General features: G+C 35.1%; 1 long non-coding RNA gene across 1 annotated transcript; it reads left to right on the top strand.

Annotated features, from left to right (window-relative positions):
- The first annotated feature begins 24918 nt into the window (after window positions 1–24918).
- LOC140600669 (uncharacterized) lies at window positions 24919–44991 on the top strand. The gene is made up of 3 exons (XR_012003842.1): window positions 24919–25201; window positions 36357–36439; window positions 44875–44991. It is a non-coding gene; the product is annotated as an uncharacterized lncRNA (long non-coding RNA).
- The last annotated feature ends 27098 nt before the right edge of the window (window positions 44992–72089 follow it).

Raw genomic sequence — 72089 nt, forward strand, 5'->3', positions numbered from 1 at the left:
TTGTTAGATCGTTGAGATTATTTACTGGTGTCAGTATCACCATAATTGTACCTCTCTCTGATTTACCAGAAACTATTACAGCATGGATAAGAAATAAGTCAATCACTTTGAGCCATAAAACATACTTACATGTTTTAACTGCAAAGTTATTTATTTCAGACTTTTGTCTATATCAGTGAAATGTAATAGAGGGACCACTATTAAAAATTGCATATTGTGTAGATAATTGTGTATTGTGTAAAACTAGGAACTTTCCTCTCCATAGAAATAGAGTAGATATTTTTGTTTGTTTGGTTTTGGGGTGTGTGTTTGTGTTGAATCATTCTTGATAAATGTTTATTCTTTCTTTTGCACTTCATAGACCATCAAAATAGGAAAGATATAGTTCAGAATATCCAGAAGTTTCAAGTATTTTACATTTCCTCTGCAGTGGCTATAGTCCTTCTTCAGTAGCTTCTGGGTGATAAAAGTCAGTAATTCTATTCCAAAACTCATTCAGTTGGAAATCTCTGAAAATATAAAATTTTAGTATCAATCCAGGCTTACAAATGCACAATTTTAAATTATTGACTTCTACATACATAGACACATTACCAAAAGATGTTTGAAAGAAGTATATGACATAAACATATATTGTTGGGTATATTTGCTATTCATGATTGCGCTTTGTAAGCCAAATATGTGGGAAGCAGGAGTCATTATCACAAACTATGTGTGCTTTTATGTTCTTGTAGTCAGTAGGAGATGATAAATAATATATTTCTTCAAGTCATCTACTTTTTCTCAAGAGGTGATTCAGCCTCTATTCAGCATTCCCTGTTGTGATTTTATTCTACTATTAGTTACTTATTTTCTTTTACCCCCATGTACAACAGACAGAAATAAGGATTTCTACACAAAGACATTAAATTTCTTTCAAATCTGAATTTTAGTTTTAGTAGCAGTGCTTACTTTTAAGCACTATATAAATAACCCTATATAAATAACCTACAAAATAAATGTCTGCATAAGTATAGTTCTAGACACAGTGAAGTATTTACAGTAGATTGTACAATCTCTCTGATAACAAAAATTAAAACTACAGAACCATATATTTACCTTGACATCTAGGATTCCATTCCAAGTCTAATCTGGGTTTGAAGCAGAAGCTTACATAAAGGACTTGTAGATGGTTATTGCAATGAATTTTTAAAAGGAGATATTCACATGTGTATTTAATAAATGAATGAGATAATTATTTAAAACTGTCACAATAGATTCATAAAATCATTTAACTGACTGAAAAGATGGATTGATTGGTATTTTCAGTTTATGTTAGGGAGATTTTATGAAGATTGAACTGAATTCTTGATGTCTCTGTTTTCCCTCTTCCTATGGGTAATAGAGCATTTGCATACTAAGTCTTCTTTATTCTTCAATTAGATGTTCCCAAGGCACCTAATCATCTGCTGATCTCATAAATGCAGTGGCCTCTCTTCATTTGAAGATATGATAATCACATCAACTTACTCCTAATCATTCATTGTAGGGAGGTTGCTTGGACAAAGCCAGAGAAAAGTGAATGACCCATTTAATGCTATCAAAACTCTAGTAATCCAATTTCAATGGTGTATACAACTTGCCTCCTTCTTCAGATACCAAGATACTCCCAGTTTTAAGAGTTTTGCACATAATTGTTTATTTAATCCTCACATGCACCTATGATCTAGGTACCACTGTCATCACACATTACAGACAAAAAAGCCAAGGCATAGAAAGGTAATTTCCAAAGGTTATTGAGCTGATAACTAGACATAACGGCAGTAGAGTTTGTAGTTTTAAGCACTGTACTATGCTATCTCTCTAAAGTTTCTAATTTTAAGAGAATTTATCACTTTAGAAGTAATTTCTGTTCTTTTGGTATTCAGCGCTCAATTTTTACAGTAACGATATATTATTTCTTAGAAATCGAATGTGTTTAGTACTTATAATACCCCACCCACAATATGATGAAATTGCTTCAACTCCTGGATAAGCATTCTTTCCTCTCTCCTATTGTTATCAAGACCATGTTGTCCAATACAATGTCCTACAATGATGGAAATAATCAGTATCTTCATTCTGATTGATACAGTCAACACTGACTGACTTCATGTAGCTACTGAGCACTTGAAATATGTGACTGAGGCAATGAATTTTAATTTAATTTTATTTTGTTATAATTAAATTGAAATAGTTACCTCTATCTAGCATCTCTCATATTAAACACTACTGGCCTTGAAATTTAGTTTACCTTCTTTGGAGGAAAAAATAAAACCATAAATGAAAATATAAATTTATTTTACAGTCAATAGTTAGGTAAATTCCCTAGTATATTTTATATATTTTCCTACTTTCTAGTACTTCCTTATAGCTTGTGCACCCTCTGGTTCAATTTCTTCTTGCTGTTAGAGAGAAAATGAGAAACAAATAAGAAAACTTTAATTAAAAAGAAATGCTTCATATATTATAAAGTTGTTAAGCTAAAGAGAAAAGAAAACAGGATGAGAAATAGGTAATATTAGGTTGTAAACCTATATGTGGCTACCTCGCTAAGCCACTTTATGTTGCAAATGACCCCAAAATCTCAGTGCCACAATAATACAGTATTTATTTCCCACTCAAACCACAAGTTGAACAGCAATTGGCCCTCTAGCTCTGTTCATTTTAATCCATCAAGGATTCAGCCTAGTAGCATTTCCTCTTGACTTGTACTTCTATAATTACCATGGCAGTAGACAGAGAGAGAAAGTAAATAGAAGGGTGAGAGTGAGACACATAGCACATCAACTTTTAAAACATTTGCATGGAGTAATGCATAGTACATCTGCATCTATCTATCTATCTATCTATCTATCTACAGATATCTATCTACATATATTGATAGATTGATAGTATAATTGACACACAATGTTACATTAGTTTCAGATGTACAGCATAGTGATTCAGTAATTCTACATGTTATGCTGTGCTCACCATAAGTGTAGCTACCATCTGTCATCATGCAGTGTTATTATAATACTGTTGTCTATGTTCCCTATGCTGTACCTTTTATTCCCATGAATAAATTCCATAACTGGAAGCTTGTATCTCCCACTCCCCTTTTACAAATTTTGCCCATCTGCCTATCTCTCTCCCCTCTGGCAACCATCAGTTCTCTTTATTTCTAGTCTGATTCTGTTTTTATTTTTTTAGATTCTATATAAGTGAAATCATATTCTGACTTACTTCATTTAGCATAATACCCTCTAGGTCCATTCATATTGTCACAAATGGCAAGATCTTATCCTTTTTGATGGCTAATATTCCATTGCATATATATACACCACATCTTCTTTATCCCTTCATCTGCCAGTGGACACTTGAGCAACATTGTATCTTTATTATTGTAAATAATCCTGCTCTAAACATAGAAGTGAATTTGTCTTTTAGAATTAATGTTCTTGTCTTCTTTGGATAAGTACATTTTTTCTAGATATGTATCCTAAGGCAAGGGGGGGAAAGCAAAAATAAACTCTTGGGACTTATATCAAGATTAAAAACCTTTGCACAGGGGCAGCCTGGGTGGCTCAGTGGTTAAGCACTGCCTTCAGCCCAAGGTGTGATCCTGGAGACCCGGGATCGAGTCCCATGTCAGGCTCCCTTCATGAAGTCTGCTTCTTCCTCTGCCTGTGTCTGTGCCTCTCTCTGTGTGTGTGTGTCTCTTGTGAATAAATAAATAAAATCTTTAAAAAAAAAACCTTTGCACAGCGAAAGAAACCATCAATAAAACAAAAAAGCCAGCCTACTCAATTGGTAAAAGTATTTGTAAATGATATATATCTGATAGCAAGTTAATATCCAAAATATGTAAAGAGCTTATACAACTCAACACCAAAAACCCCAAAATAATTCAATTAAAGAATGGTTAGTGGATCGGAATAGATATTTTTCCAAGGAAGACATAGACATAGCCAACAGATGCATGAAAAGGTACTTAACATTACTAATCATCAGGGAAATGCAAATCCAAACCACAATGATACATTACTTTACACCTGTCAGAATGTCTGGAATGAAAAGACAAGAAATAACAAGTGTTGGCTTGGATGTGGAGAAAAAAGAAAGAAGTGATGCCTTAAATGATAAGCAAGAAAATTACACACACACACACACACACACACACACACAAACATGCACACACAAGATTGGAAACTGGTTATATTCATAGGAAAGTATTATGAAGGCAATAATTGATGATAGTGTTTTATCAAGAAACAAATATAAAGAAATGGAGAAGGGATCTTTTATTAATATTGGTAGAATGTGTGGTTTATTTATAAATGTAGGAAACTGAGTTAAGGAGTCAGGAGAAATATACAAAAACAGGAAGAGCATTATTTTTTTCTTTCAGAAATTACATTATAGTGAGTGGGCTCTTGAATTAATGGAGTACAACTCTTATCTCATAGACCAGTTGGTAAATCAGGCACTGCCAGTGACTTGATAGGAAGTCTTATTTCATCTGTGAAGTATTTTGAAAACCTTAGTCCCTTCCATGGGATTTAATATCCATTTAAAGTAATCTTTTCTGCTGCAATGAATAATTCATTGACCACACAGAGGGTCATTGAGTTACATACCTCCACAGTTGTCCATTTAACAGCCATGTGTTCTCTCAGATAAATGAGACAGAATACCTTATGTTGAACCCCTGGTGATTTTAACAGAAAGCATATTAATTGAATGACTAACATATTATGTGACTTCATTAAATGGTAACAGTAATTATATGGCTTTTAATTTAAAGGACAGGCATTAGTGACTAATCTAATGAGGTACAAATGACCACACACTAATTCTGCATTTGTTTTATAACTAGGAATAGGAGCTGTGCTGTCAAGTGTAGAATTCATTTGAATAAAAGAGTTACTACATTATTATAAAAAAGAGAAACAACTAAACACTTTGAACATTTTTCTTATACTTTGAACTGATAAGGTTGATGATACTAGTTCAATTTTTGTCTTTTTTTTTTTAATACCCAAATGTGTGCTTAAAAAAAGAAACAGAATCCATTAGAGAAAATATAATCTCTATTCTTTCTTCTTTCTCAGTCTTGGTTTTTCTGAAATAACCAGTGAAATTACCATGTAAACTTTTGTCTCCCTAATTTCACTGTTTTATTTATCACTTAGCAATGCTTGGTGCCTCATACCCATAATTACGTATAGGAGTCCTTGTGTTTACTTCTCTTCCCTATATCCTATCTCAGAAAATCTATAATGGTAATTTCCAATTAATGTACAATTAAGTCAATGCACTTCCTCTTTCCAATCTGAACTCTTATACCATCCTTGAAGGATAGTTTTGTGACTTACGTAGCTTATTCATTCACTCTGATCAGGAACTTAAAAGGACTCAGGAAAAGTAGAAGAAGCTTTCTGAAGCTCCTAAGCATATTCCATACAATAAAACTGTATAATCATTTGTATCAGGCCTTTCTAAATTGCAATAATATCACTGTTGAAAGAATAAAGACTCAGGGAATATTCCACTTTAAATATAGGTTATCATATATACCAAGATTACTATCAACATAATTTTCATACTTTAGAAATGAGATTATCACCTTCGGGAGGAGAAACAACACAATAGGTTGCTTTCCTATGATATGTAAACATTTTTCAAATATATTGGATATCAGGAAAAGGGAGCATTTTGCCCAAAGAAGAAAGTGATTAGGGAATGCTTTACAAATAAGGGGACATTTGAGGTAATTCTTCAGTGATGAAATTTAAGACTGATAAGGAGAGGGTAGAAGAGAGTGATGTACCACAGGGCTTACATATGTAATGTCAAAAAAGTGAAAATCAAGTGTATACATTTTGATACATTCATTATAGCAGAACAGTATTGTGATGCACAACAGTGGGGCGTAACACTGAAGTAGTCAGTACATATTAAAAGGAAATGTCATAAATAATGTATCAATATCATAGCAAGATACTTGATATTAACCTCTGTAGCACAGACCAGAGGTTAACAAAACATTCCACAAAAAAAATTCCACAATAAAAAACTCATGTCTACATAAACTTGGGCAGCAACGTTGAAGACAGAGTTGAGTAATAAAGCAGAGATATACAATAGTTCGGTCAAGAAATGACAGAACTGTATACTTAGCACTATGTATTCAATGAGAAGGAAATTATTCATCTTAACTTTTTAAAGAAGGGTAAAGAATACTTTATAGTGGCTGGAAAAAAAAAGATCAAGAGGCCAAAAGAATTTGATATTACTAATTAAAATTTCAAAATATAAAGCTTGAAATTCTAAACTCTTCCATAGTTAATATAATCTTTATCCCTTACAATATCTTAATGATCCAAATCTATTAAGATTTCTAAGAATTCTAATAAAGATAAAATTAAGCCTAAAGCAGGTGGTGAACAGAAATAATAAACTTATAGAAGAAATCAATAAAATTGAAAATAGGAAACAATAGAGATATATAAAGACACCAAAACATATTCTGTTGAAAAAATAAATAAAATCGATCAACCTCTAGGCAGGTTAACCAAGAAAAAAAAGAGTAAAATAAAAATGAGTCCATTACTGTTCAACAAACGGATGTTATAAGGATAATGAAGGAGTATTATGAACAACTACAATCAAAATTTGATATCCTATGTGAAATAGAACAATTCCTTTTTTTTTTAATAGAACAATTCCTTTGAAGAAAACTACCAAACTCAGATGAAAAGAAATAGATAACTTCAGTATGCTGTATCTATTTAAGAATTGAAAAAAAAAAAAAGAAATGAATCACTAATTAATACCTTTCTTTCATAAAACAAACAAGCCCAGGTAATTTCACTTATAAATTCTACCAAACATTTATAGAAAATAATGTATGAATTTTCTACAGAAAAATCCCACTCTATTCCAGAAAATTCCAATTCTACAATCTGTTCCAGAAAATAGAGGAAATAGTTCCTAAACCAAAACCTGATAAAGAATTCCAAGAAAACTATAGTCCAGTATTCCTCATGAACATATATGCAAAATCTCAAAAAAATAGTAAACAGAATCAACAATATAGAAGAATTATACACCCCAAGTGGGATAAGCAAAGCTGGTTCAACATTAATGTAATCCACCATATCTAAAGAAGAAAAATCATACCATCATACCAGTTGATGCAGACAAAAAAAAAGTGACAAAATGCAGCACATATTTATGATAAAATTATACACAGACTAGAAATAGATGAGAACTTTCTCAACTTCATAAAGAATATCTGCAAAATCACCTACATTTAGCATTATTCTTGGTAAAAGACTAGGCATTTCCCATCTAAGACAGGGAAAAAGGCACAGAGATCTTTCAGTACTCTTACTCAATGTTGTACTGAGCATTCTAACTGGCATGATAAAACAAGGAAAACAAAAGGTAAACAGATTGGAAAAAAGAAAGAAAATTGTCTTTATTAATTGATGACATTATTGTCTATGTAGACAATTTCAGCGATTGTACAGTAAAACTCCTGGAAACAATGACTTATCAAGGTCACAGGATAGAAGATCAATATACAAATACCAGTCACTTTACTTTTTACCAGCAATAAGCAAGTTGGCTTTGAAATTAAAAGGCTATGTATCATTTACAATAGCAGCACAAACTGACCTATTTAGCTATAAATCTAACAAAATATGTGCAAGATCTGTATGCAGAAAAAAGACAATATGTACAGGATACATATGCAGATAAAAGACAAATGAAATAAATCAAATGAGATATAAATGTGATATGTTCTATGTTCATATATTACAAGTATTATCAAGGCATTAATTTTCCCAAATCAATCAATGGGATCAGTGCTGTTCCAGTCAAAATCACAGCCACTTAATATATATCAACAGCTTATTCTAAAAAAAGACCTACATGTGGAAAGTAGAACAGCGATTAACAGAAGAAAGCTGGAAGAGTCACACACAAAAAAATTGAAGTCTAACTATGAAACTGTTGTAATGAGGATACCATTTTAGTGGTGAAAGAATACATGCATGTATGGAACAAAATAGAGAACCCTGGAATAGATTCACACATACATAGTGAACTGATTTTTGACAAAGGCACACAGATGATGCAATGGATACAGGCTTGTCTTTCCAACAACAGTGATAGAACAATTGAAAATAATATATTAAAAAAGGCCTAGAAACAGAGTTTATGCTTTTCACAAAAATGAATTCAAAACAGATCCTAGATCTAAATATAAAATGAAAAAATATATAATTTCCATAAAAAACTATGAGAAAATCTGTATGACCTGAGGTTCGGTAATGAATTTTAAAATATGTCATTAAAACACAATGCCTAAAAATTAATAAATTGGACTTCATTAAAATTAAAAACTTCTCTATGAAAGATAAGAGAATGAAGAGATAAGCCACAGACTAGGAGAAAGTATTTGCAAAACATTTATCTGTTAAAGGACCTATGTAAACTATTCTTAAAACTGTACAGTAAGGGACTCTTGGGTGGCTCAGTGGTTGAGCACTGCCTTCAGCTGAGGGCATGATCGGAGGGTCCTGAGATCAAGTCCCTCTTCAGGCTTCCCATAGAGAGCCTGCCTCGTCCACTGCCTGTATCTCTGCCTCTGTCTCTGTATCTCTCGTGAATAAATAAATGAAATCTTTAAAACTGAGCAATAAGAAAATAAAAAACTCGATTAAAAGTGGGCAAATATCTGAACATAGGCTTCACCAAAGGAGATGGAAAAATAGGAATAAGAAAAAATTCTCAGCATCATTCACAATTAGGGAGATGCAAATTAAAATGAGATACCACCACCTAACTATTAGAATGGCTAAAATCCTAAAAACTGTAATATCGGTTGCCAAGTAGATGACACAATAGTGGCAGCCCTGATTCATTTTTGGTAGAGATGTAAAATCATACATCATTTTAGGAGAGACTTTGGCAATTTCTTACAAAGCCTCATACTCTTACCATGTGATCCAGTAGTCAAGCTCCGAAACATTCTAGGTATTCACACTCTTATCAATATTTGTCCTTTCTCTTGGGTTGCTTGGGTGGCTCAGTTGGTTGAATGTCTGGTTCTTGATCTTGCTCAGGTCCTGATATCATAGTTGTGAGTTTGAACCCTGCTCTGGGCTCCATGCCTACTTAAAAAAAAAAAAAAATCTTTCTTTCTCATTCTTCTTAAACTAATTCCTGTTCTTCCTGCACTCAACAGTTGTGGGATAAATATTACACAAGTTTCATTCTTCCTTCATTTCGTTCCGTGGAAACTAAATGTAAACTTGCTTCTAGGAGTACCATCAGATTGAAACATTCTACAGAATACCAGTAGCTCAAAATGAAGGTTTGGGAATGATCACAAATTGAAATGTAGGGAAACTGTGTGTGTGATGTGTGAATATATTTTCTTTATATAGAATAAACCCCATTGCGTATGACTTCCATCGCTTACAGTGGCAAAGCTAGAGGTTTGATTTTAAAAGTTTGCCTAGTTTAAATTTTTGCATTGAAAATATAATTACATTTAAAGACTTAGCCTCATTTGTCTCCCATGAATTTCTTATAGCATAATGAAAATACTCTATGGCAATACATATAGTTAACCTCTGTCTATTCAGACAACCAACACATACTTATTTATAGCATATTATGTGGGATGTATAAATCTGGGGGTAAAGAGTGCTAAAAACAAATCAGAAGGCCTGCTTTTTATTTTTTTAACAATTTTATTTATTTGTTCATTAGAGACACAGAGAGGAAGAGAGAGAGGCAGAGACACAGGCAGAGGGAGAAGCAGGCTCCATGCAGGGAGCCTGATGTAGGTTGATCCCGGGACTCCAGGATCAGGCCCTGGGTGGAAGGCAGACACTTAACCACTGAACCACCCAGTGATCCCCAAGGCCTGCTTTTATCAAACTTAAAATGACTTATGAATCATATAACTATTGTGATAGCTAATTTTATGTGTCAGCTTGGCTAGCCTGTGTTACCTATTTTTTTTGGTCCAACACTAGTCTCAATGTCTCTGTAAAAGTATTTTTTTAGATGTGATTAACACATAAATAAGTAGACGTTGAATAAATTAGATTAATCTCCATAACATGGGTAGGTCTCATCCAGTCAGTTGAAGGCTTTAACAGAAAAGACTGAGGGACCCCCAAAAAAGGAAGGAATTTAACTTCCAGACTGCCTTGGACTCAAGACTGCAGTACTTACTGCTGGCAGAATTTTGGCCTGTATACCAAACTTCAGACTTGCCCGTCCCAAATCATGTGATCCAACCCCTTAAAATAAATATATCCCTCCTATTGGTTCTTTTTCCCTTGAGGACTCTGACTAATACAGACTGTAACCGCATATTAAGCAATATACGGACAAAAAGGGAAAATTCTGCAGCTTGTTTCCAGAGATGTAACCACTTGGTCACATGTAGATAATAGGTATAACTTATATTAGAAAGCCCATTTACTTTGATGTCAAATAAAGAGGACAGGGCTCTTTTGTAAGCATAATGTCAAATATTCTAAACATTTTAGTTTGGATATTAAGGATGTATGATTAAATAATGGAGTAAAAGAGGAATTTCTGCAATGAATTTTATTTCATCATTTCTCTAGTATTGTTTTATCATACATATCTTGTTAACTCACTTCTTTGAGTATTTATTTCACACAGGACACATTTTTTTTGCCATCTGGGAAATTCACTTCTGTTGATTTCATACTTGAAAGAGAACATTACTAGATGAAAACTTACTGGCATACAATCTTTCTCCATGAATCTGTTGGAGATGCTTTCCTACTTCCCAAAATGGAGTGATAATCAGAAGTCTGATGCCAGCTGACTTTATTAATTTTCTTTGTAGGACATTTGATTTTCTTTGTTTAATGTCTAGATATCTAAAGGCATTTGTCTTTGTAATCATGGCTTTTAAAAACATTGAAATATGACAAGATATAGTTATTTTATTATTTTTCTTTGGATGTGAGCAACCCTTTTAGTTGATATAATCAGGAATTTTAGGAAGTTTTTTTTGTAATATTACAATGATGATTATTATTTTAATTTAGTTCATTTCTTTTTACCATATCGAGCATACTCTGATCATTTTCTGGAGAAAATCTTCAAAAAATGAGACTTTCTTTACGTCAAGATTCCATTACTAAGTGATAGCTACAAGTTAACTCTTGATTTGTGTTGAGACTTTTATATTTTGTTTTTGGTGTTTGTAATTTCTTGCCATTCTTATCTTTTAATTTCACCTAATTGACTTTTTCTCTTGTTTCCAACTTGTGATTTTCTACAAAGATGATGCCTTTACATGTCTTTTGTTTGTTTGTTTTTTTGTAGTGAATTATTTTAGTTATCTGCTTCTGCTTAGTATATGATGACATGCTTTTTTTCCTCAATCTGTATTGATTTTTAATAAGTCTTATACTGTTAGGTTATTTTGCATTTCTTCATATTCAGTAAGACTAACCCTCTGCATCAATTTTGCTTATAAATAGGGTTTGATTATTGCCCTTGGCGTAACTCTGATTAGTAAGTACTGATCAGATCTCTATTAGATCTAGAGAGATGACAGGCAGATATTTAATGACTTTATGCCAGTTCCAAGTTCCTGTAGCTGTCTTTGATCTAATGTAATTTCGTTGGTTTGAAATATAGACTTCTACTGCTTAACTCTGAACACATAAATAAATCAATAATTAATGTCACTAATTCTTTGCCAAAATTCTCATTATGCTTCCTTTCTGGCTTGTGGCAATTGTAAAAATTATACTACACAGATTGTGATACATCTGCAGTCCTAAATGGACCCATACACACCCTTTCCTACAGCTTTCCAGATACAGATCTGTCTCACTGAGCTATATATATGAGGAGATAAAGGAGATGGTTTTTTGGTGGCCAAAGGCCAGTTGGTCCAGAAATCAATTTCAGGTCCATGGGCCTAAGTTAAGACTGTGTTTTCTTTTTTTTTTTTCTTTAAGATTTTATTTATTTATTCTAGAGACAGAAACATAGGCAGAGGGAGATTCAGGCTCTCTGCAAGGAGCATGATGTGGGACTCGATCCTAGATCTTGGGATCATGACCTGAGCCAAAGACAGGCGTCCCATGAACAAACTACTTAACTGAATTAATTAAAAGGGTGGTATTATTAAGAGCTTAGCTCTATGCAGTTAGCAATTTACTCTGCATATAGGAAACCAGAAAATCAATAGCAATACATTTCTATACATGTAGGTATTATATATATTTTACATATATATATATATAACTTTACCAAATATATATGCATAAACATATATAAATTTACCAGTTGCCTTGCCTTTATGTTGCAGAATATAATTATAAAAGAATACTTAAACTTGGTAAGTCAAGTGTCTTAGGGATAACAAAATTTTTGATACATAAACAGATTATATATCATATGCAGTGGTTTTAATCCATTTATTTCTTAATAATATTTATTTCTGAAATAAAATTTAAATAAAAATAAATATTTACTTCTAAGAAATTGCAAAGGAATCTATATCTGCCACCTTTAAGAATTTTGGATGACATTCATCTGACAGTTAATGGTAAAGGCCAGTATATATTCATTATCTTTAGACACATTTGCCATCACCTTGACATTGTATATGTAATTTGGGAACATTCTAGTATATGATATTTTAGATCTTCTTATATCTCCTTACTCATACCCCACAACAACAGTAGCTATCATATTGATCTGCACTTACACGGTTTTCAGTAAATAACTATTGATTAATTGTATATATATATATATATATATACTAAAATTTGTTTTTGTATGTCTTTAAATATAAAAGAATAAACTATGGGATAAAATACTCTCATTTATACCCAGCCTTCATCATCAACTTTTTATTGTATAAATCTTTGTCCATAGAGTCTTCATCTTACAACAGAATGGAGACCTTCAGGTATTTGGCAAGATGCATTGCCAAGTTTTAATAAAATTCTGCTGACGATAGACTTTAGAGTTACTACTCTTCTGACTTTCTTAACTATAAATCCTTCAGATTTGGCCATCTTTCAAGCCAAAGCTGCTCAAATTATTCATGCTTGTGATGTTGCTTTAAAATTGAATCTTTCCTACAAATGCCTTGCAGAGAAATAAGAAAATGGTTGGAAAATCCTTACAAAATTAAAGCAATATTATTGTTTGTTTCACTTGTCTGTTTAAAGAATAATGCAATGTTGTAAGATTTTCACTTAAGCTGTACTCCGTAACTCAAAATATAACAATATTCATAACTGAATTACTATACATTACATTGTGAGCTAGATTGGCCTAATAGGACAAATTTTCAAACTCTAATCTTCTCTTTTTATTTAGAATAAGCAGTATGACTTCGCTAAGGAAAAATTCTGTTCCCCAGGGGATGTTTTGCAATGTTGGGGGACATTTTAGTTTGCAACAATTTTGTAGGGACAGCCATTGTTATCTAGAAGGTAAAGGCCAGGGCTGCTGTTAAATATTTTATAATACACAGGACTTCCATCAGATGAAGAATTATGCTATTAAAATGTCTGTAGTGGCAGCCCGGTTGGCTCAGCAGTTTAGTGCGGTCTTCCCCAGGGCATGATCCTGGAGACCCGGGATCAAGTCCTACATCGGGCTCCCTGCATGGAGCCTGCTTCTCCCTCTGCCTGTGTCTCTGCTTGTGTCTCTGCCTTTCTCTGTGTTTGTCTCTCATGAATAAATAAATAAATAAATAAATAAATAAATAATCTTTAAAAAAATTTATAAAAATAAAATGTAGTGCTGGGATAGGGTCAGCTAATTAAACTAAATTTTGCTATTTTTATTAGCACAACTGTCTCAGTGGCTGGCTTCAGCTTTTACTAAACTTCAAGATCATGCCATACTCAGGATTTGAATATCCTCATTTCCTTCAAATCTTTTTAAGCTGCTTAGTTCAAAAGTCAAAGTCTGACATTCCACTAGGGAAAGCAGTATCCTTTGGACTGAGGTGTTTAGGTATAGGTACATAGCGTTTCGAATTCTAGGAAATTTGAAATTTCTAAACTAATTATGCCTGGCTAGACATCTTATTGGTGAACTTAAATTAGCTTCCTATCTGTTACATCATTTATTATATATTATAGGTGTTGATGAGATTCAATGCCTGCTATAAAATAAGAAAGCTGAGATAGAAAAATGCTTCCTGTCCCCATTCTACAAGCACAGAGGAGTCAGGTGCCTGATACAGTCAAGACACCGACTCTGGAACTCTAGGTGATAAGAAACAAAAAGAAAGTGTTTACTTTAATCAGGGAGATTCTGGTGCTCAAGGGGCAAGGGGGGGGGGGAATTGAGTAAAGTGTATGTTTATATTTTTGTAAATTAATGGTAGGCATATAAAGTGTTAACAAGTTTCAGAAACTAACATAGTGAATATTTAAAACTTAAAATATATAATATTAATTCTAATGATTCTGTTATTGGGGATCTATTTTATAGAAATAAAAGAGCCAATTCATAAAAACATGAGCAAAGATATTTATTACATCAATTTAGGACAGTTGAAAAATATGAATACCCATAAAGGAAATAAATAGATTATGATACATGGAATATTATGTAGCCATTGGAAAAAGAAAGCATTAATCAGACTGGGCAGGAAGGAATTATAATAAGGCAGCATGAGAGAGAAAACTATAATAAAGGTTATATAGTATTCCTTTACATAGAATAATCAGTAAAAAATAAGCTCAGGTGTACGTCCATATGCACATACACAAGTGTCCATGTGTCTGTTTAGGTCCATGTGTCTGTTTATGTCTGTGTCTGTAGGATTGCATAAATGTTTTATTTCACATGTGAGATAGTTATAGAGTTTTCTGTTTCATGATCTTCCAGAGTTACCTTTCTTCCCACCTATTTCCCAACTCTGGTTCTCGAGGCAACTACCCATTCTGGGAGAACCTGATAGGCTGTGTACATCTGTTTTTTTTTTGTTGTTGTTGTTGCTGTTTGTTTGTTTGTTTGTTTTAAGTTTAAGATAACCAGAATAGTTTTTAATGCTTACAACCAATAACTATGACAAACACAGGCACATTTTTGTTTCCTAAGTCCTCAGCCCTGGATTTTCACTCCCTGTCATTCTCCATTTTGTGATATTTTTTCTCCCCCCTGCATGACTTGTGTCGCTCATTAGTAGTCTGTTATATTAGCCACAGAAGAGCTATCTCTTCTTTTTGGAAGATAGAAAAAAATTGCAGTGCTGGGGAAAAATAGGTGCATAAGCTGATTTCAGAATTGGAATATATCTTAGCCTAATTATTACTTCATATGTTGTGATGCTCTACAGCCACAGTGAGAAAAAGCTGGAGGGAAAAATTTTTTTGTTTGTTTCAACTGTGTTTCATCTTTACAATCTGAACACACTGAAGAATTGTTCAAAGTTTAGGAGCACATCATTTAAAGAATGCAATTCTTCAAAGTACTCTTATTTTGGTTTAGTAGAGGAAATACTTAAAAATGTTTGGGTTTCTTCAAAGTAACTTTTTACCTTACTGGCTACTGTCACTAAATACATCTTTTTCTGACTTGTAATTTATCTTCAGTTTCTTTCATTGCCCTACTAATTAATCTAATAAGTATTATAATTTCTTTAGAACCTCATTCAATAATACAAATAATTTTAATTAACTCAGCCTTGATAGTCCACGCATTTGCCAGAGATATCTTGAGTTGAATAATTTTCTAGCCTGAGTAGCTGCATTTTAAGCTGTCATCAAGCCTCAGCGCCTTTGTAACCACACATTTAAGAAATTCAAATACAAGCAGGAATGTTCTTTTTTTTAAGATTTTATTTATTTATTCTTGAGAGACAGAGAGAGAGAGAGAGAAAAGAGAGAGAGAGAGAGAGAGAAAGAGAGGCAGAGACACAGGCAGAGGGAGAAGCAGGCTCCATGCAGGGAGCCTGATGTGGGACTCGATCCGGGATTTCCAGGATGACGTACTGGGCCTAAGGCAGGCGCTCAACCACTGAGCCAACTGGGTTGCCCAAGCAGGAATGTTCTTGACACAAATAATATAAAGAAAAAATTTAATATTGAAGTACCCATTTTTAATTCTTCCTCTTCTCTAATTGGTTCACCTGTATGCCCAATTCATTATTCCATCTTGCCTTGTCAAGATTAATCATTATCTTATTGGTTTTAATAATTCAAAAAGTAGATTTAGTATTATAAAGAGCTACAACCAGATTTATTCACCCTTCATTTAACAATTACCAAAAATTAACTGCTGTAAGTTTTCATGACATGTGCCAGGCACACTGCTATAATTCATAATTTAAGATAAAGTTTTTTTTGCTTTTTTCTAACAAGATAGTTGGTAGGGCTTTTTTTCTTAACCAAAAATTATGATTTCCTAAAAAAATAATTTTAGCAAATATTAAACAGCATGACCTGTTATGCATAAATGATACAGTCAAGCTTGACTGAGCTTAACATTACTTTGCAATGTGTTTTCAATTAAGAGGAATCCAGCAACAAATAACAGAATTTCCTCAAACAGGAAATTAAATCAATAAAGCACATGGTTTTACTACTCTTATTTTTAAATATGTAATGGAGAGGTGAAGTCAGTTGAGGAAGTTTCAAATCCTGAAGTGATACAGTGCCCTTGGATCAGATGTTTTCATCTAAAAATGAGGATTCTTAAATTTATATGTGTAACACATGAGTCTATCTTTTTGATGATTAAATGTTTTAAATGGACAAAAGTAATTTCATGGGTGACTAATTCTACAGATGGAAATAATGTCTACCACCTGTTCAAGATAGACTACAACTGATACAGTTGTCCAAACACCTGGGTTTAAGTCCTTGTTTTTGATTTGCTTGATTTGTAACCTTGGGAAAAAAAATATCTATTGCCTAGGATCAGCCTTCTTCATTACAATATGAAGATAATGTGACAATAAAATATTCTTTAACTATTATGATTTTCCTGATTTGGTGTTTAACATAGAAGTCAAACTATTATACAGAAAATAAATAATAATTCATAGACATTGTTTGTAGACATCAGTCTTGGGAGAAGCATCACACTGAAATCCTGTTAATAGATTCTCTTTCAACATTATTCGAAATAAATTTTTTGTTTACTTTCAAAATACATGTTATACATATAGTAAGAGAAATTACAAGAAAGCAATCTTTTGTCAAATGTCACTTCTCAGAAATACCACCAAGGCAACATGTGGACAAGTCAAAGCTGGGTTCATGGAATGCTGCAGTAAGGGAGACTTGTACCTTGACAGAGTTTCAGTATCACCGGGGAGATATTTATAAGGTTTGGGAGTCTAGCTCAAAGTAGCTGTTTCGATGAAGGAGTTAGATTAAGATTGAATAAGGAACATGATACTATATTTTAGATTTGATAGCTACAATAGCAAGACATTCATTTCAGAAACTTTCTAGAGAGTAAACAGTTGTTTCATGTTATCTACTGAAAAGGTGAACAATCTTATATATTTTCAAGTGGATTATTCAGAAAGTCTCTGAGACAAACAGGAATGTTATTTATGACCTTTATCTTGCTAGACAGGAATGCCCTGGAATAGTAAAGTTGTATTGGTGAAGACTGTAGAATCCTATTAGTGAAGAAGGCTGAAGAATAAAATGCTGTTGATGTAGATAGTAAACAGAGTATAGAAGGTTACAGGTCTCACTATATAATCAAAATGTTCAAATTAAAAAATGTTTATTATATACACAATTTATATCTTACTAATAAAAAATTCATATACATATCCAGATCTTCCCTAAAGCCAATATAAATTTTCTATATTTACCCCTGAAAATTATTCAAGGTCAACCCAATATATAAAATAATCCACTGGGAAAATGCTAGATTAGTAGAAAGAGAAGTTTTGTAACTTTGGCATTGAATTTGCATTATGTAGAGCTAAACAGAAATGCTATGTTTCTCTCCCTCCCACATCATCTGAATCTTGCAGGATGATGGGAACAAGTTTCAGGGAAATGGCTTTTTATTTATTTTTGTTTTTATTATTTTGTACATATATTACCTTTTCTTAGGAAGAGATTATATTTCTTTTAAATTGTTCAGATATGAGTGTTATGATATTTCTCTGTTGATAATACTAATAGTAAAAAGAAGAACATAGACAAAGAGCTCCAGTAGACTAGAGTTAAGCTGTGATATCTTTTAAAAAGAATAATATTTGTGTTTCACAAATATAAATATCATAACATGAAGATACAACCCACATACGACAAATTAATGTCATTATTATATGCAAATAATCTAATAGGAATTTTAATTAAGTTTCTGAATTAATCTAATAAATTACATCTGAAAGATTAAGTCTAATATTTATGGTTCAGGGAAGGGCAGAGAGGAGGCTTTAAGGACTCAATGATTTTTCTTTTTACTGGTAAGCATTGGTGAGTCTTGTTATTACTATAGCCTCCCTTCCTGGAATCATGCTAAGAAGCTGAAGTTATAATTTAGTGTTTTTTAAAAGATTTTATTTATTTATTCATGAGAGACAGAGAGAGGGCAGAGACACAGGCAAAGGGAGAAGCAGGCTTCATGCAGGGAGCCCAATGTGGGACTTGATCCTGGATCCTGGGATCATGCCCTGAGCCAAAGGCAGACCCTCAACCGCTGAGCTCAGGCATCCCAAGAAGCTGAAGTTATACTTTTGAAACTATAAAATATTTTCAAGGAAAAGACAATATGTGTAAATACTTCACTCTTTATTATTACTAGTTTAATTATGTTTATTGCATGACTTGCATAATATTTATATCAAGTCTATAAATTCTGATTAATAGCTATTTAGGTAGAAAGTATATCTTCTACCAAATGAAATGAGCTCTAATTAATTTAGGTGAACTATGGCTGAAAAGAACTTGTCTTATATTCAAAATAATAACAATGATGATAATAATGACAATGCATACCTTATATATGCAGAATAATTTCAACCCAAATTTCTCATCTCCAGCAGTTCCATTTTGCAGGTATGTATTTAATTTTCAAATGATGACATATTGGTTTGCCAGGTTTAAATCATCCAAAGTAAAGCTTTATATGCCCCAATGATTATTTCAGTTTTTCATACTGCATAACTGGACAATTTTTTAAAAACTAAGTTTTTAAAGAGAAAATATTTTAGCCCCAAAATCATAATTTCCTTCTGATGAATGCATAGAAATAGTTAAAATTAAATACACACACGTGATAAATTTTGGCCCAAGTGTAACACTGCCCTGTAGTTAAAATATAGAATACATATGGTGATAAATATAATGTGACCCTTTTTTAAAAATTGAAATATAGTTGACACACAGTAAATACTACATTAGTTTCAGGTGTACAACATAGTGATTCAACAACTCTATATGTTGTGCTATGCTCACAAGTGTAGCTAACATCTGTCACCAAACAACACTATTATAATATTGTTGACTATATTACCTATGCTGTACCTTTTATTATCCATTCCATAGCTGAAAGCCTGTAACTCTACTCCCCTTTACCCATTTTGTCATCCCCTTTTAATTATTGTTTTAAAATTGTAAATATGAGCCACAGCCATGCCTAGGAATCTGAGCAGTGACTTAGATTTTAGGGAGAAGAAGAACGGCTCCCAATGAAACCCAGGGCTCATGCCATTTAATAATCACAGTGAAGTCAACTGAAGCTCCTATCATTCCCAACAATATAGTCTGTCAAAAGTACTGGTTTTGTTTCTAGGCATAGCAGTTTTACTTTGAGTCCATCACCTGTGATTTGTTATGCATTTCAGCAAGTAAGTATCTTTCACTAGTATCAGTGTTCTTTGCACACTTATTTGAGGATAACAGTTTTGCAGTCTAAGAGTTGTTATAAAGAAAAAAAGTACAAAGTCCATAGTGATGTATAAAAAGTAATTGATATTAAATTATTAACTCCTTAACCTGCTTTTTAAACAGATTTTTTTTTCTTAAAACTACCATTTCATGTTTACTTAATGTGGAATATGATTTACCTGGACTCCATGCCTCCTTAAAAGCCCCTTTTTTTTTAATTTTTTAGATTTTTTTAAATTTTTATTTATTTATGATAGTCACACACAGAGAGAGAGAGAGAGGCAGAGACATAGGCAGAGGGAGAAGCAGGCTCCATGCACCGGGAGCCTGACGTGGGATTCGATCCCGGGTCTCCAGGATCACGCCCTGGGCCAGAGGCAGGCGCTAAATCGCTGCACCACCCAGGGATCCCTTAAAAGCCCATTTTATGTAAAACCCTTTGGATTTAATATATTTGCATCAGACAGAGTAAGTCAGTTGTAGAATCTTATTGTCTTACCACATATCACTGATATGATAATAATAATGATGATAGCAACAACAATAATAGCAAATAATAGCAGTGGATGACATTTATTGTTCTAGGTTATTAAACACATGGTATTTTTTAGTCTTCATCAAAAGATTAGCATTTGTCCATATTTGATAAATGAGGGAACCAAAACTTAAAGACATTTGAAAAATATATCCCAGGCCACACAGCTGGTAGATGGCTAAGCTAATATTTGGGCCAAACTTATTTCACTCCACAACTCATGATACTGATGATTATCATTCGAAGAGATCAGTACTGCTAAACTAAGTTAAATAACTCAATCCATGCCTGTCCCACTTGCCTTCATTTCTGAGCATGTACTAGGTTGCCAACTTACTCTGAGGCCTGGAAGATCAGATTAGTTTTAACTATTTAGCTTTTCCTAAGTAGCTTCAAATGTTATACTTATTAACTTCCAAGAAATTCTTAAAATTGTGTCCTCAGAATTCAATCCTAAAATTCACTCAACTAGGGCAAGGAAGAGGTAAAGGAGATAAGGATCCCAAGTAAATAAGAAAAATACATGTTTTGTTTTATTTATTTATTTATTTTTTTCCCTTTTTCAAGCCAGTACCAATAAGGGTACTTCTGGGAAATGAGTCCCAATGAATGCGATAAAGTAATTGTTTTTGCAGCAGCGATATCACTGAAACAATATTGGATATGTTATACATGTACTGTCAAAAGATCATTTTTTCTTCTTCTTTTGTAATTGTTGGTATCTGTTCTCTCTTGGTTTACTACTCAGCATTCTGATCACTGCAAAGCTCTCAAAGGCTATGACTGACAGTTCTGGCTGTAGCATACAAGATTGCCATTATTGATGGGGTCAAGTTTCTAATTTCAACAATTATGATCTTTTCCAGCCAATCTCACCTAAATAACAAGTACCTTCCCCCAGTTTAAGGCTATTATTTCCAGGGTCTGATTTTAGGTTGGGCACTGGCTGTATAAATCAGCACTGGCAGGGCCAAGCACAGTGCCCATCACAGGTTTGGGGAGAAAGAGAGGGAGAGAGAGAATAGCCATTTATTCTGAGTCACATGTTAGACTTCTAGAGGCATTTCCTCTGTAGTAGAAGGAGAAGCAGGCTCCCTGCAGGGAGCCCAACGTGGAACTGGATCCCAGGACCCTGGGATCATGGCCTGAGCCAAAGGCAGACACTCAACCACTGAACCATCCAGGGGTCCCCAGAAAGTATAGAATTTAAATAACATTAGCAATTTTAATTAATGGAAAAGATATACAGTGTTTAGTAATGAAAAGTCAGATTTATAAAGTGGTAATTTAATGTCAAATTGATAAAGAGATTCAATATAGGGACGCCTGGGTGGTTTAGTGGTTGAGTGTCTGCCTCCAGCTCAGGGCGTGATCCCAGGGTCTGAGGATCAAGTCCCCACATCTGGCTCCCTGCAGGGAGTCTGCTTCTCCCTCTGCCTGTCTGCCTCTCTCTCTTTGTGTCTCTCAGGAACAAATAAATAAAATCTTTTCTTTTTAAAGAGATTCAAAATAATTTCAGTAATATCCCCAGTAGATTTTTTATGGAACTTGATTAATTAATTCTATATATTTTTTAAAAGCTCAACTTATTGTCAAAAATCTGAAGAAGAAAAGTAAGACTTTATCTACCAGATATATCAAAAAGTTGTGTTTATTAAGACATATTAAGTGTGATGTTAGTATATCAACCACCAAATTGGTAAGTGGATTAGAATAAGTGCCTCAAAACAGGGCTGTACAGGGGATCCCTGGGTGGTGCAGAGGTTTGGCGCCTGCCTTTGGCCCAGGGCGCGATCCTGGAGACCCGGGATCGAATCCCACGTCGGGCTCCCAGTGCATGGAGCCTGTTTCTCTCTCTGCCTGTGTCTCTGCCTCTCTCTCTCTCTCTGTGTGTGACTATCATAAATAAATAAAAATTAAAAAAAACAAAAAAAACAAAAAAACAAAACAAAAAAAAAAACAGGGCTGTACAGGATTTGAATTTTGGTAAATGGACAAAGGGTTATGTAAAAGTAGTGAGGGGAAAGGCTTTTTTTCAATAAAATAGTTATAAATATTATTTATATTGAAATAATATGACAATATCTTCCTCAGAAAAATTAAGGAATTCATTGTTAAAATTAAACTTGAATACTCTCATTAGAGAATGTAGGTTAATATATTTTACAATCTGGAGTATGCAATGATTTCTTAAATATGACCCAAAAGTACTGAATATTTTTAAAGAAAACAACAGAAGTTCACCATTCTTGTTCACCTAAGGGCCCCTTCAAAGAAAGTAGAACTATAACAAGAATCAGAAAATATGGTTTTGATACCCATAATTAGCAAAGGATTGGCTACCAAGAAATTATTCACAAGTCCTATATTAATGAGAAAAACTCATGTAACTAATAGAAAAATGGGTAAGAAACATAAATAAACATTTAACAGAAGAGGAAGCAAATACACTTATAAATATAAGGCCAGATATTAAATATTATCCATAGCCAAGAAATACAAATCAAGACAATAAAGAGATATAATTTGACATACATGGCATGGGAAAATATGTTATCCATATTGTGTTTTACATTTTAGGAAGTGTATAAATTTGTGTATTTCTTTAGAAATTATGTGGTATTTTTTCTATGATTGAGTCAGAATGCTTGTGCTCAGGGTCACTCAAAAGACTGAAATCAAGATGATGGTCAGAGCTACGGTCATTTAAAGGCTTAACTAAGGGACTGTTTTCAGTGTCTGTTATATGAACTTTGGCAGTTCTTAGGTCCTCAATCATTTGCTTAAAATATTAGGTTTTTACCAGGTGAATCTTTCATTGGGGTACTCCCAGTACGGTTGCCTTCTCCAGAATGAAGGCTTTGAAAAACAGGGCAAGACAAAAGTCATAATCTTTTTATAACCTACTTTTGGGGCTGACAGATGATCATTTTTGCCATATTTTATTTTATTTATTAAAAATAAGTCCATTCTCATATTTAGATACATGGTATAGGCATCATAGGGACGAACTTAAAGTCTATCACACAATTCAAATGGCTATCAAAGGGAGAATAAGTAAATTAACTGCAGTATATTCAAGCAGTCAGAATGCTTGTGCTCTCGAGCTTGAATGCTTGTGTCGAATATAATGCGAATATAATGTGACACTCAAAATGAATGAACTACAAAGACTCACATAATATTCCTAAATCTTAGCAATACAGTATTAACTGAAATAAATAAATAATAAACAAATAAATAAATTTATATATCATATATAATGATAGTTAAATATATAAATAATATAAATATATAAACATGCTTAAAATATAGTTATATATTTATATCATTTAAATTGTATTTGAAAAGAGTATAAACATACTATTTACTTATAATATATTATATAAATATATAATATATTATAAATATGTTTATATATATTATAAATATATAAAATATATATAACTTTATATATAACTTTACACCCATTTATAATATATAAATATGTATAAAGTTATATATAACTTTATATATATATATATATATATATATATATATATATATATAACTTTGTAACCATGATAGCAAAGTATTCCAGGCAATGCTTAATTTAGAACATGGGACACCAAGATGGATTAATACTGGGGACCATGTGATTAGATGTAGATTGTTATCAAGATCTCAGCTTTGTTGCTTATAGATTTGCAAATGCTAATACCTTGCAGGTGCTAATATATACCAATGAAGAGAGTGCATAATAACCTAATGATTATGTATTGAAATATTATGGTCCAGTTACACAAACCAGCAACTCTTCCCGTAAATATGAAAAGTGATGATCAGGGCAGCCCAGGAGGCTCAGTGGTTTATCGGCCCAGGGCATGATCCTGGAGACCTGGGATGGAGTCCCACATCGGGCTCCCTGCATGGAGCCTGCTTCTCTCTCTGCCTATGTCTCTACCTCTTTCTCTCTGTGTCTCTCATGAATAAATATTTTTTTTTTTAAAAAGGAGACAATTGTAAATGTTTTGTTTTTGGTTATCACCATTGAAGAAAATATAATGAGTTCCTGATTTCTCTGTAAATAAAAAGATGTCAGAGTCAACAAGACAGGTCCAATGCATAGTAGTTATTAGCAACTTCCACCTATAGAAAAGGAAAGAGTCAAAAGCAGGTGATCAAGTTGCTTTGGGGATTAATATGGCTACAGGGCTTGGGTTTTAACTCATAGGTCATGGATTTGTATTAAGCCAGCATGAAGACAAAAGCTGTATTGCTTCATGTCTCTAGCATACGAGACACAGTAACTAAAATGAATTATTTCAGTAAGCAACAAAATTAAATAGGATTATTGCCTTTCTGGGCTACTGGTCTTTTAAAGGAAGAACTGTGGCCAGAGACCAGAACAATGAGGAGAAAATTCTGTCGCTTTGGAAACAAGTTTGGCAAGACACATGCCATTTCCTCTTCAGAGCTCTTGATTCCACTATACATTGCCAAGAACTACTTTCAGCCCCCTTGACTATTGTGCATTGATGTTACCAGCCTTGGCCAAGAAAACTTCTGGAATTGAGTCTGCAGTTAGCCAACATTAGCCATTCTAGATAGGCTATCCTCATTCTTTTTTATGTGTTATTATTCAAACTCAAAAGACTGCAGATTTCTTTATGAGTTTTACATCCCCTGTAAGGTACTGTCTGTGGCCTGCAGTCAGGAAGAATGACATACAAAATGTGAAAGTCATCAGTCTATTTCCTTCTTTCAGGTACTTACTGCAAGGGGCTAGTGTTTTTGTTCTGGTGATAATGGTGGTTGTTTGATTTGACTTTCTTTCTTTTTTTTTAAAGATTTTATTTATCTATTAATGAGACACACACACACACACACACACACACAGAGAGAGAGAGAGAGAGAGAGAGAGAGAGAGAGAGAAGCAGAGGGAGAAGCAGGCTCCATGCAAGGAGCCAGATGTGGGACTTGATCCCGGGACTGCAGGATCATGCCCTGGAGCGAAGGCAGGCGCTAAACCCCTGAGCCATCGAGGGATCCCCTTGTTTTGTTTTTAATACAGGTTATTTAAACAAGATGAAAGAAAAGCAGTTCACCCATTTGTCCCCCCTGTACCCTCCCATCTCTAGTAACCATTAGTGTGTTCTCTATTCTCTCTGTCCATAAGTTTATTCTTTAAATTTTTTTTTTTTTTTGGATTCCACATATAAGAGAAATCATAAGGCATTGTCTTTCTCAGTCTGTCTTATTTCATTTGGCATATGTGCTTGAGGTCCATCCATGTCATTGCAAATGGCCAGATTTCATTATTTTTTATGACTAAATAATATTCCATTATATATGTATACCACAATTTGTTTATTCGTTCATCTATTGTTGGACACTTAGGCTGTTTCTGTATCTTGGCTATTGTAGATAATGCTGCAGTAAACATGGGGATGCATGTACCTTTCCAAGTTAGTATGTTTGTTTTGTTCAGATAAATACCTAGAAGTGAAATTGCTGGATCATATGGTAAATCTATTTTTAGCTTTTTGAGGAACCTCTATACATAAGCAGTAAACGCCTTGACATATATCTTGATGATGATTTTGTTTAATCTGACACCAAAAGCAAAGACAAACGAATAGGACTATATCAAGTTAAAAAGCTTCTGCATGGTAAAGGAAGCTATCAACAAAATGAAAAGGCAACCAACTGAATGTAGGACAGTACTTGTAAATCATGTATCAGATGAGGGGGTGATATCCAAAAGATATAAAAAACTTAACTCAGTGGAAAAAAAGAAAATGATCAGACCAAAAAATGAAATGTGAATAGACCTTTTTTCAAAACAGACATATAGGTGGCCAATAGATAAATGAAAAGATGCTTTACATTATTAATCACCAGGGAAATGCAAATCAAAACCACAATAAATATGTTAATTGTACTGGAATTTAAAAATTAATTAAAAATAAATACATAAAAATCTATTTTTAAAAAATTAAAAAAACCACGAGGGCTGTTATCATAAAGACTAGAAATAACAAGTGTTGGCAAGCATGTGGAAGAAAGGGAACCCTTATGCACTGTTGATGGGATTGTAAACTGGTGCAGCCATTATGGAAAAAACATGGAGGTTCCTCAAAAAATTAAAAATAGGACTACCATATGATCCAGCAATTGCACTTCTGCGTATTTATCCAGAAAAGACCAATTTTGATACTAGCATACAGTTGAAGAGTTTCCACTGAAATCAAGGATACATTATAATGCTTATGTTTTCTTTTAACCTAAAACCTACTTAAAAACTCAGACCTAATATACATATAAAATATAAAATACATTATCATATAGTTATATTAACATGTTAATATAATAACAATAATGCATATTTTTTATTACCATATAATATTGAGAATATATAATATATGACTATACAATATTGAATATTAATATTATATTTTATAAACATATTATCAAATATCAATTATTGACTCAACATAGGTTTATTTTTTTTCAACATAGGTTTAGATTATTTTGCTGTTTGTAAAAGTGAATTAGTAAGAACTCCTCTAATACTATCTGATACTAACCTTTAGATATTTTTAACAAAAATGCTAGTTAAAAGGGATGAAAATAAACAAGTGTAATAACTTACTCTAGGTGCTCTGATAGACGTTCAAAGTTCACAAAGGCAATGAAGACCATATGTTCAATTATATCTGGAAGGCTAGTGAAGGACATCATCGATGATACCAGTGGGTACACGCTGCATTTACCAAGAAAATTACACTTAACTGAGTCATATAACAATTAGATATATGACTTTGATTCCCATAAGTAGGAAATTTACCAACTTACCTCACTCTCCCCCAGTCAAGAGCTCTACAAGGTAGACTTGACTGTTAACTATATACTTGATCCATATAATAAACCAAACTCTAAAATATTATTAATGCTGCACATGGGATTCTATAGTAAGAGGAGGTGGGATGTCCTCTTGGAATTTTTGAACTTTAATTTTCAAGATGATTTGATATTTTGACTTTAGAGTTTACCATAAATATTTGGTAGTATTTAAGTAATCTGGACATATCTGAGAAGAAATACAGTAATATTTATAGAAAATATTCAAAGAGTTATTGGCTAAGATTCAGACACATTTTTATAAGATAAACAACAAATATTTCTTGTGCTTTAAAGGAATATGATCAAGAAATCATTATTTAAGTTAAAATGAGGTTAGATTTTAGGTCAGATCAGATTGGTGACAAGATCATATTGAAGCCAGAGCTGGTTTATCTATTAATCTGATAGGAAAAATTCCTGGGTGGTATCATCCAGCTGAAGAAGGGGAAAGTAGATGGGAGCTTTAAAAAAATCATTCTTGATTTTGGGACAGTTAGGATTTTACAATTTAATAGCTCTCATACTCTGAGACATCCTAAGACAAAGTCTAGACAAATATGTTAGAGAGCAAAATCAATATCTTATTCAGAGGGCAAAGGATAGAAAAGGAAATAATGGCTTAGTTCTAAAAAAATATTCCAAGACACAACTGTGGTAGAAGAAAATGGAACTAACTTAATAGATGTAAGTAGTAGGATATCAAGTAATTGTCTTGAAAAGAATAGTGGAACATCATAGCAAAAAACATTAGTAGAATATTGTACACACTTAGTAAAAATTTTTTAAGCTGTAGCAAAACATGCGTATTTAAGGTCAATGACACTTGATATCTCAGAAAAAGCTGTGCTTCCAAGAGAATAATGTGTCAGGTTGGGCCCTTTTGTAGATGACTAGGAACATTGTTGGCTTGCAACCACTAGTTCTTGTATAGGAAGGGCAAGGAGAGACCAAAGAAAGAGGCAGGCCATCCCAGATTGGTATGAGACAAGTTTTTTTTTTTTTTTTTTTTAATTTGTAGGGTTTTTTTGTTTTGTTTTGTTTTTTGTTTTTTTGTTTTTCCCCTTTACGATAAGTGTACTCTTTAATCCGAGACACCTCTCAGTGGTCGAGCATCTGCCTTTGGTTCAGGGCATAATCCTGGAGTCCCAGGATCAAGTCCCCCATCAGTCTTCCTGCATGGAGCCTGCTTCTCTCTCTGCCTATGTCTCTGCCTCACTCTCTCTGTGTGTGTGTCTCTCATGAATAAATGAATAAGATCTTTAAAAAAAGTGTACTCTTTAATCCTCCTCCCCTAGTTCTCCTATATGCCCCACCCCCCCCTTCCCTCTGGTAACCATCAGTTCATTCTTTGTAGTTAAGAGTCTGTTTCTTGGTTTGTCTCTCTTTGTTTTTCCTTGGCTCATTTGTTTTGTTTCTTAAATTCCACATATGAGTAAGATCATATGATATTCATCTTTGACTTATTTTGCTTATGATTATACTCTCTAGCTCTATCCATGTTGTTACAAATGGCAAGATTTCATTATTATGTATTTCATATATATATTTTTGTTTCATATATTTCAATATATTTCAAATATTTCATTATTTTTAATATATATGTATATATCACTTCTTCTTTATCCATTCATAAATAGACATTTGGGCCGCTTCCATAATTTGGTTATTGTAAGTAATGCTGCAGTAAACATGGAGTACAAGGGGGTACCTGGGTGACTCAATCTGTTGAGTGTCTGGCTCTTGATTTCGGCTCAGGTCATGATCTCAGGTTTGTGGGATCGAGCCCCATGTTGGGCTCTGCTCTCAGCATGGCGTCTGCCTGTACTCCTTCCTCTGCTTCTTCCCCCTCCCGCTATCTCTATAATTTAAAAAAATCACAAAAAATTAATATAGAAGTGCATATATCCCTTTGAATTAGTATTTTTGTATTCCTTGGGTATTCTGTATTCTTTTGGTGAGTGTGATTCTTGGATCATAGGGTAGTTCTATTTTTAATTTTTGAGGAAACTCCATGCTATTTTCCAGAGTGACTACGCCAGTTTGCATTCCATGAACAGTGCAACAGTGTTCCCCTTTTTCCACATCCTCACCAACACCTGTTGTTTCTTGTGTTTTTTATTTTAGCCATTCTGACAGGTGTGAGGTGATATTTCATTGAATTTGTGATTTGCATTTCCCTGGTGGTAAGTGATGATGAGCATCTTTTCATGCATCTGTTGGCCATCTGTATATCTTCTTTGGAGAAATGTTTGTTCATGTCTTCTATTTTTTTTATTGAATTGTTTTTTGAGTGTTGAATCATATCAGTTCTTTATACATTTGGGATCCTAACCCTTTATCAGATATATCATTAGCAAATATCTTCTCCCACTCTGTAGGTTGCCTTTCAGTTTTGTTGATTGTTTCCTTTGATGTGCAGAAGCTTTTTTATTTTGATGCACATCCAACAGTTTATTTTTGCTTTTATTTCCCTTGCCTCAGGAGACAATCTAGAAAAATGTTGTTACAGCCGATGTCAAAGAGATTACTGCCTGTGCTCTTTTCAAGGATTTTGATAGATTCCTGTCTTACATTTAGGTCTTTCATCTGTTTTGAATTTGTTTTTGTGTATGGTAAAAGAAAGTGGTCTAGTTTCATTATTTTGCATGTAGCTTTCCAGTTTTCCTAGCACATTTTGTTGAAGGGACACATTTTTCCCATTGGATATTCATTCCTCCTTTGTGGAAGATTGATTGACCATATAATTGTGGTCTTATTTCTGTGTTTTCTGTTCTATTCCATTGATCTATGCTTCTATTTTTATGCTGTCACCATACTGTTTTAATTACAAATGCTTTGTGGTTTTGTTTTGTTTTGTTTTTGTTTTTAAAGATTTTATTATTTATTCATGAGAGACACAGAGAGAGGCAAAGATATAGGCAGAGGGAGAAGCAGGCTCCCTGTGAGGAGCCTGATGTGGGACTGGATCCTAGAACCCCAGGACCACAACCTGAGCCAAAGGCAGACACTCAACCACTGAGCCACTCAGGTGCCCCTACAACTGCTTTGTAATATAACTTGAAATCTAGAATTATGATACCCTCAGGTTTTTTTTTTTTTCAAGATTGCTTTTGCTTTTTGAGGTCTTTGCAAATTTGGGTTTTTTTTGTTGTTGTTCTGGTTATGTGAAAAATGCTGTTGGTATTTTGATAGGGATTGCATTAAATCTATGGAATACTTTGAGTAGTATAGATATTTTAACACGATTCTCTCAACTCATGTACATGGAATATCTTTCCATTTCTTTATGCCGTGTTCAATTTCTGTCATCAGTGTTTTAATAGATTTTAGAGTACAGGCCTTTCACCTCTTTGGTTAAGCTTATTCCTAGGTATTTTATTGTACGTGGTGCAATTATAAATGGGATTGTTTTCTTAATTTCACTTTCTGCTGCTTCATTAATAGTTTATAGGAATGCAACTAATTTTTATACATTGTTTTTATATTCTGTCACTTTCCTGAATTTATTTATCAGTTCTAGTAGTTTTTTGGTGGAGTCTTTTGGGCTTTCTATATAGTATTATGTCATCTACATATAGTGAGAATTTTTCTTCTTTCTTACCAGTTTAGATGACTTTCATTTTTTAATGTTGTCTTATTGCTGTGGCTAAGACTCCCACTAATATGTTGAATAAAAGTGGTGAGAGTGACCCTTCTTGTTTTGTTCCTGACCTTAGCAGAAAAGTTCTCAGTTTTTCACCATTGATATGATACTGCCTATGGGTTTTTCATATAAGGCTTTCACTGTGTTGAGATGTTTCCTCTAGACTACTTTGAGAGAGTTTTTATCATGATTGGATGTTGGACTTTGTCAGATGCTTTTTCTGCATCTATTAAAATGATCAAATATAGTTGTTGTTTTTTTTTTTTTTTTTGTAAATCTATGCACTTGGCATTTTTTAAAGATTTATTCATGAGATAGAGAGAGAGAAAGAACATGAGCAAGGGGAAGGGCGGAGGGAGAGAGAAAGAGAGGATCCTCAAGCAAACTCCCTGCAGAGCACAGAGCACAGCACAGGACTTGATCCCAGGACCCTGAGATTGTTACCTGAGCTGAATTCAAGAGTCCACTGCTCAACCAACTGATCCACCCAGGTGCCCTGATCATGTTTTTCTTTTCTTTTTTTTTAATCCTTTCTCTTATTAACGTGATATATAACATTGATTATTTTGTGACTATTGAACCATTTTTGCATCTTGGAAATAAATCCCACTTGATTGTGATGTATGTTTTTTAAAAATATATTTTTGGATTCAGTTTGCTAATATTTTGTTGAGCATTTTTAAAAAAGATTTTATTCATATATTTATGAGGGGGGTACAAGTGAGCAAGAGAGGTGGGGGAGAAGCAAAGGGAGAGGGACAGCAGACTCTGCACTGAGTGGGGAGCCCAGGGCTTGACTCAGACCCATGACCCCAAGATCATCACCTGAACTGAAATCAAGAGTCAGAGGCCAAACCGACTGAGCCACCCAGGCAGCCTTGTTGAGGATTTTTTTAAAAAATATTTTATTTACTTATTTTTGAGAGAGAGAGAAGGAGAGAGAGAGCACATGTTCATCAGTAGGGGGAGGAGCAGTAGGAGAGGGACAAGCAGATTCCATGTTAAGCATGGCACATGTCCTGGGGTTCCATCCTACTATCCTGAGATCACAACCTGAGCCGAAATCAAGAGCTGGATACTTAACTTACTGAGGCCCTCCAGGCACCCCATGTTGACAATTTTTCATCTATATTCATGAGAGATACTGGCTTATAGTTCTCTTTTTTAGTGGTATCTTTATCTAGTTTTGGTATCAGGGTGATACTAGTCTCATAGAATGAATTTTGAAGTTTTTCTTCCTCTTGTATTTCTTTGGAATAGTTCAAGAAGAACTCTTCTTTAAATATTAGGTAGAATTTGCCTGTGGAGCAATCTGGTCTTAGACTCTGTTTTTTGATTATTGGTTGTTTCATTGCTGGTAACCAGTTTGTTCAAATTTTCTATTTCTTCCTGTGTTACTTTTGATTAGTTATATGTTTCTAAGAATTTATCAATGTCTTAGAAGTTGTCCAGTTTGTTAGCACATAGATTTTCATAATATTCTGTTACAATTGTTTGTATCTCTATGTTGTTGGTTTTTATTTCCCCTCTTTCATTTGAATTTTTTTATTTGAGTCATTTTTCTCTTTCTAGAGGTTAATCAATTTTGTTGATTTTTTCCAAAGAACTAGCTCCTTGCTTTCATTGATCTGTTCTACTGTTGGGGTTTTTTGTTTTTGTTTTTGTTTTTGTTTTTGTTTCCATATCATTCATTTCTGCTCTAATATTTATCATTTCCTTCCTTTTGCTGGGTTTGGTTTTGTTTGTTCTTTTTGTAGTTCCTTTAGGTATAAGGTCAGATTGTTTATATGAGATTTTTCTTGCTTCCAGAGGTAAGCCTATACTGCTATAAACTTCTCTCATAGAACCATTTTTGCTGCATCCCAAAGATTTTATACCATTAAACTTTCATTTTCATGTAATTTTTGTTTTCTTCTCTTATTTCTTGGCTAACCCATTTGCTATTTAATAGCATGTTACTTTTTGTAAGATTTTATTTATTTGAGAGAGAAAGAGAGAGAATGGGAACAGGGGGAGGAATAGAGGGAGAGGGACAAGCATACTCCACATTCAGCACAGACTCAGGGCTCCATCCCATGACCTTGGGATCATGATCTGAGCTAAAATCAACACTCAGACACCTAGCCAACTAAGCTACCCAGATGCCCGTAATAGTATGTTATTTAACCTCTATGTATTGTGCTCTTTCCAGATGTTTTGTGTGTGTGTGTGGTGATTTCCAGTTTAATAGCGTTTTGCTCAGAAAAAAATGAAGATGACTTTTCGTTTTTTTAATTTGTTGAGACTTATTGTGTGGCCTAATACATAATCTCTTCTGAAGAATGTTCTATGTGCATTCAGAAAGAATGTGTATTCTGCAGTAATATATCTGTTAAATCCATCTGGTCCGGTGTGTAACTCAAAGCTGTTTCCTTGTTGATTTTCTGTTTGGATGATCTCTTCATCAAAGTAAGTAGGGTATTAAAGTCCCCTACTATTATTGTGTATTACTATTGATTATGTTTGCTATTAGCTGTTTTATGTATTTGGGTACTTGCATGTTGGTGCATAGATATTCACAATTGTTATATCCTCTTGTTGGATTGTCCCCTTTATTATTATATAGTGTCCTTCTTAGTCTCTTATTACAATCTTTGTTTTAAAATCTATTTTGTCTGATGTAAGTATTGCTACTCTGGCTTTCTTTTGACATTCATATTTGCATAACAAATATTTCTCCATCCCTAACTTTCAGTCCACTGGTGTCTTTTGGTCTGTAGGCAAAATATAATAGGCAGCATATAATAGGTCTTGTTTTTTTAACTGCTGTCACCCTTAGTCTTTTGATTGGAACATTTAGTCCCTTTACTTTCAAAGTAATTAATAATAGATAACATTTTTATTGCCATTTTGTTACTGGTTTTGTTTTGTTTAATAAGCAAGGGACTCATGCTAGGCTTAGATGAGCAGCTGCAAATTAGTAAATCTCCACACCTGTCCACCAACACCTGAAGCATTTATATAAAGCTTTAGCCAGGTTTGGTCACATTGTCCAGATGATATCAATACCATATTACTTTCTCAAGACTGTGTCCTTGAGGCAACTTTTGGAAGGAGGGAAGGCAAGTGGGATGCACATACTAAGGATAGGGAGCAAGGGAGGAGCCACCAATTGCCTGTGTCCAGGTCATAGGTCAGGTGCTGGTTACATCTTCTTGATGACTTCCCTCCACACTCCATCCCTCCAGACTAGCTCTTAAAATCTCACATACTCCTCTTCTCCATAACATGGCCTGAGTAGTCAGAAGGGTGTTTTACTGGCATGGAGGTGGCTCTTTTGCTGCATTGGAGGTAGATGTCACAGCAACAATATAGGTTCATGCAAGAGAAAACACAGATTAAGACAATGATTTCCAAATCAATGACAGCTTTATCTAGTAACAGCCCCCCTGATTTAAACCACTGATTTCTGAAGTCCCAAATGGAGGGGGATGGATCATTCAGGTGTTCACTTCTGTTTCATGTGATTTAGTAAAAATGACCCATTAGCAGAATCATCAGGTATGAACACACAGCATTCTATTTAGCTAATGGCAAGGTGCCTTCCTGTGAGGCAGTAATAAAGTCCAGGGCCATCCTATTTTGGAAGATAGCTTTTCTTTATTAGGGGTATTTCAGTGTTCAATAAAAACACTTTGTTGGCTATCATTTAAGACTTGCTGGGTGAATTTAGCAAGGGTTTCTATGTGTGCTATAATGTCCTCCAGGCCAATGGAGGGAACAAAGACAGCAGCCAAATGATTATAGCAGTGAAAAACAGAATGCTCATCTGGTCTTGAGGAGAGAGGAAAGTTATATATAGAGAGAAACTCAGATATTAAAAAAAAAGGCAAAAACAAAAAACAACAAAGAACGTGTTGCCCATACCTTTGGTGGTTGGAGCCTCTTGCTCATTGATGTTTTATGAAAAATAATATTGGTGTTATTTCCCACACTAACTTTATGTTTTGTGGGGTTTGGACTGCAAGGGGAAGTCTTTTGAATGTACACAAGAATTCTGGCAGGAGTGTAATATCAAACTTGAAATTATCTCAGATGGCAGATAGAGGGGCAGCCTGGGTGGCTCAGCAGTTTAGCGCTGCCTTCAGCCCAGGGTATGATCCTGGAGACCCGGGATTGAGTCTCACGTCAAGCTCCCTGCATGGAGCCTGCTTCTCCCTCTACCTGTGTCTCTGTCTCTGTCTGTCTCTGTCTCTCATGAATAAATAAATAAAATCTTTAAAAAAAAAAAGACGGCAGATAGAGTATGTTATGGTATAAAGAACACAAGCCAATTTCAGATGTCCATGGACTCTGATGCTTACCAGCCATGAGACAGTGAACCTCTGAAGGTATTATTTCCTCTTCTGTAAGATTGGGAAGACCGAGATAGCGGATGAGTACATTTCTCTTAACCTCAAGTATTCTCAGATCTAACATGATACCAAGAGTTTTTTGGGGTTGTTTTTTTTTTTTTTTTTCTTTCCCAAGGTAGATGCAAGTCTCTTAAGGTTGGTCCTGTGCTTTTCTTGGTTAACCAAGTACACAGCAAGTTACTAGCCTTCACTTATTACTTACAGAATGAAAGAATAAGTGATGTTATGCAAAACTGTGCTGTCTTTATTATAATGCAAAATAGCAAATGTTTCTATTAGCAAGCAGTTTACTCACATGACATAATTGTTTCTAACTGTAGAGAACACATGGCCTGGGGATCATGAATCTTTAATGGATTTTAAGGTTTAAAGGCACTGGGATAAAAATAGACCCTGGGACTGTTGAGTAATGTTGATTATGCATTAAATTTTGCCATGCATCAGAAGGATAATATGTTTCTATGCATTCCATTTCTATTTCTCATTATCTGCATCCTACATCATTAACTTTTAATGAATCTGGGATTTTGTTTGCTGTCCTACCATTGGAAATGTTCTTTTTTTTTTTCTCCAGTGTCTAACACTTTTGAAGAGACAAAGGGTATTTTCTTTTGGTATGCAGTTCCTATTAACAGCTCGGTCTTATTCTCTTGAGTTTGTTATAACTAAAAACAGAAGAAGAGAGAGTCCTTGGCAAAAAGTCTTCAAGAATTTATCATCAAACTATCATATCCTCGCTCTAAGAGCAAGAATTTTGTTTTCTATGGAAATTAGGGAGATTATATCTTGACATAAATTTCCCGATGTCCCCAAGAAACACTAGAAGAATGCATTTCAAAATGCTGTAAGCTGAAGGAATTGTTCTCAGATATCATGTAGTCAGGTAATATGACATTCTGTAGGAGAATATATTTAATATATTTAAGACAGTGTTCTATTTCATTGATTCTTATTTTCTTTATAATTGCCATGCATGACAGTATATTTGACTTGTGGACAGTAAGCAGCCTGGTTCCAATTGAAGACCACCATGCATGGGTCCTGCCCTACTGAAATGGCAAAAGTAAGTGGAAAAGAGTAACTATCTCTTCTATTTAAGTGGAAGTTGCATGCAAAGGTAATTTCCAAGGGCTTGGGACTTGATTCCACATATGAAGAATGCAATTATGTCCATAGAGTGACCCCTTATAACTCAGACCTACATATATGGCACTGGCTTTTTATACTTTGTTGATACTTCATTGATACTGTTTTGCTGTTGAGAGCTGGGGAATCCAGAGAATTTTATTGTCTTTCTTATCTGTAGACAGAAGAGTGTTTTTCTGCCGAATGCAAGCCCTGTGATTGTTACAAATCTATTTAACTACGGTTACTTAGGGATGGACTAGAATTTTTCTCACATATCATGTAGCTACCACAAAAAGTTCTCAGTCTAACATTCAAGATTAAAGTTCTGTTTCTAGTCTGGATGTCTTAAAACTGTGGTCCACAAAGTCTGAATGGCTTTTCACAGAACTATCAGTAGATATTAAGGGAAATGAGCGACAGGGTTATGGGATTCTATTCTATTGAAGCAAAGCAGCGCTACCCTTGTTATCTGTTACATGTATTAGGATTGCCTAAGATTAAAGTTCAAGAAAGGATTAACTGCAGAACCCCGGACAATGATGGTTCTAATTTAATCTTTATCTCTGATACTATAAAAGACCTCTGCCCTGTTAAATTATATTCTCTCTTTACTCAGAATATTACTGTGCCTTGCTGAGGCTTTGCCATATTTAGTGCAAGACATTGGGCTGTGAAAGCTGTGAGGAGCAAGTTTCTGATTTGACACTCACACTCTGCCTTCTTGTCAGGCCCCTTAATCCTTCTTTAAAATCTAGTCACTCAGGGTGCCTGGGTGGTTCCGTGGGTTAATCATCTGCCTTCAGCTTACATCATGATCCCAGAGTCCTGGGATCGAGCCCTGCTTCAGGGATCCCTGCTCAGTGGGGAGTCTGCCTTTCTCTCTCCCTCTGCTCCTCTTCTGGCTCTTGCTCTCTTTCACTCTCTCTCTCTCAAGTAAATAAATAAAATCTTTAAAAAAAAGATTTTATTTATTTATTCATGAGAGACAAAGAGAGAGAGAGGCAGAGACATAGGCAGAGGGAAAAGCAGGCTCCATGCAGGGAGTCTCCTGATGTGGGACTCGATCCTGGGACTCCAGGATCACGCCCTGGGCCGAAGGCAGAGCCTCAACTGCTGAGCCACCCAGGCGTCCCAATAAATAAATTTTTTAAAAAGATAAATAAAAATAAATAAATGAAATCCAGTCACTTGCTTCTCAAACTCAGTCACATAAATATCCTATATGCAAAAGTGGGAGTGGCCTCCTCCATCCTTTACAGATAGGGATTAAAGAGATTCACCTCATGTGTTTTCTGAATTAGCTAAGGTACAAGAATTAAGGCTCGTGCATGCCCCAAGTGGAGATTAGTCGCGATTGAATCCTAGTGTTCAGGATTGCTAAAAAAAATACTTTTTTTTTTTTTAATCTCTAGGTTAAAAACAAACATAATTCTCTCAGTTTACAAACAGACCATGATATTACTGTAGTTGAGATGATTTAGATATTTGAATTTTTGATAACAGAGTAACAGCCTCAGAGGGATTATGTGGTCAGTAGTCACCTTACTGACAACTGAACATGTCCCACATTAACATGGACTTTCTCGTGAACAGTCCTCCTTTGTTTTCTAGTGTACTGACCCATCTCCCTGTGAATTGCACTTCTTCCTTTCAGAGAAGTATTTAGATACATAATATATAGGTCAGAGTGTCAGGACAGTGCTTCAAACTCCATAAGAAGTGAGAGGGATTTCTGATTAATGTCATGACCAAGTGGAATCCTCTCATCTCTTCTTAAACTGTAGCACATCAGTGTATTAAGTTAAGACTTATCTTTGTAGAATATGTGGTAGTGGTTTATTGAATATGGTCTAATAGTGAGGGATTGAATCCATGATCAATTAATTAGCAACTAGATCACTGTGGACATGATCTACTGTTTCTTAGCCTAAAAAGGAAATAATCATAGGCAGAGAATTGGACATAACAGAATCATTAGGCCACACTTTGTTATTGTAAAAATGCATGCCATTTTATAAGTCATTCCCTTTCTCTGAGATTCAGTTGCCTCAATTGTAAATGAGTAGGCTATTTTGTCAAAGATTTCTCTGGATCTAGATTTTATTTTTCATTCTGATTGGGACTAAGAGAGAAAATTTGCAGATGAGATTCAGGAAGAGCTTCACAAAGAAGCTTATGTATGATCCTTAAGGTAAAAGCAGGTCTAGAATTGGTCCAGACCATGAACAGACTAACCTAGATACAAGGAACAATGTTAGCTCAGGCACACAAGTGGTAAATCACAGATCACCTATATGCCAGTGCCAAACCTAGACATTTGTCTATGTGATATTTTATTCAAAACTAAATTAATCAGTAAATAAGAGATTATGAAAGCTAAATTTATTCGATATAAAGGCCTTTATTTTATTATATATTGCTTGTTTTTTTAAAAAGATTTTATTTGAGAGAGAGAGCATGAGCAGGGGAAAGGGGCAGAGGGAGAGGGAGAAGCAGACTCCCTGCTGAGAAGGGAGCCCAACGTGGAGCTTGATTCCAGGACCCTGGGATCATGACCTGAGCCAAAGGCAGACACTTAACTGACTGAGGCACCCAGGCACCACCATATTGCCTTTTTTTTTTACAGTTAAAAATATTCTTTATATAATTATATACACTTTATATATATTTTACTTTTTAAGTTTTTTTTTTTTTTTTAGTTTTAATTCTGGTATACTTAACATACATTATATTAGTTTCAGGTGTACAATATAGTTTTTCAGCAGTTCTACATATTACTCTGTACTAATCGTGATAAGTGTGCTCTTAATCTCCTTCATCTATTTCACCCATCTCTCCCCCTCCCTCCATTCCCCCTTCGGTAACTACCAGTTTGTTCTCTTTCAAATATTCTTTTTTACATGGAGCATCAGTAAACAACATGGAATATGCAGTCTTAAAAATCTCCTTACTGTGCAAAATTAAAAGTCAGTAACAATATAGTAGTCACTGGGATGTTTTCTTAAGCATTACAAGTCCATAAACAAAATTGGGAAATACTTGGGCAAATCAGATAGCAAATAATTCTGGCTGGAGCTCCAATCTTTTTGTTTGACTGTAAGATTAGTAAGATAAAGTTTAAAGGCCATGAATGTCAGGGTAGCTATTACTATAATCATGTCCTATTAATGAAGATACAGAAGTTCAGGAAGACAAGTTCTTTATCCAAAGTTTCAAAATAACTACTTTCAGACTTGAAAAACATGAAAGATTCTAAAGTATAGGAAACAAACTGTGGATTGCTGGAGCGGAGGTGGGCAGGGAATGGGGTAATTGGGTGATGGGCATTAAGGAGGCACATGGTATGATGAGCACTGAGTATTAAATGCAACTGATGAATTACTGAACACTACATCTGACTAATTATGTACTATATGTTGGCTAATTGAATTTAAATTTAAAACTTTTTTTTTTTTAAAGAAAGGATATGTTTCTAATGACTTCAAAATAGGGAGTGGTCAAGATCATTAACTTCTTAACCAGTGATGATCTTGGTGAGAGCCTACCATTGATGTAGTGAGGATGGAATTGATTTTGCTTAGGATTGTAGGACAATAGAAAGTTATTTAAAAAAAAAATGAATTTCAGGGCAGCCACGTGGCTCAGTGGTTTAGCGCCACTTACGGCCCAGGGTGTGATCCTAGAGACCCAGGATCGACTCCCTGGATGGAACCTGCTTCTTCCTCAGCCTGTGTCTCTGACTCTCTCTCTCTGTGTCTCTCATTAATAAATAGATTAAAATCTTTTAAAAAATGAATTTCAAAAACCTCTCTGTGAAGTAGAATGGCTTTGGGTTGTATATACATGTACGACATGGTTAAATCAAAGCCATAGTTTTAAAACTATGCTTGTCTTTTTTTGAAAATACAGCAAGGGAAAACAACTTGTAGAAGTGGAGATGAATAAAAATAAATAATGAAAGCAGTATGATCTGTAATCAAGTTAGAAAAATACTAATGAAATATCATATAGACTTTTGGGTTTAGACATATTCCAGTTGATATCTCAAATCCACCCTTTACATGCTGTATGAATTTGGTCAATGGAATGAATGTAAATGTAAAAAATGAAACCATATAAATACAGACAGAAAATATAGGTGAATTCCCCATTCAAGCTAGGATAGGGAAAGGCTTTCTAACTATGACTCAGCCTCTTTTTTTTCCAGCATGACACTAATTTTTCTTTGGGTTATTACGTGTGACTTGGGTAAAATTCTCAGTCAAAGTGCATTGTGTTCCAGAAATATACAACAGGGAAAAGACCTTTTCTTCAATAAATGGTGCTGGTAAAACTGGACCACTCTCTTACACCATACACAAAAATAAACTCAAAATGGATTAAAGACCTAAATGTAAGAGCTGAAACCATAAAAATTCTAAGAGAACAGGCAGTAATTTCTCTGACATTGGCCATAGCAGCATATTTCTAGATATGTCTTCTAAGTCAAGAGAAACAAAAGCAAAAATAAACTATAGGGACTACATCAAAATAAAAAAAATTTTCGTACAATGGAGAAAACCATCAACAAAACAAAAAGGCAACCTCCTGAATGGGAGAAGACAGTTGTAAAAGATATATCTGATAAGGGGTTAATATCCAAAATACAGAAAGAAGCTGCACGATTCAACACCAAGAAATCAAATCAAAACAAAACAGAAATCTGATTTAAAAGTGGGCAGAGGGGGCGCTTGGATGGCTTAGTCAGTTAAGCATCAGACTCTTGGTTTTGGCTCAGGTCATGCTTGCTCTCAGGGTGGTGATATTGGGCCCGACATCTGACTCCATGCTGAGTAAGGAGCCTGATTGAGATTCTTTCTCTACCTCTCCCTTTGCCTACTTCCTGCTCACTCTCTATTTTTCTGTCTTTCTCTCTAAAATAAATCAATAAATCTTGAAAAAATAAAATGAAAATGGTCAGGGTACCTGAATGGCATTTTTCCAAAGAAATATACACTGATGGCCAACATACACATGAAAAGATGCTCAATATCACTAATCACCAGGGAAATGCAAAAACCAAGTGAGATATTCTTAACCCTGTAAGAATAGCTAAAATGAAAAAGACAGAAAATAACAAGTGATTGTGAAGATGTGGAGAAAAAGGAACCCTCATGCACTGTTGGTAGGAATGAAAACTGGTGCAGCCACTATGGGAAATGGTTTGGAGGCTCCTCAAAAAATTAAAAATAGAAATTCCATGTGTTCCAGTAATTTCACTATGGGATATTTATCCAAAGAAAAAGAAAACACAAAATCAAAAAGTTATATGTGCCCATTTATTGCAGCATTATTTACAATGCCAAATTATGGAAACAATCCAAGATTTCAGTGATAGATGAATAGATAAAGGTGCACACACACACACACACACACACACCCAATGGAGTATTACTTAACCATCAAAATAGGATGAGATCTTGCCATTTGTGACAACATGGATGGATATAAAGTATTATGCTAAGTGGTAAGTCAGACTGAGAAAGAAAAATATCATATGATTTCATTCATATGTAGCATCTAAAAAAACAAAACAAATGAATAAACAAAGAAAAAGCAGAATCAGACATATAAATACAGAGAACAAACTGATGGTTGCCAGAGGGAAGGGAGTGAGGGATGGACAAAGTGGGTGTAGAGGAGTGGGAGATAAAAATTTCAGTTATGGAGTAAGTAAATCATGGGGAAAAAAAGGCACAGCATTAGGAATATAGCCAATGGTATTGTGATAGTGTTACATGGTGACAGATGGTCGGTGTACTTGTGGTGAGCATAGTATAACATATAGAAATGTTGAATAACTATGTTGTATACCTGAAACTAATGTAGCATTGTGTATCAACTATACTCAAATAATGTTTTTTTTTTTTTTAATTTAAAAAAACAAAATTGCATTGCCTTCTCTGGGCAAAACTTGGGTTTTTGAGCAAAACTAGTCCACTCGGGCTTTCCCACTTGGAATTTAAATTAGTTTTAACATCTGTGGTTTATATTATTAAAGCATTAAATAAAAGGAAGCCAGATACATACAAATTGCCAAAACACTTTCCTCCCTGTAAAAGCAGAAATTGGTAGAATTATACTCACACTGAAAAAATTCCATCTGGACTGAAGGGGGAAAAAGAAGAGGGCAAAGACTTTTTTTCTTTTTTTCCAAGGGCAAAGACATTTGAAAATTTTGTAGGTAATTGGGAGATTGAAACTTGACAATTTAGATTTTGAAGGAAGTGGCAAAGTTGCCAATAGTGACTAACAGAACAGGAGAAGACACTACCAGAATGTGGAAAGATGGTGAGTTCTGCTTTGAGAATTATTGGATATTGAAGGCAGAACATTTATTCTGACTTAAATTATGTAAAAGTATAAAACACTCACAGTGAACAGCAGATAGGGTAAGGTAGTGGAAATGCTAGAACTGATCTGGGCAGTGGATCTTTTCTTTGCTAGACTCTTGATATACTGTGTAATGCATGAGTAGTTGCACAGGCTAAACAAAAATTCAAATATCTAAAAATTAAGAACAAAATACTTCACAGTTTTGTACTATTCGCTCATTTACCTTTCAGGATTTTGTCTGGATTTCATTGAAATAACTCATTATGCTGACCAAGTTCTATTAATAATCATGAAGCAAAGTTCTTATTTGCATATTCCTTCAAACACACAGTATTAAATTTCAATTATTGCTAGTTACAGTAAGTTGTGTACTTTATCATGTGTCTCACTAAACACAGTGTCCAGTCTGCTTATAGGTCTGAAACAAGAAAAAAGAAACTGGTGGTCTATGGAAAACAAAACAAAACAAAACAAAACAAAACAAAACAATGAACTCAAAGCACTAAAGATGGAATAAAGACAAAAGACCACAGATTTTAAAATGAAAAAAAAAAGAGTATAAAAAATGCAAGAATGTGGAGGTCTCAATGTCAGTGAATAAAAATGATATCAGAGCTTTGAAGATTTCTAAGGTGGTATAGGTATTCTGAAGTAGTAGAGTATCTGTGATGCCAAGTCTTATATACAACCATAGTTTTATATAGATGAAAACATGTTGAAATCACTATTGTTTATAAGATCAAGGGATGTCTATTTGTATAGCAAGGTCTCTAAAAATGGTGGCAGAAGCTGGATTAGATAGCAAGCCTATGAACCAAGTTGTAGGATTAACTAAGAGTTTGGGAAATGACAGTGAGAAGGAGCACCACTCAAATCCTTTATTTTAGTTGTGTTCCTTTCAGCAGCCCTAGATTGTCACTCTGCCAAAAAGGTGCTACTCTTCCTTTTGAGGATTAGGATCAAATGTGAAAAGAATAGTGAAAGGCTGGCAGCAGCTTATCAGATGGAGCTCTTCTCTCTGCCTGTGCTACTAAATAACACCAGGCTGGTCTTTAAATTCTGCTCCTAAAGTGATTCTGTGTATTTTCATGGCATCTATCAGTGTTGTGCAAATCAAACACCAATCCATCCTTCCTTATGAAGACATTTGAGGTTTCACAAGGAAGAAAATGACATTACAAAAGGAAGACTATTTTATTAATCATGAATATTTGCTAAAAGAATAATAAACAAGTGGATGTATACGTATGTGCCAAGGAAGGTTATATGCTACTGCCTAATAAAATGCAGTCGCCTTTTTGTTCCTGTAAAACTAACCTCATTTTGTGAAGGGATTTTTTTTTTTTTCACTCTCACAGTACAGACTGATACCATGGAAATGGGGATATAGGCTGAAACCAGAGAAGAATTTAGGAGAGTTACTCTAGGGATTTCATTAATTGAATAAGCTCTTGCGAAAAATGAATGCTAGTCATGGATGCTACAAAGGGATGAGTGGTTGGAGAAAGTAAGAACATTTTGAGGGACCTAGAGGCTGACAAATATTTTATCACTCTTGCATGAGTAGCTTAATTTCTCCATGGATTAAAGCTCAGAATTTGTAACTTTTGAATAGAGTATTGCCTAAGTAGGTAAATCCACAGGCTGTCAAGTAAAGGAAATTGGTATATCTGTGTTTCTCATTTCAAAGAAGAGATTTGTAATTGTGCTATAGCATATAAAATTCCAATCAAAGTTTTGTATACTCAGAATGATTCTGGATCCTGGTTCTAATACTATGTAGTTAATATGATATACAAAGTATTGTCTGAAAAGTAAAGTCATAAAGACTAATAAATACCAGATATTTTCCTTCTATATTTGCCACTTAGCAGTCTATCTTGGTACAGCTTTGTCTAATTAAGTCATCACCACCATTAAAGAATACAACTGAGTTAATGCTACATGGGATGTTAATAGTTAATAGTAACTAGAAATATATTGTTTCTTCTTTAGGTACCAAGTGGCAGCAGCTTGGTGGTACGGTAAACACTAAGAGAAGAGCCTAGGAATGGCAAGATATTCACCAAACTCTAATTTTGTCCATGATTAATTCTAATGTTTCACACAAAATTTTGCCACATACTAACTGTCCAGAGCATTTATTTATTTTTTCATCTCAAATGTTATTCAGTTGAGTTGAAAGAATTATATATTCAGGAAAAAATATGAGAAGTATATAAATATGAAATAATTAAATATTTCAGGTTTCCTAGACAACAGATCCTAGGGCAAAAGTTTCCATGCTATCACATTATAGGAGTTTAATCAGAGAAAAGCAAAAGTGAAGGTTAAATGAAGTGAAGCAGAGAAATAGAACAAATAGTGAAGGAGCATTAGTTCTCAATAAGCACAATTGATGACAGGACAGCCTTAGAAAGCCCAAGTAAAATTTCTGTATTTCAGGGAATTTCATAAAAGTAGGCTGTGAGAATAAGTTATCTGCTGGCTTCTTCCCAGTCTCTATTCCCTATTGATCAAAGCCTATGCACAGGTCATTAACAATCTGTATGTCCAGGATCTGTTACTTGGCCCCTTACCTAAGCTTTTGGGGATGTCAGAGGCTCTGTGTATTCACATAGGCTAGCACATAGATGCAGCTGTCTACTGTTGTCACCTGGCACACGTGAGATTCTTACTTTCTGGTGGTGGTGGTAGCATTTGCTGCAGAAATACAGACTTGAACCATCTGCAGGGCCATTTTGGAGCAAGATATTCTTCAAGGTTGAAGTTGGGGAAATAGGTGAAGTTGAGCATATCTTGGGTGGCACATAGTTTAGCAAAAGCCATTTTCTATGTCATTCCTGTGCAGTTAGACCATGCAGAAAAGGAAGTTGCCCTCATTTGAGGCCATATCTAGTCCTTCAAGTAACCATCAGTTTAAATATTCCCAAAAGATTAGATTAAAAGGCTTATGAAGACAAAAGAAACCCTTAAGCAAAATTCAGGAGTCAATGTTTTTTTTTTTTTTTTTAATTTTATTTATTTATGATAGTCACAGAGAGAGAGAGAGAGAGAGAGAGAGAGGCAGAGACACAGGCAGAGGGAGAAGCAGGCTCCATGCACCGGAAGCCCGACGTGGGATTCGATCCCGGGTCTCCAGGATCGCGCCCTGGGCCAAAGGCAGGCGCCAAACCACTGCGCTACCCAGGGATCCCAGGAGTCAATGTTTATATCCATTTATCTCCTGTCCCATCTGTTTTAGATTCCCCTAATGTTTGACCATCACTTTGGCTTATGTGGGTTGCTTACTTAGAGGGATAGTCCATATTGAGCCCATGGTGGTCTGTACACTTAGTTGTTTTGCCCTTTGTCCTTGGGGATACGGTTGGTGAAATTGACTATTTTCATATAATGTTGGGTTCTGCACCATCAAAAGAAAGCCTGATGGACCCCCTGGGGCAAACATATGCTCACTATCACTCTTGAGAAAATACTAATGGATTATTAGTAGTATAACTCTTTCCTTTGTACTACTTCCCACAAAAGAAAAGCCTAGAAAGCAAAGTGGTAACCCCAGATTGTAGTGGATAGCTTACTATATTCCCTGGCAAGAGCACAGCAATATGTTCCCCTCAGGAAGCAGGACCAATTACCTGACAGATCCTAAGATTTGGGGAATGAGAAGTATAAATTCCTGAAGTGGACAAATGGGAGTGATTGTGTGAGATATTGATCCTACTTCTACTCCTTCATTACCAATGTACTATTATATTAGGGACACTGAACTCGATATAAACCATTGATTCATACATAAGCTGCATCCTGGAAGACAGTGTTCAATCCCACAAGTGGTTGCCAAATTGGTGCATTAATTAAGCCTTTAGCAGTCCAATTCAACAGCAGCATCCCCGTTCAGTCAGGCTGGCTGATTCTTGGTCCAGTCAGTAGTATTACCAGTGAAAAGTGCTGGTATAAGCCCACTGTCACGGCTCCTTTTCTGTGAAGGTTAGATGGGATATTATGTGGGATACCAAGTCAATAGATTAGGCATTCTATAAATCTTTAGATAGTGATATAGGCAACCACATTTTCCAGGCATTATCTGGTACTTCAGATACCACACATAGGCAATAATAGCTAGTCTAAGTATTGATTCTGATACGGTTGAGTCTCTAAAATGGATGTGGTTTGATGAGACTGACCAACCAGCGTTAGGATTGATAGCCCTGAAGATGGATACCATATTAATATTTCAGCATTGGTCTCTGTTGCTGGTATGTTGAATATTCAACGATGGCAGTAGCTAGCACAGTTTTAGGGAAGGCAAAGCCCTGTTTTAGGGCTCATGCAAATATTCCACTCATTCCTCAGTGGTTACTCTGACCATGAGCACATTATACAAGTACAGGAATGATCAGGGAGGAGTCAGATTAGCAACCACAGATGAGTTACCTATGCCATGTACAGTTTTTGAGGAATTGATCTGTGGTGAATTATCTCTACTGATCATTGCTAGGAGACCACCAAAAAAGAAGGAGAAGGAGAAGGAGAAGGAGAAGGAGAAGGAGAAGGAGAAGGAGAAGGAGAAGGAAGAGAAAAAAAGAAAAGAAAATATAAAAAAAAAAAGAAAAGAGAAAAAAAGCTGTGGCTTTTGTTCTTAAATTCATATATTTATATGGGTACCTATTTTTCAATTAACCTTAACCTGATTTTTGCAATCTTGTTTCTTTTAGGCCTCACCTCTAAATAAACCATGTGGCTGTTTTTCACTACCCAAGGTTCAGGGTATATCCATAACCTCAGATCTCCTTTCCCACTAGACAGTGGATTTTACCTCATCATTAAGTTTTAGGTCATCCTTGAGATGGGTTGTAATTAAGTAGAATATCTTCCTTAGCTAGTGCAAACATTTGCACTGATTATCTTGTGTCATTTAATTTTGTGTCATTTCCTCCCTTATGAAGGAATCACATTTCTCAGTTTCAGAATAATTCTGGATGCTGGTTCTAATACTATGTAGTTAATAGGATTTACAATGTATTGTCTGAAAAGAGGGATTGCAAAGACTCATAAATAGCATGAATTGAGAAAGAGATGATAGGTCAACTGAGACAGATAACATGGGAGTCTGGACTTCCTCACCATGTAATTTCCTTCTCTCTTTTATATGTGCTCAAATCCAATTTCATATGAACTATTGCCATATTAAAATAAGTTATGTCTGTGCTCATTCCATCCCATAATTGGGCATATCTGACAATACCCTAGGCACAGGGTCTTTTGCTGTGTAATGATCAGGTATTTTATCGTTATTAAATAAAAATGAGAGTATCTGAAGTTAGTGTTAAGTGAGTATGTCTATGAGTTGCTGGAAATAGTTTTCAGGGGATTATTTTTCCTGTGAAGTTTCATTGGTTCTCTGTGTAACTTCCTATATTCCTGATACAGAAACAGATAAGCAAAAGCCAAAGAACAGAGGTCAGAAAGAAAAAAAATGGTGGTTGCTTAATCTAAATGCCTACTGCTTCCCTGCATTGGGAACTCAATAATAAATAACACAGTATTTATCATCTTATGAGCAATAGACGAGAGAATAGAAAAAGTTATTTTTATTTTGTTTACTGCCATAATCTTATTAAGAGAGAAGATGTAAAAAAAAAAAAGAGAGAGAGAAGATGTGCATAGTCATATATATATATATATATATATATATATATATATATATATATATAGTGCTAAGAGGAAATCAATGAAAAACATATCATTTTTCAAGCCAAGATAGGTTAGTTTATATTATTGAAGATGATTCCTAAACAAACTTAGTATGGTGCTGGAGAAAAGGCTGAATTGTCAAGATGAAATAGTTGTAATAGAGATAAGTCACAAATAGAATTAATATATAATTCTGCAGTAAATTCTAAGTATTTGGGATTTGAGGGTTGATTCAGTAAAATATAAAACTTACAGTATGCTTTTAGGAAAGGAAAACATAACTAACACTTGCATAATATTCTTGTACTTAAAATGTTTTCATATACATTATTTTAATTTTACTACTTGTGATATTTATAGTAGGTTAACAAAATGCTAACTTCTTGCCAAGTAGAAATACTGTTATTTCTAACTTAATGAAAGAATAAAGAAGATTGTAGTAAGTATGTTATTGGTAGAGTTTGTACAAAATACATTCCTTAACAGTTTTTTCACATAAAATGAATCAACTCCCCCTAAAATTTGGTTTTATAATGTTAATTTGCATATGAAGCTTCATTTAAAAATATTATAAAATATAAAATTAATAAAGGCTCTCACTAAAGTGTGTATATGAGATAATATCAAGAGATATATACACTTTACATTTCAATTGTTCATTAAACATTTTGGGTTTGGAGAGATACTTGCAATGTTCAGTTTATATTTTAAAGCAGATATATGAAAACAAACAAACAAACAAAAAAGTAAAGCAGATATATGTAGAAAGACTTAAGCCATAATTTGTGTCAGTGAACTGGTAAATTGGATCCCTTTAAAATCAGAGAATTAATAACAAAAGATGTTTGGACCATAGAAACAATTGTGAACACAGAGTTCATTTATGGAGACAGAGTTGTAGATGTAAGTACATTCATGCACGGATTGCATAAAAAGTCAAAGTTTCCCATAATATTTCTACCTTTTAGAGTTTATTAGCCATCTAAGAGGTTTCTTACAGTGTGGGGTTTTCAGTGCTAGGACCAATGTAGTCCAGTAAACTGAGAATTCACCATTTAAAATACTGGACACATTTGCTTGGGGTAAGGAGTAGGGACAATTTATGTGGCTTATGGGAACATTTCAATAATCTCTGATACTCTCTTTGGGATCCTCGAAATATGATTACTCCCATAAGCCTCCAAAGCATTTCCCTTTATTTAAAAACAGAGCAACTTTCAGAAAAGTAAGAAATCATGTTCAGATCATCTTGGCTGAATTCCCAAAAGATAAACCTAAAGTTTTACTTTCCATTCTCACCTATGGACTATGCGCTAAACATATTCTTGGTATTAACTTTATTTTTGATGAATATTTAGTGTAAATTACAGACATCATTTGTCCTATGCTTCATCGTATGTCCTAAATATTAAAATACTCTTCACATATGGCCAACCATGACATGCCCACACTTAACAAGAGTAATAGAAATTCCATAACATCATCTCGTGTGCAGTCTATATTCATATTCACTCAGTTGTTTGATCTAATCCAGACTATCCGTTCTATGTGGTTGTTGTACCCCTTTGATTCCTTATAATCTACCACAGCTCTTGTGTTTTTTATCTTCTTTTGAAACTGTTGCTGTTTGGCATCCATGTAAGAATTCTGTTTTGCTTTCTTGCTTTCTTGCTTCTTTTCTTCCTTCCTTCCTTCCTTTTTCTTTTTTTCTTTTGAAATCTAGTCTTTGGTGGTCTTACCATCCTTTGACATCATTTTTTCTTATGCTAGAATCCATATCTATAATAATCACTGTGAATCCAGTTCTGTTTGAAATTGACAGTGGGGTTCAGGAATCTTGCTGCCCACTGCATTCTAATTTTATTATTCCAGACATAAATCCATTATATCCACCTTCTTCTTACCATAATGAAATCTACTTTTCTTCTCTTCCTTTGATCATTAAGCCAGGTGACACTAGAGATTTAGTTTGTTTGGGTTTTTGATTTTTTATAACCACCACATTTTTAATGCTAATTAACAGTGAATTTTTCATGATCATCTTCCTGTTTTTAAATTCCAACTTCATGTATATCCAGCCTACAAATTATGATCTACTATTCTTTTTTTAAAGATTTTAATTGCTTATTCATGAGAGACACAGAGAGAGGCAGAGACATAGGCAGAGGGAGAAGTGAGCTCCCTACAGGGAGCCTGATAAGGAACTCAATCTAGGACCCCAGGATCACACTCTGAGCTAAAGGCAGACACTCAACCATTGAGCCACCCAGGTGTCCCGATCTATTATTCTTAATTCTAATTCTAGTTCATCTTATTTGTTCTTTTTTATATTATATGTTTTCTTTCATACACACCTATTGGTAATTCATATTATTAGTTGTGCTTATAATAACTTTCTCCCTTGATCATGCTACTATAATACATGTCAGTACTACAATGATCTATCTGAGGAATTAAAAATATGTATTTTAATATAATTCATGTTTGTATTTTTGCATAACATAGCCCAAAGTCCTCATTTTTACAAATGTTGGCTATAAATCTGGGTGTTAGTTCCTGCCATTTATTTTGAAATTTTCATTCTCAGGCTCATCCTCAAAGAGATAGTGGGGAGTATACATCCCATATTTTGGATTCATAGTTGTTAGTGCCTTTCTGAGGCATTTGCTGATATTGGGGCTAGCTTCATTTCAGCTTGGCCCATGTGCTTTTTGCCAGTTCTATTTTTCCTCTAGCCAACGAAGGCAGGGAATTATATGCAAACCCCAGGCAACTGGCATAGGTTTTTTTCAGCTTCTGTTAATAGGTAGGGAGCTCCAACCTCTGGTTTCACAAGGCGAGCCAGACTTTGATGCTCAGTAATGCCTAAGGTACTTTTAGACCCTGTTATCCAGGAACTGAAGCCTCAGATCCTTTCTTCATGTATTCAGTCCTTGATCCCAGCAGGCACATAGCTTCAGCCTCTGCTTGCTACACTGTGTTTCTATTCATATTCTGATCCATGGAAATATCTCATTCTTGCTTCTGGTTATATCATTTCATTTTGCTTCGTTTTTATTTACTATTATCATTGCCATTTTTGAAGGGAAAAGAACATTTAAATGCATGAACTATAGGTTTATGCTGGCCAGAAACCCCCCGGTCTCTTTTTAGGATCTCATCACAATCTCTTATCCACAGCAGTAAAATACACTCAGCACTTTCTTCTATTCCCTCATCACTCATTTACTCCCCAGCAGCTTGCCATCTGTGGTCAATTCCCAACATTTTATAGAAGCTACTGTCTGAAAAGTCATTGATGATATCTGTACCGTTCACTCCAATGAATGCACTCCCCCCACCAACTTTCGACCTCTGTAATAGTAGATGTTTGCCAATCTTATCATCCTTTAAATTGCTTGTGCTAGTGTTATTTCCATACTGTATATGCATTATTCTGGTGTGAGTGTATGCATATCAGATCAAATAAATGTAGGCCTCTGATTGTGCTCATACTTAGCTCCTTCTTTGCCATGTAGAAGAGTCAGGTCAAGATAAATATCTTACTAGACTAAAACCTTTAAATTCATCAATAACTTAATACTAATTGTTGAGTAAAATTAATCTTATTTTCTAAAGAGCCATGAGGATGTTTTTTTTTTGCATGCATATTATATTATTTAATTGTATTCCATTTATTTTTTGTATATTTTTTATTGGAGTTCGATTTGCCAACATATAGCATAACACCCAGTGCCCATCCCATCAAGTGCCCCCCTCAGTGCCTGTCACCCAGTCACCCCAAACCCCCGCCCACCTCCCTTTCCACCACCCCTTGTTCGTTTCCCAGAGTAAGGAGTCTCTCATGTTCTGTCACCCTCACTGATATTTCTCGCTCATTTTCTTTCCTTTCCCCTTTAATCCCCTTCACTATTTTTTATATTCCCCCAAATGAATGAGACCATATAATGTTTGTCCTTCTCCTATTGACTTACTTCACTCAGCATAATACCCTCCAGTACAATCCACGTTGAAGCAAATGGTGGGTATTTGTCATTTCTAATGGCTGAGTAATATTCCATTGTATATATATATAGCACATCTTCTTTATCAATTCATCTTTCGATGGACACCGAGGCTCCTTCCAGTTTGGCTATTGTGGACATTGCTGCTATAAACATCGGGGTGCAGGTGTTCTGGTGTTTCACTGCATCTGTATCTTTGGGGTAAATCCCCAGCAGTGCAATTCCTGGGTGGTAGGGCAGGTCTATTTTAAACTCTTTGAGGAACCTCCACACAGTTTTCCAGAATGGCTTTACTAGTTTACATTCCCACCAACAGTGCAAGAATGTTCCCCTTTCTCCACATCTTCTCCAACATTTGTGGTTTCCTGCCTTGTTAATTTTCCCCATTTTCACTGGTGGGAGGTGGTATCTCATTGTGGTTTTGATTTGTATTTCCCTGATTGCAAGTGATGCGGATTTCTCATATGCTTGTTGGCTATGTCTATGTCTTCTCTGGTGAAATTTCTGTTTGTGTCTTCTGTCCATTTCATGATTGGATTTTTTGCTTCTTGTGTCTTGAGCTTAATAAGTTCTTTATAGATCTTGGATACTAGCCATTTATCTGATATGTCATTTGCGAATATCTTCTCCCATTATGTAAGTTGTCTTTTATTTTTGTTGACTGTTTCTTTTGCTGCACAGAAACATTATATCTTGCATAAGACCCAATAGTTCTTTTTGCTTTTGTTTCCTTTGCCTTCATAGATGTATCTTGCAAGAAGTTACTGTGGCCAAGTTCAAAAAGGGTGTTGCCTCTAGGATTTTGATGGATTCTTGTCTCACATTTAGATCTTTCATCCATTTTGAGTTTATCCTTGTGTCTGGTGAAGGGGAATGGTCTCGTTTCATTCTTCTGCATGTGGATGTCCAATATTTCCAGCACCTTTTATTTAAGAGACTGTCCTTTTTCCAGTGAATAGTCTTTCCTGCTTTGTCGAACATTAGTTGACCATAGAGTTGAGGGCCCTCTTCTGGATTCTCTATTCTGTTCTATTGATCTATGTGTCTGTTTTTGTGCCAGTACCACACTGTCTTGATGATCACAGCTTTGTAGTACAACCTGAAATCCAGCATTGTGATGCCCCCAGCTCTGGTTTTCTTTTTCAATATTCCCCTGGCTATTCAGATTTTTTTCTGATTCCACACAAATCTTAAGATTATTTGTTTCAATTCTCTGAAGAAAGTTCATGGTATTTTGATAGGGACTGCATTGAACACGTAAATTGCCCTGGGTAGCATAGACGTTTTCACAATATTAATCCTTCCAATCCATGAGCCTGGAATATTTTTCCATCTGTTTGTGTCTTCCTCAATTTCTTTCAGAAGTGTTCTGTAGTTTTTAGGGTATAGATACCTTACTTCTTTGGTTAGGTTTATTCCTAGATATCTTACGCTTTTGGGTGCAATTGTAAATGGGATTCACTCCTTAATTTCTCTTTCTTCAGTCTTATTGTTACTGTATAGAAATGCCACTGACTTCTGGGCACTTAGTTTGTACCCTGCCACACTGCCAAATTGCTGTATGAGTTCTAGCAATATTGAGGTGGAGTCTTTTGGGTTTTCTATGTAAAGTATCATGTCATCTGTGAAGAGGGAGAGTTTGATTTCTTCTTTGCCAATTTGAATGATTTTATTTCTTTCTGTTGTCTGATTGCTGAAGCTAGGACTTCTAGTACTAGAAGTACTAGAAGGTTAAGTAACCATGGTGAGAGTGGACATCCCTGCCATGTTCCTGACCTTTGGGGAGAGGCTCTCAGTTTTTCCCCCACTAAGAATGATATTTGCTATGGGCTTTTTATAGATGGCTTTTTAGATATTGAGGAATTTTCCCTCTATCCCTACAGTCTGAAGAGTTTTGATCAGGAATGGATGCTGTATTTTGTCAAATTCTTTCTCTGCATCTATTGAGAGGATCATATGGTTCTTGTTTTTTCTCTTGTTGATATGATGAATCACATTTATTGCTTTACAAGTGTTGAACCAGCCTTGCATCCCGGGAGTAAATTCCACTTTTTCATGTGAATAATCTTCTTAATGTACTGTTGGATCCTATTGGCTAGTATCTTGTTGAGAATTTCTGCATCCATGTTCATAAGGGATATTGATCTATAATTCTCCTTTTTGGTGGAGTCTTTGTCTAGTTTTAGAATTAAGGTGATGCTGGCCTCATAGAATGAGTTTGGAATTATCCCGTCCCTTTCTGTCTTTTGAAACAGCTTTAGTAGGACAGGTATTGTTTCTCCTTTAAACGCTTGATAGAATTCCCCTGGGAAGCATCTGGCCCTGGACTTTTGTGTCTTGGGAGGTTTTTGATGATGGCTTCAATTTCCTTCAATTTCCTCCCTGGTTATTGTACTGTTCAGTTTTTCTATTTCTGCCTGTTCCAGTTTTGGTAGTTTGTGGTTTTCCAGAAATGTGTCTATTTCTTCTAGATTGCCCATTTTTTTTGGTGTATAACTGCTCATAATATGTTTTTAAAATTGTTTGTATTTCCTTGGTATTGGTTGTGATCTCTCCTTTTTCATTCCTGATTTTATTAGAGTCTTTTCTCTTTTGTTTTTAATAAGGTTGGCTAGTCGTTTATCTATCTTATTAATTCTTTCAAAGAACTAACTTCTGGTTTTGTTGATCTATTCTACACTTCTTCTGGTCTCTAATTCATTGAGTTCTGTTTGAATCTTTATTAACTGTCTTCTGATTGGTGTAGGTTTTATCTGCTGTTCTTTCTCCAGTTCCTTTAGGTACAAGGTTAGCTTGTGTATTTGAGTTATTTTCCAATTTTTTGAGGGATGCTTGTTTTGCGATGTATTTCCCTCTCAGGACCTTTTGCTATATTCCAAAGATTTTGAAAGGTTGTATCTTCATTCTCATTACTTTCCATGAATCTTTTTAATTCTTCTCTAAATTCCTGGTTGACCCTTTCATCTTTTAGCACGATGCTCTTTAACATCCATATGTTTGAATTTCTTCCAAATTTCTTCTTGTGATTGAGTTCTAGTTTCAAAGCATTATGGTCTGAAAATATGCAGGGGACAATCCCAATCTTTTGGTATTGATTGGTTAAGACCTGATTTGTGACCTGGTATGTGGTCTATTCTGGAGAACGTTCCATATGCACTTGAGAAGAATGTGTATTCAGTTGCATTTGGATGTAAAGTTCTGTAAATACCTGTGAAATCCATCTGGTCCAGTGTATCACTTAAAGCTCTTGTTTCTTTGGTGATGTTGTGCTTAGAAGATTTGTCATTTGCAGAAAGTGCCATGTTGAAGTCTCCCAGTATAAGTGTATTAGTATCTAAGTATGTCTTTACTTTGGTTATTAATTGATTAATATACTTGGCAGCTCCCACATTAGGGGCAAAAATATTCATGATTGTTAGGTCCTCTTGTTGGATCGACCCTTTAAGTATGATATAGTGTCCTTCTTCATCTCTTAATACAGTCTTTGGGATAAACTTTAATTTATCTGATATGAAGATTGCTACCCCTGCTTTCTTTTGAGGACCATTTGAATGGTAAATGGTTCTCCAACCTTTTATTTTCAGACTGTAGGTGTCCTTAGGTCTAAAATGAGTCTCTTGTAGATAGCAAATAGATGGGTCTTCCTTTTGAATCCAGTCTGAAACCCTGTGTCTTTTGATGGGATCATTTAGCCCATTCACGTTCAGAGTTACTATTGAAAGATATGAATTTATTGTCATCATGATATCTATTCAGTCCCTGTTTTTGTGGATTATTTCTTTGGGCCTCATCTTTCTTTTACAGAGTCCCCCTTAATATATCTTGAAGAGCTGGTTTGGTGGTCACATATTCTTTCAGTTTCTTTGTATCTTGGAAGCTCTTAATCTCTCCTTTTCTGAATGAGAGCCTCTGGATAAAGTATTCTTGGCTGCATGCTCTTCTCATTTAGTACCGTGGATATATCCTGCCAGCCCTTTCTGGCCTGCCAGGTCTCTGTGGAGAGGTCTGCTGTTGATCTAATATTTCTCCCCATATAAGTTAAGGATCTCTGTCTCTTGCTGCTTTAAGGATTTTCTCTTTATCTTTGGAATTTGCAAGCTTCAGTATTAAATGTTGAGGTGTTGAATGGTTTTTATTGATTTTAGAGGGGGAATCTCTCTATCTCCTGGATCTGAATGCCTGTTTCCCTCCCCAAGTTAGAGAAGTTCTCAGCTATGATTTGTTCAAATATGCTTTCTGGCCCTCTGGCCCTCTCGGTCCCCTCTAGAACCCCAATTAAATGTAGATTTTTCCTTCTAAGGCTGTAATTTATTTCCATTAACCTTTTCTCATGGTCTTTTAATTGTTTTTCTCTTTTTTCCTCAGTTTCCTTCCTTTCCATCACCTTGTCTTCTATGTCACTCATTCGTTCTTCTACCTCATTAAACTTTGTCATCAGGACCTCGAGTTTGGATTGCATCTCATTTAATTTTTAATTTCTGCCTGATTAGTTCTAAATTCTGCCATCATGAGGTCTTTTGAATCCTTTATGCTTTCATTCCAGAGCCACCAGTAGCTTTATAATTGTGCTTCCGAATTGGCTTTCTGACATCAAATTGTAACCCAAATTGTGTAACTCTGTGGCAGAGAGTACTGTTTCTGATTCTTTCTTTTTTGGTGAGTTCTTCTTTCTAGTCATTTTGCTCAGTGCAGAGTGGCTAAAAACGAGTTGTATTGGAAAAAGGAAGGAAAAAAGAAAAAGAAAAAAAACAAAACAACAACAAGGAGGGGTATCCTCTAGTTCTATATACTGTAAATCCTTCAACCTCCCCTGGAGCTTTCCATCGCTGCTTGGTCAAGAACTTGCTCTTCCCCTGTTTCCAGCTGGTCTTCTGGGGAGCCAGCGGCCTGTTGTGCTGAGTCTCAGGTGTGTGCACCTGGAGGAGCTGCCCCGCCCCTGCTAGGTGCCGGGCTCAGTGGGAGCTGTTTATCCTCTGAGGTCCCTGTTCCCTGGCGGCCCCCTTCCATCCGAGGCACAAGGTGACCCCAGGAGGAACAAGCACACTGGCGGCGGCCAGCTCTCCAGCCCTGGCGTCAGCTCCCGCAGTAACTATCGCAGCTGCCAGTCCACAGGGGCCTGGATGCTCCCGGGCGGGGGCCACCGATCTGCACAGCTCGGGGACGCCCGACGGCAGGAGCATCCTCGCTGTCCTGGGCCCTCCCGGCCTCCGCCTGTCCCGGGGGGAGCGCAGGATCCTAGGCTCTGTCCCCGGTGCCCTGGGATCCCGGGCCTGTGCTGCTGGAATCGCGCTCCTGGGGCCGCGGCTCCCGAAGGCAACAGGGCACAGACCCCTCCGCCCGGAGCTGCCGCCTGAGCTGCTCCCCAGACCCCGCCGGGCGCTCCAGCCCTTTACTGAGCTCGGCCCGTGGGGTGCGGGTGCACCTCCTCCGTTAGTGACCCCGGGAGACGGGCTCCTCTGCCCCTCCTGCGGTGCTGCCTGGTTCCCCGCTGAGTGCCTCTCTGTCGGGGAAGAATCTGGTGCAGATTTTTAAAGTTCCCGCTTCTCTGGGTCTGGGCTTTCCTGTCCTGCAGGCTCTCGCCGTGGGCTTTAGCCGGGCTCTTCACAGGGCCCCTCCCCCACTTGATTGATTGATTGATTGATTGATTGATTGCCATCTTCATACCTTGTCAGAAACGCAAACCCTTCTCTCTGTAGTGTTCCAGCTGTCCTCTCTTTAAATTTCAGGCCGAATTGGTAGGTTTTCAGGATGATTTGAAAATAATCTAGGTAAGTTGGTGGGGACAGGTGACTTGGGGACCCTACGCCTCCGCTGTCTTGCCCTGCCCCCCTCTGATTTCTAGTTCACTGATGTTATTCACCTGCATGCAAGTGATGGAGAGAAGACGAGTGGAACAAAAAGTAATTTTTAATTCTTATTTCAAGGCTGCTTTAGATATGCTGCTATGGAGGGGCATTTGATTGCCCTATTATTTTGTATAATGTAAAGAGAAATTGTTGTAAATTAAAGCAGTGAATACATTTCTCTTCTCACATTCTAGAGACCCTATTCAACTTTTGGTGGCATAGCACAGTAATACACTATTTTTCATTGAAACGTTGGTGAGATATTTGTAAATTCACTTGCTATTGTTAGACATAATAAAAATATATCCATGTACACTTTGCCAGCTTCTCTCCTGTGGTAACATTTTGCAAAACTATATGCTATGCAAAGAGTGTATTGAAAGTAAAACAATCTACTGATCTTATTCAGACTTTCTCAGCTTCACTTGTACTCACATGTGTGCATTTAGTTGTACACAGTTTTTAAAACTTTTTAAATTTAAATTCAATTCGCCAGCATATAGTATAACCACCAGTGCTCATCCCATCAAGTGCCCTCCTCATGTTAATTTTAACACCTGTGTAGTAGGTCCATGTATCTACCACCATAGTGAAGGTGTTGACCAGTTCTGCCAATCCAATTAGAAAATGGGCAAAAAACATGGGAAATTCCACTGAAGAAAATATACAGATAGATGAGAAGATTTTCAGCATTATTAGCTCTAAGGAGAATATAAATTATAATGACAATGAGGTATTTCTATACACCTATCAGAACAGCTAAAATAAAAAATAGTGAAAACAGGTGCATCTGGGTGCCTCAGTCAGTTAATGATCCGATTCTTGACTTCAGCTCAGGTCATGATCTCAGGGTTGTGAGACAAGCCCCACACTGGGCTCTGCACTGGGCGTGGACTCTGCTTAAAATTCTCACTCTCCTTCTTCCTCTGCCACATCCTCTCCCTCTTGGGGAAAAAAAAGTGAAAACATTTATGCCAGTAAGGATGAAGAGAAACTTAATTTCTTACACATTAGTAGTAGAAATGTAAAATGGTACAGTCATTTTTGAAAAAGTTGAGCATTTTTTATAAGATTAAATATGCCCTTACTATATAAGCCAGCAATTGTACTTTACAGTTTTTGATCCCAAATAAATGAACATTTGTGTTCATATAAAAAGCTGTAAGCAAATGTTCATAGTAGGTGTTTTTGTAGTAGCTGAAAACTAGAAACAACCCAGATGTTATCAAATATGTTAATGGGGAAGCAAACTGCAATACATTCATACCATAGAACACTAAGCAATAAAAAGAGCAAACTGTTGGTATATATAGTAATTTGGATAAATAATTAGGGAAATATGCTGTGTGAAAAAAGCTAATGTGTGTAGTGGTTGCATACTATATGATTAAATTTATGTAAAAATTTTAGAATGACGATATACTAGAAATACTAGAAATGGTGAGCATATCACTTGTAGTGGCATAACACTACACATGTGTGTATAGAAAGAGAGAGAGATAGTTTGTGGTTTAATACTGGACTTGAGTTACAGAAATAAATAGGAAGACATAAGCAGCAGCCTACTGAGACTGCTGTTTTATTTTCATCATAATAATTTAGTTGTTCAGAAAAGAGCTTAGTTCAGAACACTCAAACATATTTACCACAAAAATATAATGCATCGGTCTTTTAAAAAGTATTTTTAAATCTATTTGATTAGTAATTTTTAGCAAGAAACAATTGTCACCAATGTTTTCCAAGGATAACAATTCTCAGAAAGGCCATGATACTCACTTAAGCAGACAGATGTTCATTCTGACATTAGCTGTCCTTCTGTTCTGTGGTCCACCACTATTTATTTCCTTTATTGGTGGATTTCAGCAATTTAATGATGATGTGTCTTAGCGTTTTCTTTCTGTTTTTTTTCCCCTGCTTACTGTTTGTTGAACTCTTTTACTTTGTAGGTTTATAATTTTTATCAAATTTGAAAATAAGCAAGCCATTTTTTCTTCAAATAACTGTTCTGACCTCTTCTCTCTTCTCTTCTTCTGGGATTCACTTACATTGCCAGATACTGTCTCATGGCTCACTGATTCTCAGTTCATTTATTTTAATATCTTTCCCTCAGTTTTTCTTTTGGTTAGTTTCTATTTCTGTGTTTTGAAGTTCACCAGTTTTTTTCTTCTGCAGTATCTTTTAGCCCTCTCATAGTTTTTTTTTTTTTTTTTTAGTTTTTGACATTGTGATTTTCATATCTGCAAGTTAAATATATCTTTTATATCTCCCTTTTCACTCCTCCTTATGTTTTTCTCTTTTTTGTAATAGAAAACTCATTCTGTAATTAAATATACTTGTTAACAATTACAAAAAGGAAAGCCAACAGTCAGAATTTAAAAATAAGTTCACAAATTTTATAGAAAAAATTTTTGTAAATAAATGACACTCCTTTCACTTACTGTTGAGGATGAAGTCATTTGAATAGATGGTAGAAATTTTTTCACTAAATTGACTTGAAAGCATTTTAAAAGCGTGATAAAATCCAGTGTTCACCAATGTTGGTGAGCATATAGAGAAAGAAGATTCCTGTTATGTTTGTGGGAGTAAAAATGGATTCTTGGAAGAAATTTTATAGTGTCATTTGTCCCAGCAACTTTACTCCCAAATAATACATAGTATAATTATATGTGTATAAAATACAAGTTCAAACATGAACATTATAGCATTATTTTTAAATAACAAAAGGTTAGTAGCTATGAATATTAACCATGTGCACGTGCATTATTCTCCAGGTTGTTGAAAAATAGCATATATATGAAATTAGAGAAAAGGCAAAGAAAGATAAATTTTATGGCAGGTATTTTGTGGTATGGCCCCAGAGTTTAGAGAAAGAGATGGTGCATTTTGTTTTTTATCATGCACCTTTTATTTGCATTGGGCTTTTCCTACAAAACTTTGTGATTTTTATACTTCTAATAACAAGTTGATATTTAGGAATTTTTAATTTTGTTTCCTCTTTGGAATTCAGATATCATACCTTTTCTTCTTTTCTCTATCTTAGATTTGAGGAAATTATGGTTATTGTTTTCCTTTTGCTCCTTTCCTAAGATTTATCTACCCCCACCTAACCCTCCATGAACATTACCCTGTTCTTTTAATTTAGGCTTCACTCTTCAAGCAGAATACTATATGTAAATTTGACACAATAGTCTTGGTAGCTAGAACTTATCCTTGACTTAGAGGAAAGACCCTTGGATGATGAGCTATGAAAGTGGCCAGATAAATACAGAATGATATTTGAGTAACGTTTCTTAAATAACTATTTAGTATGAAATGCTAACGAGAAGATTAGTTAAGAACAATTATCCCACACTATCCATCTACAAATAGGTCAGTTGCCAAGTCCAACATCTCATATAAAAGTTCTTTCTGGGATCCCTGGGTGGCGCAGTGGTTTGGCGCCTGCCTTTGGCCCAGGGTGCGATCCTGGAGACCCGGGATCGAATCCCACATCGGGCTCTCGGCATGGAGCCTGCTTCTCCCTCTGCCTGTGTCTCTGCCTCTCTCTCTCTCTCTCTCTCTCTCTCTGTGACTATCATAAATAAATAAAAATTTTAAAAAGAAGTTCTTTCTGTATGTCACTAGCACACTATGTTTTCCTTCCCCCCAAAAATAAAGTCTCAGTTCAGTCAATACAAACATCAACACATTTGGGGGGCTGTTTAATTATAGGAGTGTATTAGAATGCAGAGGACACTATATAATCTGAAGTGTTTCCAGAACCATGTGCATCTATAATATAGTAGTAAGTAATACCACTCCAAATATCACACAAATACAAGCAGCATAAGAATAATTTCCTCACATTAAAAGTGATGGTCAGTTTTATACATCAGCTTGACCAGGCTAAGGGATGCCCAGATAGCTGTAAAACATTTCAGGGTATGTCTATGAGGATGTCTCTGGAAGAGAACAGCATTTACAACAGTATACCAAGTGAAGATCTGCCCTTACCAGTGAGGATGGACGTTAGCCAATTTATTGAGAACCTCTTTGGAACAAAATGTCAGGGAAAGGGTGAATTTACTTTCTAAACTGAGTCATCTATCTTCTCTTGCCCTCAAACATAGGTGCTTCTGGTCCTTGGGCCTTGGGATTTAGAGAAAGACTAAACCATTGACCCCCCAGTGTCTTAAGATTTCAGGTTTCAATTGAATTATACTACCAGCTTTTCTGTTCTACAACTTAAAAGCTGTGGGACTTCTAGGCCTCCAAAACTATGAGTCAATTTCTATAATGAATGTCTGTCTGTGTCTCCTCCTCTCTCTCCCTCTCTCTGCCCCTTTTCCCATCCCTCCCTTTCTCTCCCTACACACACACACACACACACACACACACACACACATACACACACACGAGAAGAAACAGTTCTCTTTGGAAAACCCTGCTTAATACACTGTTACATTTGAATTTATATATAACCAACATATAATTATTGATCATATGTTTAGAAAAGTAATAGATAGTTTATGTTCCTCATGTCTTTAAACTAAACCAGTTGTATTGATTAATGCTACTAAAACTTCAAGTGTTATTTTTTAATCTTTAAATCTTAGAAGTGTTAGAACAAAGGAGTTATTTCTAGCTGTGTGTAATGTTCTTTATATATTGTAAAGATTATTTATCTTTCTAAAGGTATAGTAGAAACTCCATGATATGTGTGTGTGTATATGTGTGTGTGTATTCATCTATTAAAGTAATGGTGTTGGAAGTCCCCAAGTATATGGCAGTATTTTAGACATGGAGGATGAAGAGTAAATAGGCTAGATGAATGGTTTTTTGTTGTTGTTGTTGTTGTTGTTGTTGTTGTTGTTTAGCAAGTAGATAGACCAGTGTGGGAAGACTGATAATATAAATATAAACAAACAATGGCACACACAGCTGAGGTTGTTTCGAATAGTGGTAGTTATTTTTATTATAAAGGGGAAAACTAAAAACAAGATCAGAGGTTACATGGCTGAAAATTACATATTTTGTAAAGGATAGATGAGAGGGAAAGAGAGGTGGTGATATAAAGGTGGATGGATATGAAGAGAGCGGGAAATGGTTGAATAAGGTCTTAAATGATGAGAAGGAGGTAGCAATGTGCAGATCTGGAGCACAGTGTGCATCACATACCTAGCACCCATGTGTTTATTGAGCTAACTTAAAACTTGTGCCAAAGACCCAGGTAATGATACTACATGATGTATTCAACATCTCATAGCATTGATTAGCAACTTAATAGCAGAGCCAAAAACACTACTAAGAAAGCAGCTCACAATCCGGGTACAATGTTTGAGGGCACTATTTTTCTTTAGAAATATGGTCTGGATATGAAGGATCTGCGCATATCAATTTATGAGTACATCTTTACTGAATATTCATACTTTGTGTTTATGATACAAAGTAAATAATATAAGTGATGCCTAGTATGTTTATTCAAGGAAAAAACGTGTATATTTTTCTGATGTGAAAATGTGAATGACTTTGGAATCAAAATGGGTTGGTTTTGAATTTGGACTTGGCTTCAAGATAGTTATGTCTTTTTTTTTTTTTTTTAAGATAGTCATGTCTTTACAAATAATTTAACTTGATGCTCCTCTTTGCTCTCTCTTAAATGGGACTACTGACACTTTACCTTAGGTCTTTTGGATAAAGTGTGTGAGATAAGGCTTATAAGAAATTTACTTTAATGTCTGGTCCATTACTTGGTGATTAGTAATAGTGGCTAGATAGTATTCATATGGAAAGAGTCACAGAGCTTTGTGGCATTATTTAATGCAAGATAAGATCTTATAATAGTTGAACATTTTTCTTCTCTAATTTCCCTTCTGTAACAGATACATACTTCTTATCTAGTTATCTTATCTGACACTGTTTCATTCTACAGTTAAAGAAAAGTTGTTGGTGCTCAACAAATTGTATTACTTGCTAAATAACATGTTATATCACATGCTAAATTGATCAATTTCTCCAAATTTATCTAATTTAGTAATTAGATAAAAATACATAGACCTGAGAAGGTGAGAAGAAAAATCTACATTAACATTACTCCATTAAAAATTGAGGATCAAAAAAATTTTTTTATTTAAAATTTTTAATTAAAAAAAATAAAAAAATAAATTAAAAATGTGGATCCAGGGATGCCTAGGTGGCTCAGTGGTTGAGTGTCTGCCTTCGACTCAGGGCATGATCCTGGGGTCCTGGGTTCGAGTCCCCTGACATGGAGCCTGCTTTTCCCTCTGTCTCTGCCTGCCTCTCTCTCTCTGTGTCTCTCATGAATACATAAATAAAATCTTTTTTTAAAAATGTGGGTCCATTGGTAGTCCCAAAACTCAGTATAAAGAAGAACATCTGTAATCTCATTTTCATTAATAGAAACACAGCTTGGACTTTTATATTTTATATTGTTTCTGTTTTCTATTACTAGTAGATTTACAGTTTTCTGAATAATAATGTGGTGCAAAAAAGTAGCAATACTCCCTGCAGAAAGCAAGGATGGTAATGAGGTATAAACTACATCATCTTAAATATGTTTGATGGTATCAAACAAAACAATCAATCATGACATTGGAGGGTATAATGCTATCAGCTATCACTGATTACACATTTGTAAAGATACAATAGAGAAAAATTATTAAAATTATCCTGTATAGCTATAAAGGTAAAATTAGTATCAACTGCAGGAAGGTTCAGGCAGAATTTGACTAAAAATTAAATTTGGATCACAAAAGACTGGGCTCCTTTACAGAAATCAAATCCTAGAAAAGTTAAACAAGATGAGGTAATCATTTATTAGAAAAGTCATAATCAGACTGCCTGCTTAAGGTTCTAAATTGGACTATATAACACCTATAACCCATTCATATTAAGAAATAAATGTAAACAGTTGAGTTTAGACTTTTTCATTGTTTGATTAAATCTTGGAAAGCCTAAAATTTCTCCCATCTTCTAGAAAGTGAATCTGAAGTAACATAGGATAGGGAGTGTGATTAGCCCTCTGGAACCTGCCTGCTGTATTCACTTGTCTATGTTTGAAATAAGAGAAACCAAGGAGTAAAGTTACCTCTCTACTCCCTCTGATATTTTCCAACAGACTTAATTTTAGCTAGGAAAAATTTTATTGGAATTACTGAAGAGTAAAGTTGCTTTCTTTTAGAATTAAAAGACACTGACTTTGTCTTTACCAGTTGCAAAACCTGGGTGAATTCTTGTGTCTCAGATCACTTCTCCTATATACCAGCATTAATTAAGGTACCATTCATGCTTAATACAGATAATGCAATTCTAAACTAAAGGGAAATTTATTTTCTTTTTTCCAGTGTAAAAGCTTAGGAAGATCGTAAGTTAATGATTTTAGAGTAAATTACAACTCAAAATCAGTGTTTCTTATTTCCAATGATTGTTAAAAATCATACAATTTTCTTAGGAAGAAAAATACTGAGTGCATGTGTGAGTTTTTAAATTCTTTTTGAATGCTATTTTCAGTGAAAATCACACTTCTCTAACTACCTGGATATTTAAAACATAGCCTACAAGTTACTATTTTTTTAAGATTTATTTATTTATTTTAGAGGAGCAGAGGAAGAGGGAGAGAATCCTCAAGCCGACTTCCTGCTAAGAGCAGAGCCTGATGCAGGGCTCCATTTCACTACCCTGAGATCATGACCTGAGCCAAAGTCAAGAGTTGGACACTTAACTAACTGAGCCAACCCAGCACCCCGCAACTTACTTTTAAATATAACAATTATTTACTCTACCAAATTCATAAAAAGTAATTATTGTTTTTGCAGAGGATAAAATTGATTTCATATGTTGAAAGAGGAGTCAGTATTTACTACTGCTTATGTAACAAATTGATTTTCAAAAAGAAAGGTGAACAGTTTAAATTATTATCCTTCTGTCAGTGCTGATTTTTATACCGTCAGACCAAATATATCATGAGGACAATAAGATAAATGTTCCTAAATAAATGATTTATAATTATTTTATTATAGTGGGTGATATTATCAAAAATACTTATAATAGTAAAGTAATAAATTTTCAAAAACATAGCTACAACAAAAAGAATTAATATGAATGTAATATATAATATATATGTAAACAGTCAACTCTAAAATTATCATGTAATATTTTAATATTTAAAACCTGCAGGACTGTTATAAACATTCAACTTGAGGACGTCTCTCTATTTTTTCCTGGATTTTTTGTTGTTTCTTTTTTTCCCTTTCACAGTTTCAGGTGAGTGCCCTACAAGAACCAGTCAGATGCCAAAACCAGCAGTCTAGCTGAGACACTTCTTTTTGGATTATTAAAAATAAAAATACAGGATATTTAAGAGTCATAAAAGCATGTTTGTATAAAATTAATGTGTGGAAACATCACTACCATTTACCAGTCTTGTGAATTACCAGTAGACAACTTAGTTACCTTAATTTACACAGATTTGAGATTGTACATCTGTAATGAGAGTACTGGTAACTTCCCTGCATATTTATTGAAAGGATTAATGGTAAGAAATATTTTAAAACACTGATTACAATATTGGGATTCACTCATTTATAGTACTTTATTTTGAAACAGAAAGTAAAATATCTCAGGGAAAATATACTGAAGTTACACATGATTAAGCCTCTGCTTTGCCAGGATTGTAACAAGGTACCCACCTTTATGTACCAAAACATGAGATGCATCGCACAGGCAGAGAAACTGAATTTGGTCCTTATGGAGAAAAAATTTTCCAAGAAAAAGAGCTGTCTTGTTATGACGTGATGAATTTTCATGAGGCAGGGAAGGGTGATGAGTTTATTTCTTTGAAGCTTGAATTTTCCAGCATCTATTAGAGACTAGAAAAAAAATATGTCAATTATTTTAACAAAGAGGGTTTAAATCAAAGAATTTTTAATCAAGTATTAAGAAACTGATAACCAGAAGCATAGTGAAAGAAGTATCTCATAGATAATGCCCTCAGAAAAAAGTTAACATCCCTAGAGCAGTGGGAACAAAGCAAAGAGATTGAGCTAATTGAAAGGACTCGCCATTTGAGTTCAGTAGCCAGTAGATCAGCCCAAGTCCTTTCGGTTTGAGCAAATAATTCTTACTATTTGCAGCAGGTAAGGAGACAGATAATACCAAAAGCACTGTCTCCCAGTGGGGCTAGTACTGGAAGCTTTTATTCAGTATGGGGGCGGGCAGGGGCAGAGAGCTTGCATATCATTAGGGAATGTATACGTAGTCTACTATTTACGCATCTAGGATGAATGCTTCCTCCTAGCATGTCAGCATGCTAGTGCATGTATCATACGTTCAAAAAATGGCAGACAATCTTCCCATAGGAGGAGATCCTAGTTTTAGGAGCTAAAGGTAACTTTGGGACAACTCAGGGGGGCTTCTGCACTTAGGTCCTCAGCTCCTAACTGGCTCAAACTGGCTCATATAAGGGGCTATTAAGCTAACCACCTAGGAAGGGGCTCTACTTGCTAGTTGCCAGTTGAAACACCTAGCTGGGTGTATCCTTGGTGGGAACTGCCAGTTCTGCTAAACAAAAGCCATTCCTTCCCTGCTTTTGTCCCTTCCCCCTCTTCTCTTCTGCTGAGAGCTTTCAGCCCTCTAATTTGAGTAACTGCCTGTTGCATCCTAGCTAACAGTAGTACTGTTTTTGGGAGTGCCAGAAATCCTGCAACCAGGAATCATCAGTTGTAAGTATGGGAACACACTGCCAGTGCAGAGCGGAGGGAAAAAAAGCATCTCTGGGGTGAAGCTGGCAGGAACAAGCTGACATAAGAGAGCATGTGGCTTCTCTCTCCTCCTGTCTTCTCTCATCCATTTGCTACCCTCTAGAGACAGTGTAACTGGGAACCACTGGCAAAGGAGTCGTGCAATTTTCAAAAGTGCTGTCCCAGCCAAGTATATAAATGTCAGTTTGAACTTGAGAGACCAAAGTATAACAAAAAGCAAAAGGTTGATGAGAGATAACCAGGAAGGTGTTAAAACATGATTTTCAACTTTCGCTATGATTGAAATCATTTGGGAGTCTTGTGAAAATCCAGATGCCATATTCCAGCTCCCAGGGTTTCTGATTTAGTCTGGTTAGGGATATGCAGGTTAGCTAGTATTTCAGATGATTCTAGTTGAGATGCACTTTGAGAAGGAACTGGTGTTTCACAGGAACTTCAAGTAAGCTTGATTTTTTTTAATCATTCTAACTGAAAAGGCAAAAATTAAGCAGCCCAAGTTTTATTGGTTGTCCTCAACCTATAAATAGACTTTAAGTGAAATATTAATGTTGTACCTTGGTTGTTTGTGGTATACATATTTTAAAGTCATCAGTGGTTTTGAAATCAAAGACCTGTCAACAATTTTGAAGTATTACTGGTAGCTTATGGCAATTATTCAGATTGCATTTTGCATTTTACAGACTTGTCTGAGATTATTAGTTATATGTAAGGACAAGGAATGCTTATGTTAGTTAAGTTCATATTTTTACTTTCTATTTTCCTGTGGCCTATTAAGGGAGAAAAAGGGAAATCCCTAGATGGAGGACAAACCCCACAAATTTATAAATCCTCTGATTATTGAAGATTAACAAAGAACATAAGAGGAGCTCATTTGTCAGTCTGTGAGTCTTCCATGGGCTCTAGATTACACAGTGATTCTTTCAGAAGCCCCATCAGTGTTTGAAGTACTCTTGAGGTTTTTCATTGGTAAGGAGCCCAAAGAAAGCTGGACAGGTATTGCTGGAGCCTTTTCTCATCAAATGCTAGACATCTCTGAACATTTCTTAAATATCTAATTAAGTCATGGTGTTCAAATTCATATAGGCATAACTCTTATAAGAATATTTTCAATTTTAATATTATTATAAGGTATCCTTAAATGCTTTGGTTACTAGCTAGTTTAATCAGTGTTCTTCTCCAGCAACTACAAGCCCAAGAAGGCTTTTTCCTTTGCTCCTGGTGAATTTAATCCGTAAAATCTCACCTGTTTTCCTGTGAATACTGCCTATCCTTCTTAGTACACTTAGTGTGAGGTACTGTTCTTAGCATGAGATAAAGATTAAGAAAAAGCATCTTCTAAGCAGAAATTCATAAGTAGGATCTGGGGTAAGGAAGGAGCTTGGAATCACTACATGGCATCAAGATTGCTTAAAAATTCAACTTTTCCCAATAAGCAGTCATTATGTAGCAGTGTCCTGTGTCAGGTGGGTAGTGATCAAAAATCCTTTAAAAAAAATCATGGGCAGCCTGTGTGTTTTTCTTCAAGGACAGGAAGATTACTCTTCATTAAGAAGAATCTAGTATGGAAGAGAAGTGAGGAAGCCATTTATGATGGGGATAGAGTCAATGGCATATTTTAGAAAGAATATGAACTAGTGATTTGGACACAGAAGTTTAAATCTCAGCTCTATAAACTTGAAAAACTATGTATAGTCATTGTATTTGAACATGAGGCTGTGGGTGTAAGGTACTGATTGCCAACACTTATAAGTATTGTGGGCTCAAAATTGTTAACCAGAGTGGCATTGTTGATGATGATGATGTAAAGTCAAAGAATTGGATGGAAACCACTAAACCATCAAACTATTCTGTCTTCAAAACTCAAAGTCAAGACCAGTATGATCTAACAAAATTTAATATCAAAGCTCTACTTTGAATTGTGAACCCATTTAATACTGCCATGGTATGTACCCCTGCCATCTTGTTTATCACATAAAATGAATTTCTTTCTGTAATTTCTCTTTTCTTGAACTTTTATTGTTGTCATCCTTTAAGCTTTCTTTTACAATCTCATAATATCCCCTCCAATAATTTATGTACCTTCTGGCACATGATAAATTCAACCCATATCCTCAGTTTTTTTCAGAATGCTCACTCCATTAGTATACCTCCCAATTATATAAAACCTAGTTTGTCCTTAGATAACCAGAAGGAAAATAAATTAACCAATACAATTTTTTCAAGTACAGAAAAGAGGTAGAATTGAGCATTGCTTCTTTATATAGAAGACTAAAAATTCTATAGTAAATGACTTAAACCATATATCATATGTGATGTTTTAGAATATCTTGGCAACATGGGCAGCCTGGGTGGCTCAGCAGTTTAGTGCTGCCTTCAGCCTAGGGTGTGGTCCTGGAGACCCAGGATCAAGTCCCACATTGGGCTCCCTGCATGGAGCCTACGTCTCCTTCTGCCTGTGTCTCTGCCTCTCTCTCTCTGTGCGTGTCTCTCATGAATAAATAAATAAATAAAATCTTTACAAAAGTAATAAATTTCTAAAACATTAAAAAAAGAATATCTTGACAACACAAAGTGACTCTGTTACTGGAAATATTGGTTACTTAGAGAGCATAAGAAGGTTGGCGAAGATTTGAAAAAATTATTCTGTGAAATTAAAGAGGACATTGATTTAGGAGAAATAAAGTATCAATATATTGAGTAAATTATTAAGAGTAGCAAACATAAATATGTGGTAAACAAGCCTTCCAGCACTGGGGACATTTTAGATGATCTCCAGGTTTGTAATCACCAATTTTCCTGAGATTCTGCTCCTTAAAGATGTGATTTCTTTATCACATCTTCTCATAGAAAAATGGAAATATTATAGGCAAAATGTGTGAAGCCTCTCTAGGAAAAAAAAGAAGAAGAAAATAGGTCTGTTGATTGCTGAGAGGATTAGCTTATCTACAATCATGGGATGAATAACTCAAGTGGGGATATATCATACGAGGCCTAGAAATCCAAAAGAAGTATTAAGATTCCAGGTGCTGAGAAAAGAACAAGAAATGCATACTTTTTCTATTAGAGAAATAATAATGAAAAAATTCTGAAAAATTATTTCTTTTTTTTTTTCTGAAAAATTATTTCTATTAGAGAAATAATAATGAAAAAATTCTTCCTTTTCATAGGAAAATGTTATTTGAAATATCTTTGATTTAAAATTCTGTTGATGCCTATTAGCAAGATAGTTTAACCTTTAGCTATCATTTGGGATCCCTCGTATATAAAATGGGGCCTATATATTCTGAGGTCGTGGGGTCAAATATAGCATTATGCAAATAAATCAGCTAGAAATATGCCCTAAGTCAAATGATAATCAGGTCCTACTTAGAATATAGAAAAGTATCCCTTTATTCCCCAAACCATATATTTAAAGGGATTAATATGTTGACACCATTTGTATAGTTAGACTGACTGATATTTATACAGAGGGTTAATTTCCTTAAATGAGCATTGTACAAAAGGATCTCACATTTAAAAGGTAACAGCAATTTCATGGAAAATTGCTTTCCAAAATATACGGAACCAACAATAATATATTACAAGTGCACAAATTACCTAAGTTGTCTCTAGCTGCCTTTTAGATACATTTAAAAAGAGGCATTTGTTTGCTTGCAATATTAAATGTTCTATTAAATTAGCTGACATCTAAACAAATGCCATCTTCAGTTCACAATGGATTCTGGAAGCACTGATAGGAATTTCAGAGATTATTTCCAATTTACCAGATAAGAAGAGCAATAAAGAAATGCTGAACTTTTTTTTCCAAGAAGAAAATTGAGGGATCCCTGGGTGGCGCAGCGGTTTGGCGCCTGCCTTTAGCCCAGGGTGCGATCCTGGAGACCTGGGATCGAATCCCACGTCGGGCT

Source organism: Canis lupus, chromosome 12 (assembly GCF_048164855.1).
Source record: "Canis lupus baileyi chromosome 12, mCanLup2.hap1, whole genome shotgun sequence".
In the NCBI taxonomy this organism is placed as follows: Eukaryota; Metazoa; Chordata; class Mammalia; order Carnivora; family Canidae; genus Canis; species Canis lupus.